The sequence below is a fragment of the Gossypium raimondii genome, chromosome 6 (assembly GCF_025698545.1).
Source record: "Gossypium raimondii isolate GPD5lz chromosome 6, ASM2569854v1, whole genome shotgun sequence".
Classification (NCBI taxonomy): Eukaryota; Viridiplantae; Streptophyta; class Magnoliopsida; order Malvales; family Malvaceae; genus Gossypium; species Gossypium raimondii.
The window spans coordinates 555537-620670 of NC_068570.1; the positions used below are offsets into that span (position 1 = coordinate 555537).

Consider the following 65134-nt stretch of genomic DNA (forward strand, 5'->3'; position numbering starts at 1 on the left):
TTCAAGCATTTTCTTTCAATAAGGTTTAGCTGGTCATATCGAGCTCGAACCCATTCTGATTCTTCTAGTTTTGAATCCATCAAGACTCGCAGGGATGGGATCTCAACTTCAATAGGCAAAACGACTTCCATCCTGTAGACCAGGGAGAAAAGAGTTGCTCCCGTAGATGTCCGTACAGAGGTGCGGTATGCATAAAAAGCGAATGGTAGTTTTTCGTGCCAATCTTTTTATTTCTCTGTCATCTTCCTGATAATCCTCTTAATGTTTTTGTTGGCCGCCTCAATAGCTCCGTTCATTTTCGGGGGATAAGGTGAGGAATTATGATGCTTTATCCGGAATTGCTTACATATTTCTTTCATCATTTTGTTGTCCAGATTCAAAACATTATCTGAAATGATTCTCTCAGGCAAACCATATCGACATATGATCTCCTTTTTTAAGAACCTGCAGACCGCGGTCTTTGTCACATTAGCAAATGAAGCGGCTTCTACCCATTTTGGAAAGTAATCTATAACCACAAAAATAAATCGATGCCCATGGGAAGCCTTCGGGGAAATTGGCCCTATAACATCCATGCCCCACATAGAAAAAGGCCATGGAGAAGTCATGACATGAAGGGTCGAAGGAGCTGCATGAATTTTATCACCATAAATTTGACACTTGTGGCACTTTCGTGCGTAGCTAATGCAATCTCTTTCCATTGTCAGCCAAAAATAACCAAGTCTCATAATTTGCCTAGCCATAGTAAACCCATTGGCATGCGTTCCACAAATTCCTTCGTGGACATCTTCAAGTATTCTTTTGGCTTCAACATTGTCCACGCATCTCAAGAGCATTAGATCATTTCCTCTTTTGTATAGTATATCCCCGTCAAGAATAAAACCAGCCGCCATTCTTCTGATTGTTTTTTGTCATTCTCGTTTACTTGCTCGGGATACCTTTGATTCTTAATATATTCCAAGATGTCATGAAACCACGGTCGTCCATCTGACTCCTTCTCAATGTTAAAACAATGTGCGGGGACCTCATATATGCTTATTTGAAGAGGCATTATTTCAGTTTCTCTGTTTGCTTTGAACATTGAAGCCAATGTGGCCAGGGCGTCAGCCAACTGGTTTTCTTCTCGTAGAAAGTAATGAAAAGTCATTTCTTTGAATTCTTTGACCAATTCCGCCACGAGATCGCGATAATTGACTAATTTTGAATCTTTCACTTCCCAATCTCCGCGAATTTGATAAATCACTAACGCTAAGTCCCCATACATCTCTAAGATTTCTATTTTCCGTTCAATATCTGTCGAAGTCCCATGATGCAAGCTTGATATTCTGCTATGTTATTAGTACAGAAGAAATTCAATCTAGCAGTGAACGGGTAATGGTTTCCATCTGGTAACACTAAGACTGCTCCTATCTCGTGCCCCAATGCATTCAATGCCCCATTAAAACTCATCTTCCATGATTGATCTTTTGATGATTCACCTTTGGAAATGCACATCAATTCTTCATCTGGAAAATCAAATCTCAGCGGCTTATATTCCTCCATTGCTGGACTTGCCAAGAAGTCAGCTATCGCGCTTCCTTTTATCGACTTTTGGCTTACATACACAATGTCATATTCAGACAATAGGATCTGCCATCGTGCCATTCTCCCTGAGAGTGCGAGTGATTCCATCAAGTACTTTAATGGATCTAGCTTTGAAATTAACCATGTTGTATGATACAACATGTATTGTCTGATCCTTCAAACTACCCAAACCAATGCACAACAAAATTTTTTCAATTAACAGGTACTTTGCCTTATATTCTGTGAACTTTTTGCTGAGGTAGTAAATCGCTTTTTCTCTTTTCCCTGATTCATCATGCTGCCCCAGTACGCAACCCATTGAGTTTTCAAACACGGTCAGATACAATATTAAGGGTTTTCCAAGGATCGACGGTACCAGCATCGGAGGATTAGACAGACACTGTTTTATCTTATCGAAGGCCATTTGGCACTCCTCATTCCATTCTACCGGATTATGCTTTCGAAGGAGTCAAAAAATTGGATCACACTGGTTGGTAAGTTGAGGAATGAATTGAGCAATGTAATTCAACATTCCTAAAAATCCTCTGACTTCTTTTTGCGTACGCGGAGGTGGCAGTTCTTGTATGGCCTTTATCTTATCTAGATCAACCTCAATACCCCTCTCGCTGACAATAAAACCTAGTAGTTCTCCCGAGGTAGCCCCAAACGTACATTTGGCTGGGTTAAGCTTCAACTGGAACTTTCTTAATCTTTTGAACAGCTTCCTGAGGTTCCCAACATGCTTTTCTTCTCCCCGAGATTTGACAATCATATCATCGACATAGACTTCTATTTCTTTGTGCATCATGTCATGGAACAACATCACAATGGCTCTCTGATATGTTGCCCCAGCATTCTTCAATCCGAATGGCATTACTTTGTAACAAAACGTTCCCCACATTGTCACGAATGTGGTTTTCTCCATATCTTCGGGGCCATCTTTATCTGATTGTAACACGAGAAACCATCCATGAAAGAAAATAATAAATGTTTTACCGTGTTACTTACCAACGTATCAATGTGTGGCAAATGAAAATTATCTTTAGGGCTTACTCGATTAAGATCACGATAATCAATGCACATTCGTACCTTACCGTCTTTCTTCAGTATCAGGACTATATTAGCTACCCATTCTGGATATTTAGAGACTTGTAGGAAGCCAGAATCAATTTGTTTCTTGACTTCTTCTTTTATCTTTAACAGCATTTCAAGTCCCATCCTTCTTAACTTTTACTGAACGGGTTTGCATTCTAGTTTCAATTGGTGCCTGTGGACCACCACATCCTCATCCAACCCTGGCATGTCCTAATAAGACAAGACAAATACATCTTTGTACTCACGGAGCAAGACGATCAAATTCTGTTTGGTGTTTTCTGAAATGAAAGTTCCAATCTTTACTTCTTGTTTCTTTTCTTCATTTTTCAAGTTCACTGTCTCAACAGGTTCTTGATAGGGTAGAATCTGTTCTCTTCTTGTTCTACCATTCTCAATAAGTTAGGAGACGTGACACAATCTTCAGCACTTTCTTCAGCTTCGAATTGTCCTAAACAAATAGCTTTCTTGAAATCAATTTTAAGACTTGTAACGAGATTGTTCATGCCATGAATAACTGAGCACCTGAAAGGTGAACGGGAAAGAAAACTATAGAGGAGCATCAAAGTATTGGAATCAACACACACAATGTTATGAAATGATATGAAATACACGGAGAGAAAGGATATGAAGCGAGAGGGTAATTATGAAACTGATGGAAATGAAAAGATCATGGCAAAATGCATATTCATTAATGTTCATTGAAATGATAAAGAGCAAACATAAGCTCTTACAAAAGGAATCCTACTATTTAGGGGCACGCAAAATAAATGGAGAAGTAACATTGGACATTACTCTTGAGAGGACTTAGAAACTACAAGAAGTCCACAACAGTCCAATTGTTCAAAGCATATTCTGTAGGACATGGGTGTATCATTGAAACATCCTCAATTGTATCACCCTCGCTGTCAACTACATTTATACTGATATTCTAGAAACTCTTTTCAATCAATAATGTGATTTGCGAATTGTCTTGCCCTGGGTACGTCACCTCTGCCGATATAAATGTTTTTGATAAAGGAGGATACGCTATTGGCTCCTATTCAAATTCTTGACCTAAGGCTCTTGCGATTCTTCTTTCTCGATTTTTCTGTAATTAGTTTCTTTTTTGACGTACATCTGGCTCGAACCCCAGACCGCATCGAGACTTGTGGTGTATCGATTTCAATGATCTAACTATCCCTTACTGATATTTTCCCAAACCTTTCCTCACTCGAGCTCTTTTTCCCACAGTTAACTTAATTCCCATATTGGTATTCTTTGACAACTTGGATGTGGGAACCTTGTTTCCTTAAGTGATGAATGTGAAGGAACGAAAGGAACATTCCTCGGCATCCTTGCTTACTTCAATGTATGGTGTATCAGCAGAAATAGATGCGACAATGTCTTTCTCACCAGCGACAGTAATCAAACGATTATTCATGATAAACTTCATTTTTTGATGGTGAGATGAAGGAATTGTCTCAACAGAATGAATCCAAGGCCTCCCTAAAATGAAATTGTATGAAGGCGTGATGTCCATGACTTGAAATCCGATATCATATACATACGGGCCCACCTCTAGAAGAATTTGAATCTTTCTCATAACGTGTCGTCGTGTCCCATAAAATGCCCTTACTGTGGAATGACAAGGCCTTAGATAAGAAATATCAACTGGCATCCTGGAATGTGTGACCAAAGGCATGACATTTAGTGCGGACCCGTTATCGATGAGTACATATGTAACCCTTGCAACTGGTTGTAATGTGCAGTGCTTTAACAGAGCCCCTACTATTTGGCGATATCTCATCATCACTGAAAGAGATTAAATTATCTGCATTCAGATTATTTATCCACCTATCAAGCTTTTCTACAGATATATTGCTTGCCACATAAATTTGGTTTAACACTTTCAGCAAAGCATTTCGATGTGGCTCTGAGATCAACAGTAGAGATAATACCGAGATTCGCACTGGCTGCTTGTTTAATTACTCCATAACACTATATTCACTGTGCTTGATGAACTTCAAGAATTCATGCGCTTCTTCCTCATTCACAGATCTCTTAACTTCCTGTTCAGATGGTATTTCAACATCGATCTCATCCTCTTACAACGGTGCTTTTCCTTTCTGATTCGAGTCAATGGCTTTCTTATTTGGTTCAACCATTTCGGGAAAATAACATTTACTACTACGGGTAAAGTGTCCCACCCCACTAACCCTTCTAGCCGTAGCCTTTGACTTTTCACCTTCGGGTACAACAATATTGACATCATATCTCCATAATATTGCCTTACTGTCCTTGTAAAGGAAAGGAGATGGCACCTCAATTATCACATTTGGTTTGACTTCTTCCTTCTTCGCTTCATAATAAATCACCAAAGGTCGATCGGCACTATAAGGGATAGCTGATGGTTGATCATCACAGACGCATATTTCTCCTTCATCGGCCTCCTCTATTCTATCAACAATCTTAACCTCCTTGTTATCCATCATGTCTTGAAGTAGTTTTCGGAATCCCTTATAAGATTGGATGTCATGCTCACCAGTGCCATGAAAGTGGCAAAAACTTGGACCTATTATGTTTTCTTCTTTGACAATTTTGTTTTGAGGACAGAGCAAACCCTTTTTAACCATCATCTCCCATACCTTTCGCAAAGGCGTCTTTACTTTAGCAACATAACTTTTGGCTCGCCTCTCGTCTTCATTTGTTACCGCATTTGCATTTTCATCAGTATGGTTAGGAAGAAGATTTCCAGCCATATTACTAACACCATCAAAACGCAGAATGCCCGCATCAACAAGGTCTTGAACTCTCCTTTTGAAAGCAAGATAATTTTCTGTAGAATGCCCTTGATTTTCAGCATGGATCATATCATTTCGGATGTAGGGGCTTCAGGGGTGCCATGTAATGTGGGGATATCAATTATTTCTCCAACAGTTTCGGGTATAATTCTTCGTATAGCACAGGAATTGGGGTGAACTGAGGTTTTTCAGAACTGAGTTTTGCTGGTCTTTGGTTATTTTTGGGTTTGCTTTGTGTGGGCATGGTGTTTGGTGGAAACATGACGAACGGTATTTGATTATTCATGGCATATACAGGATAAGGTGAAGGTGTTGGATAGTAAGGACCTTGAGGAGGAAAGTATAAGTTTGAAGGCGAGCGGTAATGAGGTCGTGGTTAGGATGAGTAAGGGTTGGAAGTATGGTGGCTTGCATTTCCAACCATATGGGTTTCTGCCTCCTTTTTCCTCGCGGGTACTCCTCTTTTTGAACTTTCAGGGCCTTCCATCCTCCCGCTTTCAATGGCTTCTCTAAAGCTCCCCAGATATTACAATGTCTGCAAAGTCTTTCGTGGCGCTTCCTACTAACTTATCATAAAACGACACCTTCAGAGTATTGATGAAGAGGACTGTTATCTTCGTTTTAGTCAACGGGGGTTCCATTTGAGCTGAAACATCCCTCCATCTTTGCGCATATTGTTTAAAAGTCTCTGTTGGCTTTTTTCCATCATCTGCAAGGTTAGTTGATCGAGTACCATATCTGATACATGCTTGTATTGCTCGCAAAACGCCGATGCTAAGTCCTTCCATGATCAAATTTTTTCTCTACTAAGCTGATTATACCACCGAAGAGCCGATCCAACCAAACTGTCCTGAAAACAGTGTATCAGTAATTTATCCTCATTCACGTAGCCAGTCATCTTTTGACAAAACATGATAAGATGTGTCTTTGGACATCTCGTTCCATCATATTTTTCAAACTCTGGCACCTTGAATTTCGGGGGTAGGACCAGATCGAGTACCAAACTGAGCTCTTTGGCTCTCAATGTAGAGAAGACTTCAGCACCTTCTATTGTCTTGAGCCTTTCTTCCAGGATTCTATACCTATCTTGAGTATCATGATCATCAACCTTCAACCTTGCTATTTCTACCGGATCGTTCAGATCTAGAACGATTGGATCTGTAGGATTAGCTCTGGGATTCGATACTAACATCCCTTGCCCTATGTGATCAGATGGTGCAAGATGTTGTTCTAGGACTGTAGGTTCCCTTTGGGGATATCCTCTTTGCATTACGTGGACATGAGGTAGAGTGAATCTCGGGAGATAAGGTGGATCTTAATTAGCTCTTGACTGAGGCTCTACGATTCGGGGCTCTGCATAGGTCCCTTTCCTTTGACCAAAGCTGTCATCATTTCCATCATTTTGGCCATTGATCTCTTTGCTCAAGTGATTCTTCACGAGATCTCACCATCATATCTCTTGCCTCTTGTTGTGACTTGGCCAATTGTTCTTGCAACTCTCTTTGAATCCTGTCCATCCTTTCGATTATTTCATTAAGTTCAGCATCCATAGTTCTAGTTCTTAGACGTGTCCTGTAAGGATGACGTGATTCCAAACTTATGTCGCAACTGTGGATTATACTGTTTTAGCCTCAGTGAATGATTATAGTGATATGTACATGCAATGAATGGATGAATGAATAAATGACAAATGAATGTTAGTCATGAATAAATATGCAAGAATTTGGTATTGATTTCAAGATAGTCACATGCTTAGGCATTTCATTAATCAAAGGAGTCTATTACAAAATGTTTTGCCATTTCAGATTTAATAGTTACATAAACTTCCTAGCCATATCGCCTTGTTTCTTCACTCGTTCTAGGAACTCTGACATACTTGATCTTTGGCTCGGAGGGAATTGGCAGCTGAGAGCTTCGGCTTCATCTAATAATTGCACGATTTACAAAACCGCCTTGTGAATTTCATTGATCAAGCCACCGAGATGCATATCCGTTTCTTGGAGTGCTCTTTTGTAAGTACGAATGTCACTGTCATGTTAATCATTCTTATCTTCTAGAGCTCTAAAGAGGTCATCCTAATACTGCTGATGAGTTTGTAGTGTACTTTCTAGACTTTGGATTTTCCATTTTAGCTCCTGATGCTCAGACTGACTAGCCGTTAATTCTGCAAACACAGCTTCGTATTCAGCATTCTTTTTCTTTAACTCTATCGTAGCACTTCCAGCTCATTCCTCCTCCTCCTTCGCTTTTGCTTTCCAGAATTCCATCCCACCTTTAATATTGCTTAGTTATTCCTTCTATTTTACTGATGATTTGCCCAATCCACTATTCCTTATAGTGCCTCTTAATTTCTTATTTTCCAAATGAAGGTCTCTTAAATCTTTTCTCATGACCTCAACTTCTTTTTGGACTTTCTCGGCTATGGATTTTTTAATTTCAACATCAATCTTTAGCTGGTAGTTCTCCTCTTGAAGAGAACTAATATCTCGTAACAGTTTGGCTTTTTCATGGTCAAATTCCTGTCGTGCTATTTCCAGTTCGGAAGGCATTTCCTCTGAGAATGGATTCCAGCAAGCATCATCAATCAGCGGGGTCAGTTGACTCTTCACTCGTCGTTGCCTCCATATATCATAATCTACCGTGAGAGTATCAACATAGAGAGCCAATTCCATTAGGTATATTTTATTCCAAGAATTAGTAGTATCTCGAACCCTTTTCATGTAACCCTCACCCGTAAAGGCAAACTCTGAATGTGCCAATCCATCAGTAATTGGTACAAATTGTCACGAAACGAACTATCTTTGAACCATTAATGGAGCATATCCAACTTCTCCCTAAAATCCTAGCAAAGGCACCCAGTCTAGGTTTCCACACTTGTATAACAAAATATAAGGACGAATCCAAGGTGCTCTCCAAGTTACATCTTTAGCACGAAGGTTCTGAAAAATCGAGACCCAATGCTGTTTAGTAACATCCTTTGGCCAATCTTTTTTAAGGTGTGCTTCTAAAGGAGCGAATGTTTTTGAAAACATATGGAAAGGTGTGCGCTTCACTTTCCAAAAGTAACTAAAAATCCAAACATTAAGTAACTGAGCGCATCTGATAAAACGTCCTTCCCCTTTCTTCCTACAATTATTTAGAGATCTAAAAGTCTCGGCCAAGATGGTTGGGACGGGATTGATTCCATGCCTCAAATTTTCGAAGAAATCCACTACCGCCACTTCAATATGCCCAAGAACCTTTGGAAAGATGATCAGTCCATAAACGGCCAAGGCAAACAGATCCATTCTCTTCGAAATATCGGGATGATTCTGAACTAACTCCTGAAGAGAGAACTACGAAACATAACTGACTTCATTCTTCTTTTTTATCTGTTTCTCAGCCCATGTATCAGCCATCACCGTCAGCTTCATTATCTTTTTCTTGAAGGTCATTGATTTAAGCTTCTTCACATATATCTTGTTGAGTTGCACATTGTCAATGCGAAGCAGGGCGACATACTCTTCTATGGTCGGAGTCATGTCTTCCTGATTGAAAGTGAAACATTGATAGGCTGGGTCCCAAAATCGAACCATGGCTTGAATCAACTGCTCGTTCACATTGATTGCTATCAAGTGAGCTATATCCCCATACTTTTCAGTGAAGAAAACTCTGGTATCTGGGTCCCACTATTTCCAAATCCTCGTTAAGTCTTCGAGATTGTTCTGACGAGCATTCAAAGTCACATGCTCGAGAAGATCAGAGATGTATCCTTCCTTTAAACTGTCCCCTTTTACTTTTTGGGTTCTCAAAGACCAGTCTCGAACTACGGTATTTTTCTCGATTACTTGTGTAATTGACTCCTCCATCAGAAACCCATTTTTGGCAACCAATCTCTAATCAACACCTTCCTAATGGGATGCCTATGATGCATGATGACAAATGAAATGAAGACAAATAAACTTAGTTAGCAATCACGACAAATATAAACAGAGAGAAAAAGAAAAAAATGATAAATTTAATATATTAAGCTAATTAATCATGCATTTTTGGAGAAACTAACCTACTTTTTTTTGTTTTGTTTTTACCCCATCATGCTTTATAAAATAAACTTACCCCACATGATAATATACCCGATCCATTTTTATTAAACAAGCTCGATTCCCTTGCAAAAGATGTAAATGAAAAAAAAATACAAGGTAAGAGGCGTTTCTCCCATGTACTTATTTGGTAACTATCCAACGGACAGAGGTTCGTCATGGCTCTAATCGGGTGGCTCGTACAGTTCACTATATGTAGTTTTGGTTCTAGAAAGGTACTCGAATTGTCCATACTGTCACCTACTAAGGTAAGTACGGAGCCTAGGTTATCGCCCGTCATGGGCTCGCGAGCTCAATTCGAAGGATTACATTTACTTATGCCTATGCGGAGAGACAAGTTAACTTACGAAAGCATAAGTTATATGTAATCCGGAAGTATTTCACTAGCCTGTGCGGAGGGACGAGTTAACTCACGAAGGCGTAATGTTTACTTCCACTTAAACGGACAGAGCCCGGGTGGAGAGCTCATGTTATGCAAGGATGCAAGTGCATGGTGTGTGGGGAGAAACTCACAAACCTTTTTTTTTTTTGCTAAAAAACAAATTGAAAAATCATAAAACTTAGAGATGAAAAAAAAACAAGCTAGAAAAATATTAATTTAAAATCGAATGTAGATGCATGACTTTTCAAAAATAAATTCAGGGATCACGATTAAAAATTAATTTGAACAAAGAATTTTAAAAATTTTGACAACACGCGTTTAACATCAAACTCGACTCTCAAAAGTCTCCGATGGAGCCGCCAGCTGTAGCGACCTAAAAATTTTTGCACGGTCGCTAGTTGAGGCGATTATTGAAAAATAAAAAAAACAGAGTCTCGATTTTATTTAAAAAAAAGGGAGTCGCCACCGATTTTTTTTCTTTAGGTGTGATCGAACACCTACAAAATTCTCTTTTTAGAATAAACATTTATTTTTAAACTTTTCTAAAAAAAAGAGGTAATTTTAGGTCTACGTTAAAATCCAGAGAAAATTAGAGTTCGGGAGTCGGTTACGAGCGAGGAAAGTATTAGCACCCTCGCGACACCCAAAATTGGTATCTCGTTAAGCGCGCGTTGTCTTAATTTTCAAAAATACGAGTTCACTTTAATATTTAGTCGTGATCCGATTTTCTTTTAAAAAACGAGAATCTTGATAAATTACAAATTATTATATTATATACATTTTAGAAATAAAATTTTGATAATTTACAAATAACCACAAAAATAAACATTTTATTTTAAAACCCGAGAATTTTGAATTTTTGATTTTTTTTAAAAGGGCGTCTCATATTTAACACGAATCGATGATATTCACCCAACATAGCGATGAAATCAACGGCTTAATGTTAAATCGGTTCGTTGCCTTATTTATTAAAATTACTTAAATTTAAAATTGCAACTAAACAAGTATAATAATATCTTTTAAAATTAAAGAAAGAAAAATATTTTTTCTTTTTTTTTTCTTTTCTTTCTTCTTCCTCAAAAACCCTAGCTTGCACCTTCACGCCGCCGCTTGCGCCACCGCCGTCTCCTCGGTCACTCCTCTCCTCTCTTCTTTTCTTTCCTCTTCCTTCCTCTTTCTTTTTGCTGCTGAAACTCCCTTTTTCTTGAAACTTTTCTCTTTTTTTTTTTGATTCGTGGGTCTCTCGATTTTTGGGGTTTAAACCCCTTTTATAGTTGGTTTTTTTCTTCTTTTTGCAGGTAGCAGGTGGCTAGGGGAGAGGGCGGCCATGCCCTAGGCCGGAGGCCGGAAATCGCGGAGGGCAGTTGCGTAAATCACGCTGATGGCTGCCAGAAGGACCAAACTGCAATTGCAACAAAACTTCTAGGGCTGAAGTGTAATTTTGAGAAAGTTTAGGGGTCAAAGTGTAATATGAGGAAAGTTAAAGGGTCAAAATATAATTTTGGGAAGTTTAGGGGTCAAAATGCAATTTTTTTAAAAACACGAAATTCGTCTCGGACAAAATTCAGTGGTTACATTTCAAAATCTGTTTAATAATTAGAGGAGATATGCAAAGAAAATCTAACAAATTCCCACTTCAATCACATACATACACATACTTATCACCTTATAATTACACATCACAATATAATCTTATGAGCTTAAAACTTTACTTTCATATTTAAAAGGTATTTTGAACGGTCTCATCTATCAACTATGTTAACATAGAATCAAGACGGCTTCTAAATCATTCATGAATCCATTCTTGATCATGTCTATTAACATGACCAAATTGCACAAATCAAGGTGTAGCATGAAAATTATATGCAATATGATCTAAACATGTCTATTTTCAACTAGTCCACTTTAAACCTTAGTGAGATCAAACCATACTAAAATCAAAGTGTGATTGAATTAAAATAAAATTAATTTTTGTAGAACACATCCTTAAAATATCAGTAAACTGAAATAACTAAAAAAATATGTCTATAACATAAGTATTTAAAATTATAAACTCTCACCATAGCTAAAATCATCAAATGACATTACATCTATATGAGTAGTGTGCTCATGTAAGATATTGGGTGATGGTCTTTAACAAATGGATTTACAATCTTGGAGAATGTCCCAATATGCTTTATAGGAACCTAACTACTTTGAACTTTTTCTTTATTAACAAGGGATTTAATGTCTATATGTTTTGACTTTGATGGGCACCTATTGATATTGGAATAAAATACAACAGGTTTGTTTTCATAAAATAACTCATTTGGTCTTTCTATTCTATCCGCAATTCGTAGCCTAGTGATAAATTTTTGCAGCCATATTCCAACTAAATAGGAGTTTGTATACTCAACGACCTTTAACTTATAAACCTTTAATATGTGAGGATGTAATGGTTTATCTTCTAAAGATACCGTATGAATTGTTTGACTACTTCCAATTGTCCATACCCAAATTATGCAAGTATATCTATGGCCATACTTGAATTATGCAAGTATTTATCTAACATCCCAACAATGTATGCAATATCTAAATACATAAACTTGAGCATACATCAAACTCCCCACTATTGTTGCATTGGATTCTTTTGCATTTTCTTGATCTCAAAATCATTTTTGAGTCATTGATCAAGATTGAATTTGTATCCTTTAGAAACAAGAGTGTTATTTAGTTTACAAACTTGCATGCCCACTTTCTTTAATACATTTTTTATATAGGCTCTTTGTGATAATCCTAGGATACCTCAAGAGCGATCCTAGTGTATTTGAATAGTTCAGGACCATGATCTTAATGAGTAACTTTTGCACATTTAACTTAATTTCTAATTAGTTTGTCATCAATTAGAAATAGAGGAGTTAATAGGCCGGGAAAAGTCTAGTTCTAGAAAAAAAAATTCTAGGCTTGAACTCGTCCCGCCCAAACATTTTCAAATGGCACGTTTTAGTGTTAAAAATAAAGAAATACTTTTTTTAAAATTTAATTATAAATATATAAAAATTAATTTAACATTGTTTATATATTTGTATTAATTCTAAATAGTAAAATAGATCGGACCAGGCAGGCCGTCCAACCCATGAACACCTTTAATTAGAAATTAGCTACGTAAACATATTCAACCTACTTTATTTGATTACTAAATTTGAGTTAACATTTTATGATTAAAAATAATAGTATATATATTTATTTTTATTTTATACACTTTATTCTTGAATTTAATGAAAATAATGCATTAAAAACAAAACCTTTTTATTTCTAGATCTTGTGTTCTTTTTTCTCCTTTTGATGTGTGGAGGACATGACATGATCCATGAAGGATTGCATCATATTGAGAGAAACCAAAACATAAAACTTTAATCAAAGTGGTCTGGTCCAATATAGAAACTCAAATATGTGTAAGCAAATTAAAGTGTTTGAATCATTGGGTTATCTATTATCTTGCATTAATTGAACAATTTTTTAAAAAAAGTTTTAAATAGATTAAAAGAGGAAGAAAAAAAAATATGAAAAATATTTGAAATAGATAGGGTTAAGATGAGGTGACAGAATGTAAAGGCAATGGTCAATGGCCCCTTGTGTTTGATTTTTGATGGCGGTCTAAGCTTGAGAAAAAGCATATATTCTGCTTTTATAATACCTTTGTCTTCTTCTTAAGACACTCCTTTAAATCTTTCAAAAACTTTACACACTTTCAAGGGCTTTGTGAAAGTTTTTTGACTAAAAAAGTTTCAATAATGTTTAATTGTTGAAAGTGATTCTAAATGATTTCTTTGTATTTGCTAGTCAATTCTTTTCTTGTAGGGTCTTTAGAAAGTTTAATTTAAATCTTAAATATATCAAAGAGTACAAGGTTTATATCCAAAATAAGGATGCAATGGAGAATATAGTATTATTAAAAATATTAAATATCTAACAGTTACCTCTTAAATATAAATTTGAAATTGATAAATATGTTATGAAATACATATAAGAGAGAAAAGAATATTTGTAAAACTTTGTTGAATAAATTAATTTTATTAAAGACAATTTGTTGAAACAAAGTATACTTGTAAATAATAAATTTACTTATTGAGGATCGAGTTGAAACTTAGAAATTTTGAGGTGAAATTGTTGTCTATTGATGTATAAATTTCAATTCAATTATTCCTCGAGATTTCAATACTATCTAAAAAGTTACATAACTTGTAAAGATGTCAATTAAATTTTTCTGCACAATTAAAGAGTTGTAAATTATAGAACTTCGTGTGTTAGCTTGATGGTCAAAGTATTCATCGCATCAATTGTGATCTAAATTCAAATAACGCTAGTCCCATTGCACTCCTTTTATAATTTATAAAAAGAATGATTAAACAAAAAAAAAGACTTTAAACTAAAACAAAGAAGAAAGAAAACTTTAGTAACTTAAATGGTATGAATTGTGTGAGCTCCTTTTCCCATCCCATAGGACCTAGGGGCTCTAAACATTTACTACTCATGTATGAATATACATAATATATAAATATTCATTAATGCATGAATGAATGTAGATTTTAACAATCATGAAAGTACATACAATCATTAATGCATTATATAATGTACTGCGACTACTCCACAACCGAGATTAAACAGCAAAAAGTATTCCACTTAACTCACTAGTTCATAGTTCAAATTACAACAGTACAAGTTTGTAATTTCAGTTTAAAATTTTGTCATTAAAAAGAAATTTGAGATAAATTTCTTATTTATTTATTGATGAATGCATGGTTGAGACCAATTTTCCTTATTGGTTGATTAAAGAATCTTGTCAAGGATGTATTCAATGTTTAATCAACTAGCTAGGAGAAAAAAATGATAATCTTGATGATGCTCGTTCATTGGAGGCCTATAAAATTTGCGCATGAAATTTAAGAACCTATAAAATCGACATTGAAGTCTACATTTTGATTAAAGAAATAAGTGCAAATTTAAGAATACTTTTAAGAGTGAATTTTGGGACAAAATGAATTTTGAAATAAAAGTATTCCTAAATAAGTTACTTTTTGAGAGAAAAAGTGATTCTTTCAAGTCAAAAATTGAAGCAAAAGCATTTTCTTTCAGAAGTTGAAAATTTTAGCTTCCCTAAAAAATACGCTTAAGAAGAAATTCTTAACAGTTTCCGTATATAAGCCTCCAAGCCATGTTTTCCAAGACATCTTCAAAGTGGAATAACCTAAGAATCTTGCCTACCTTCCAAGATTATTATCAAAAAGTTATTCCCAAAAGAAATTGTTCTCAAAGGTGTTCATGCAAGGAATAATATTCCCCAAAACTACTATTGATTGGACAGTTAGTAACCAAATATAAGTATCTAATCCCCTCCCAAAAATTATAATTCAACTTAAGCCATTTTAACCCAAAAATTTTAGCCTTTGGTTCCATTAGTTAAATGGTAAAGCCCATGTTTAGCCTAATTCAATTTAGTCTCTTTTAACTAAGAAAAATTGCCCTTTTGGCTCCTCAAATTAATAATTCAATTTATGTTATTTTAACACAATTTTTAGCTTTGACACTTCAAAATTTTCTAATTATCTCTTAGCCACCCAATTCAAAATTTTCTCCAATGACCAATAGCTGTTCAACCCAGACTCAAAAATGATTTGAATAAAAAATTACTTAATCCAAACTAATTTGAATTCAAAATGATCCACTCTACTCGAAAAACTCGACTAACAAACCTAGATGACATGAACTTAAAATATTTCAAGCTTGAAATGACCTAAAATCGAAACAATCCCATATTCAAAGCAACTCAAATTCGAAATAATATAAACTCAACTAACCAGAATATGTTAAATCTTGAAATAATTGGACTTATATTATCCCAACTTAAAATCAACCTAAACAGCCAGATAGAAGAAAACAATCCAAGAGTTCTAATTATAAATATGGAAAGTTTGGAGCACAAATATAGCAATGAGGAAAGCTTGTATTACCCATGGGGACTTAAAAAGGAATGAGAGTTCATTTTTAACTCCTTTACTATATCTATTTTTTCTTTTGATTTCTGTTTTATTCTCACTTACGGAAAGAGACATCTGTGTATGATTCATCCTTTCAAAAAATAAAATAAAATTCTAAAGCTATAAATATCTCTATGGGCACAACAATGGTCACCCATGCTCAATTTATTCTCAATAATGTTGACCTATATTAACTCAAGGTAATTAAAGGTTTAATTATTAACTAAGTGACCACCTTTTAAAAAAAAGATTCACGATGAAAACGAGAAGCAGCTTTTATGAAATAATTCTTGGAAGATAGTGAAACTATGAAGTAAGCAAAAGCTAAAAAGTATCACAAAAGAAAAGAAAGAAAAGGAAGCCCTAAAAGAAAGGGTTTTGTTTTATCAAAGAAAGTAGGGATAAATAAATAAAGGTGCAAGATGGGGTGGGCGTGCTCCAAGAGAGAGTTAAAAAGGAAAAAAGATAAAGCAAAAAAATAAAAATAAAAAAAAAGAGAGAGGAAAGCAAAGTGAAGCTTAGGTCAATAAGGTAATGCCCATACTCTTTGTCTCATCACACATTCTCTCCCATTATACATATACATCAACATTTATTTATTTTTTTGCCGAAATAAAGTTATCCACCATAAACAACAGTGGTTAATCCTCTCGCCGTTGGTGCTCTTTGAAAAAGTAAACAGTTGGCTATGAAATATATTATATTTGCATGAGTAGGGATCGAAGCCTCAACCACATGATTAAGGGACGATATGAACAACCATCACGCCACACATTGTGATTTACACCAACATTTAAATACTAAATAAACAAGATTGCTTATAGTTTATTTTTTGAAGTTACAATCGTTCCAATAGAATCAATTATTACATGTATTGAACAAAATATATAACCAACTTAGCAGCTAACTAAATCCAAACTAATTAATTAAACAAAATAAAATTAGAGAGAACCCATGAATTTGCATATAGTGTGATTCAAGCATGAGACCTCGAAATTTTCAACATCTTAATTTTCCTTCCTCAACAACAAAAGTCTTTTATTAAAGAAAAAAGATGAATACAATTATCACACTATTAAAGGCAGTGTTTGGTCACCAATTATCGCATTACTTATAGTCTTAATTTTGCTATTCAACCAAAACCTCATGGATGATTACTTATAATTTCTAACACTTTTACCATACATATAAAAAATAATACAAGTCCACGTATATATATATACATACATACATATTGGTGCCGTAGAATCATAAGATAGTGTCCATTGTTAAGTAATTAATTTAATGAATACATGTACAATAAAGAGAGAGAAGAGGAGGGGATTCAAATGAGTTAAAAGACAGCTGAAATAGAAAAATTGGAATGGTGTGGAAAAAGGAGGTTATAGCATAAATATTGTGTATCACATAGGGGTTTAAATTGTTCGGAATCTAGGGTTATCGGGATTGTTTTTGTTTGCCAACCTCGCCTATGTATGGGAAGAAAAAAGAGATGATTAAAATGAACTAAAAGCTTATTCTCAAACAAAAAAGAGCTAAAAACTCAAATCCATATTTGTATGTGTAAGCTTGTAATCTATGGAAACAAATTTTTTTTGGAGTGAATGTCATTATTTTTGGAAATAATTAGACAATTATTGGTGTAAGTTAGTTTTTGTACTTTTGAATTTTAAAAATTTAACCTATCTATTTATTTATTTTAAAATTAAAGCCCAATTGATAATATCGTGAATGGATTTCATTAAATTTGAATATTCAATGTTTTTGTTTAAAATTAAAGTCAAATTGAATACACATTTAAATTTAAAAGAAATTAGTTAAAATATTATCAATTGTATTTTAATTTTTAAATAAATAAATAGAAGGATTAAATTCTTGAAATTAGAAATAAAGAAATTAAATTCCAAATTCCAAAAATACAACTGTGAGCATAATAATTTTTTGGGTAGAAATCAAGGTATTTATTATCGATAGCAATGATTAATCCTCTCACTGTAAGTGCTATCCGAAGAGATAAATAGTTGGCCATAAAATGTGGCATATCCCTATAAGTGGGGATTGAACCTTGAACCATATGATTAAGGGACAAGGTAAATAATCATAACGCCAAACCTCAATATTTGAATAACAAATATATCAATATGTATATATCATAAATATGAATGATATATTACGAGTGAAAAATTTTAACTCTATAAATATGATTCAAATACTGCCACATATCATTTTTTTAAACATTTAAGGGTGGTTTACCTGCAGTTAGTGTAAAAATAACAGTGGCAGTGAGATTAGATACTGTAATGATATTATAGTGTGAGATAAAAAGTAAGCTAAATGCACCACATTGCATCTCACCATCTCACCACCCATCCAAACTCACCCTTAAAATTTTTATTATTTTACTACAGAAGTATGTATACCTTATTTAACCCTATTTATAAAGCGTTTAAACTCCATGAAATAATTTTAATTAATTTAAATATATCAATATGTATATATAATACAATATAGCCCATATCTCCCATATCGATGTATAATTAAATTATAAAAAAGACAGCTTTCATTAGGAGAGAAGGCACTACGAAGGGATTGCTGATCAAATTGGATTTGAACCACAAAAAAACACCATGAATTAATGGTAGTGAGAAAAAAAAATGTTAAAACCCACCACCAACATCGGGGCAACCAAAGTTCAAACCATAACTTGATGTTTAATATTTAATTATATTTTTAGGTGATCAATCCCAACGAAAAGAAGCACAAGATATGAGTTAAAAGTGTCTCCATCATAATCTATAATATAAGGTTAATTCCATAAGAGGTTATGAGATTTTAAATTATTTCTTAATTAATCTAATATCAATTTGGATTTGAGTATTAAATGATAGTTGGAATCTAATTTGAAGTTTATTTAAAATATATACACCAAATTTTAAATATATATATATGCTTACAATATAGACAATTTGATTCTAATATATTTAGAAAAATAAAAATGGTGTCATTTAAATTTAGAATGAGTATTTCTTTTATTTTTAATATGTTAAATTTAATATGTACATGTTTAAAATTTGATCCATATATTTTTATATCGTTCGCATTAAGTCCGAGCTAATATTTAACATCTTAAACAAATGACTAGATTTACATATAATTCTAATTAATTTGATATTGATACTTTTAAGATCTAATAAAATAATTTTCAAATTTATAGACTAATTTAAAATTTAGTATGATGTAATTAGCCTAGAGACGAAACCAAGAGGGCAAGGCCTTGGCCCCTTGGTCAAAAGGGAAAATATTATTAATAATCCTTCTCAAGTATTAATGGTTCACTTTAATCATTTGAACAAATGGAAAATTTGGTAATTTTGACCTCTCTTAAAAATTAATTATATAATCTAAGCTCTTTTAGAATATATATTTTTAATTTCAGCGCCACAATTTTAAAACTTTATCTCGACACCTCTAAATAAAATTTCTGATTTTGTCATTGATTAACTCTATACATAGAAACATTTTAGAGTCCAGGCATAGGCTAGTAGGGCCGACATCCCTAAAATAAAAATTTAACTTTTAGCCATTTATAATTTATAAAATTTAAATTAATATATGTTAAATTATACTTTGACCCTCAAAAATGAAAAAAAAAAGTTGATTTAATCCTTTAAAAATTATAAAGATATTAACTATTGAAATGGTAAAATTACTTTTTGATATTGTAAAAATATACAACTTAATTCCGACCCCTCCAAACAAAAATTATGGAATTTTGCCCTGAGTCTATTGCTGATTTATAAATAGTTAAGAATAGAAGCTATATACATATACATATATATATATATATATATATATAAACACACACATAAGAGGGTCTTTAAAAGTCTTGGGATCAAAGGCAGTGTAGAGGAAGTATTAATCATCTTCCTGCTTTGTAATTGCAGCGAGTAGTACTGCAATAAAAGCTTTCAGTCATAGCTGCAAAAAGAGTTAGTTAGCCTGAAAAAAAAAATCAAATAATTAAAGTTAGAGAGAGATAGTGATAAAGGGTAAGGAGAATGGATTATTCATTGTTCTTTTGAAGAAAACCAAATATGTGGGTGTCACCTCAAGTGTGTTCCTTTGATTATAGCTGAGAATTCAACAAAGCTCTTTTGTTTGAGTATATTTTCTTTTAACCACTCAACCTTGGGATTTCAAGCCTTTAATCATGGAATCTGAAAATGTCCATCATCAACATCAGCTTCACCATTATAATCAGCTTCTCGTTGGGTCTTCTTCATCTTCTTTACCTTGCTATGGAGTTTCAAGCAGTCCCCATTCTTGGCCCCCTACTAATACTTTGTAAGTCTTCCCCCTCCATTTATTTCTTTTTAATTAAGCTTCTTAATTAACCCTTTTTTTTTACAGTAATACCAGTGAGTTCAATCATAATGGAGCTCTGTTGCAACCATGGACTAACAATGAAGGAACCTTCAACAACCCGTCTCAGCACAAACTAATGCTCAAAACAGTATCTTCTAGTTTCCCAATGTTATCACAAAGCTCTGAATTTTACCCCAATACCCATAATTTACCTCCTTTACCTACTAAAGGGAGTTTCAGCCATATATACCCTAGTATAAACATTTCAAACTTGAACCAAGCTAGTTCCATGGAAGCCTTTGATCTCTTAAGCCCTTCAAGACTTACCAAAAACAGTAGCTTTAAGCATTATGCTTCAGAGGATCATCATCATAATCTTGCTTCTTTTGGTCATTCTCACCAACAATTTCAGTTGTCTAATCAAAGGCTAGCTTGTAATAATAGCCCTAGTAATGTAAGTGCTCTTGCTCTTAGGCACTCACTTCATGCAATTTTTTTTGTAGGTATAGTTGAACAAATCTTGATTACAGATATAATGATAAGCATGGGCATATGATTTAATCAAATACTTTTGATAAAGTTGAAGACCATTTTTTTATTATTATTGTTGTTCTTTATTGAAATTGCTTTTTCATGGTTTTTTTTTTTTTTACTCTTTGGATTTCAAAGATATCATCTTCCTTCAACACTGAAACACTAGAGGCAAAAAGATCAGGCAATATATTAAAGGAAGCAAAGGCATCAACAGCAACCAAGAAATCTCGTTTGGAGTCACGCGCATGTCCTCCCTTTAAGGTGAGACCATGCATAATGGAAGCCAGAAAATTGATTATGAGGGTCAGATATGAATTATAAATTTTTAAAGAGTTAAAAAGTGTAATTTTATCATTATATTAACGTATAATTTCATAAATTTATTGGATAATCATTTGCTTTTTTGCATCAAATCAGGTTAGGAAAGAGAAATTGGGAGATAGAATTGCAGCTCTCCAACATTTGGTTGCTCCCTTTGGCAAGGTAAAAATTTTTGGGTGCTTAAAAGATTAATTACTAATTAAGGTCTAATTATAGTTTTAGTCCTTCTATTATGTTAAAATTGTGGTGTGGGAAATTTATAACAGACAGATACAGCGTCCGTACTAATGGAGGCTATTGGATACATCAAATTCCTTCAGAATCAAGTTGAGGTACTCCCATTTTCCCAAACATTCTCCTTGAATCTTTCATATATATTTTTTAATAATAAATATTCTATGACATATTTATTAAAATATTACCTCAAAAAGAGACCCATGCCCCCATTGGACTGTTATGGGTGCAACGCTAAGCTAGCCTCAACTAATTGATTCTTCAAATTAAACCCTAATTACTCTAGCAAACAAAATTAGGGTTTCTCCCTAGGGTTCTTTTATTAGATGATTTATATATAGGGTTAATTATACCCAAAATCCTCAAATAATTATCAATATTGAATCAATCAAGTCATTTTGTTATTTAGTCATTAACTTGGGATTTAAGTTCTAGTTCGGATATATCAAAATCGATGAATTCAATTTTAAATATATTTGTACCTAATCATGTATGACAACTTATATCTAAAATGTTTTTAAAGGAAAAAGATAGTATCATTGAAATTTATTAGGACTATTTTTTAAGATTCCTATGCGATAGGTACATATGTGTTAAAATTTGATCCTCATATGTTTTAAATATACTCAATGTTTGAGATTATATTTGAGTTGATATTTAACACCTAAGCTAGTGATTAGACTGACAAAAGACTTGATGATGCAATATTAATATTTCAATGACTGAATAGTATATTTTAAAGTTTTAGCCCTAATAACTCTAGTATAGCAAACAAAATAGGGTTTTTCCTAGGGTTCATTTATTAGATGTTTTATCTAAAGGGTTATAAATTGATTCCAAGTTTTAAAAAATTATTTGAGTCTTGAATGTCAATATTGTAATCAATAAATGTTGGGTATAGAGTTAAGATACAATACACTTCTAAGAAGAGAATTTAGGTTTGTATCCTAAAACAATATTATTAGGAGAGGTAATCATAAACCTTAAAAGATTAGTTTTCATAAACCATAAAATGGACTGAAGATACTTTTGGTTATACCAAAAATAAATATATCAACATTGTATCAATAAAGTCTTTTTGTTCTCCTAGTTTGTAGCTTGAGAGTTAAATTCTAACTCGAATATGACGTGGATGTGTTTAAAACACGTGAATCAAATTTAAAATATGTATATATGGAAAAATTCGTATCTAACGTGTTTTTTAAAGAAAAAAATGATTGCTATTTTCTAACGCATTAGATCCAAGATGCCTATGCAATTATATGTGTTAAAATTTGATCCACGAGTTTAAAATTTGCTCAACATCATATTCGAGTTGACATTTAATGTTTAAGTCAGTGATTGGATGATAAATAGACTTTGGTTATACGATATTTTAATATTTTGAGGATTTAATTAGAATGTTTTAAAATTTGGACAATTTAAAATCCAAGTAGAGTGTAATAATTAACCCTATATTTTGTGTTAGCATATATACCAAGTCTTTTCACCATTGGTTGTTTAAACAACAATCCCATAAGAGTTGTAATGTAGGAGCAGTATAGCTATTAGCTTTAACCACATGGAAATTTTGTTTCTTTGGGTTCTCATATTCTCTAGTTTTATTGTTTTCTTTTTATCTTTTGGAACAACATAAAATGAAAAGAAAAAATCATTAAAATTAACTTTCCATGAACTCAAGAGAATTTGGTAAGAGATTCAATATTATTCGATTGTAAGTAATTTTGTAAGAATTTCAGTGATTTACATGGTAAGGAATTTGGTATTATATTGAAAAATAATTTTTCTTTTTGCAGACATTAAGTGTTCCATATATGAAGTCATCTCGTAATAGAACATCTAGATCCAAACATGGGGTAAGAGAAAAAAAAATCAATCTAATTGCCAAAGGAAAATAGCCTTTTGGAATAACTTATTTTCTTACCTTGAAAATGTTTGTAATGATCATGTTTATAGGGTTCAATGATGGAGATGGGAAACGAAGAAGAAACAAGGCAAGATCTTAAAAGCCGAGGTCTATGTCTAGTACCATTGTCATGCATGTCTTATTTGACCATCGACAACGGCGGAGGCGGCAGCAGTGGTAGCTTTTGGCCACCGCCCAACTTTAGTAGAGGATTTTAACGAACAATTAAGAGACATTAAAACCTTGGGATAGATGATAAAATACTAATTTATTTTTGCAAGCCCATATGCCGACTTTACTAGCTAGGAGGGATAATTCATAAAAGCTTACCCTTTTTTTTTTTCTTTATACAATGTTTAAAGTTATCGATATTTCTTTCTCAATCTTTAAATAAGAGAAAAAATGAGTTTCAACGTACTTCCTATACTGATAACAATGTCAATATCAACCAACTTAAGACTCAACCAACAAATCTACCTTAATTTTAAATCTACTTTAATTTTAAATGGAAAATTTTGGTCAAATCTTATTATAATTACAAGATCCCCAAGATGGACCATGCTCAATCAATTAACAATATTAATTCTTGTAAATTTTTTTAATTTTAGGTTTTAAAGTTATATAGGTTTTACTTTGAAAAACATTTTAACTGTTTAAATCATTGAAACAATAGCACACATCTTTCAAGATAAATTTCAATTCAAACTCATGTTTGTATAACAACATAGTAGTGAATTTTGTGAATTGAATGCTAGGACAGTAAAACTCTAATATAAAATTTAAAATTGTAAATTAAGATTGTGAGATCGTTAAGAACAAAAATTATATACCGAAGTATACCTGAATCCATTTATTTCTTGAAATATCAGAATCTTATGATTTCGATAGTCCAGATTAGAGGAGGTGGCTCTCTCTTTTCTAAAGATGAGATGTCAAAAAAGTTACGTATGTGTAATTTGGGGATCATAACCCTAATATAAAAATTTTACACATTAACCTTAATTTCTAATCAGCCCCCCATCAATCAGAAATTAGTTATATAAAATCAAATTAGATTACTTTTAATTTGGACTAACATTTTATAATAATAAAAAATAACATGTAATTATTCTTATTATATATGTAATGTCCATTTTTTTCCAACACCGAATAGATTGACTAGGCCATTCATTTGACAATATTAATCTTTGTTTTCTAATTATTATTTGTCTCATATGTGATTATCTTTAATAGTAAATTTTATTCTCACATTTTTCTTGTAGTTGTATTTGAATCTAAATACATAGCAAATTAATGATTTTAATCTCTCATGTATGGTGTTTAATTTCATTGCTATGATAATTAATTTCACCTTCACTACTATTTTTAATCTCATCAAAATCAATCTCACTATTTTTACAAGTAGATTTTTTTATCCTTCTTAATTTTTCATTTTTTGAAAGGTTTTTAGAACTACATTAGTAGTTGAACCAATCAAGTTGTCGGTTCTCCGGTCCGACCGGTTCGATTAATTATTTTTTTCTCAGTTGATATAAAAAACAAAGAAAGAAAGACGTTGGAAAATACCAACCTCTCTCAAAGACCGAAGGGTTACAAAAACTCCTAGAATAATCTTTCACTCTGAAAAACACTCAACTTGAAACAATCAACATCCATTCAAACAAAAACTAATATAGGCAGCAAACAATAATCACCTCCGGACTTTAAGAAAACAAAGGACTCTTTATCCTGCTTTTGCCGGAACATCAACTAAGGATTCCGCAATATCCACGGTTTATCATTTCTTTCCGTCTACCACTTTAAAGCAACACACAAACTAGATTAATTAAGTAGCGAGACTTTCACCTGCTAACCATACCACTAATCAGCGCCAAATCTGTTATATTGGCTATTAACTCAGCCATATCCGGTCTTGTAGCCACAATCAATACAAATAACAGAGCACAAGCCACTTTTTTCCATTTCTCAATGTCCCTCAAACAAAATACATGTTTTATGAAAAAATGCAGATTTGGATTCGTCTTCTTGTAATCAGGACCTCTGTATATTTTGACCCCAAACCGATTCAGGGAACTTGAAAACTTCCCACAGCACCATATTCACCCTTACTAAATAAAGACCTTGACACGAACCAGCCATTATACTACCAGTAAAAACCAATCCCTTCTACTCCTCTCAATGTTTGGCCCAACCTAGTGAACTTCATTCCCTTCAGAAGAACTCCACCAGCATTCATTCCTCGATGAAGATATTGAACACCCTTGATCCATTCACCAACCCCACGCCACTACTCCTTTCACTCTAGTTTCTTACTGTATTAAAGTCACCTAACCACTTACCATCCACAACACCGCGTCTCTTAAAGATGGGATAATTACCTACATGAAAACCACCCCAATCCCATATTATAATTACACCTCCAAACTCCCTTCCACAGCCGAAAAACAAAATAAAAAACTCATCACTCCATACATTCCTAAAAAAAACTCGATTAAATAACTCATTAAATTTATTTAAAAATAAAAATAAAAATTTAATTTAATCGATTTTTAACTCGATTCAATCGATCTATACCAATTCTTAAATATCTTAGTATGAATCGACATTCTATCAGATTCTCAATCTAACTTGTGATGTAGTCCAGTCACATCTAATATCTACGTTGTTTTTTGTGATTTGGGCTGTTTTGGGAGTTGGGGTTAAGGTGTGTTTTAGGACCCAACAATGTTTTTGGTCCAATACTTGCAAAAATCTACAAGAAACATCCTATCAAATATAAAAGAAAGAAAGTCCTAATAATCATGAACAAAATTAAAATGTAAAAGCTATAAAATTTACACGGACAAAAAATTGATATCTATTAAATAAAATTGAAAAGGTAAACTATTTAGTTAGTCAATTAATTTTTAGGGTGTTTTATTTTGTCACCCAAAATAAAATTCTTTCAATTTCGTTATCTAATTTTTAAGAAATTATTCAATTATTAAATTAAAAATACGTTTCAATAGAATACATTAAAAACTAGAAAAATAATATTTTTATATTGATTAAAACAACTCATAAGGAATCCATTGTATATTGTGTTAAGATTATAATTAGATCCAAAAAATAATTATAATTAGAAGAAAGTTGGTGGCATCATATATGCTATTTTTAAATTTTATTAAAATCACCAATTAAGTCTTAATTCGATTAACATTAGTATTTTAGATAGTCTAAGAGGACGTGGATTCGAGTATGTTGAAGCGCGTTTATCCTCCTATTCAAGAGTTGAGATAGGTTATTGATAGTTGAGATTCGAGCTCATTTTTCAAATATAAAATATGTATCTAAATTATAATTCTCTCAAATAAATGGTCGAACTTTAAATTTAGACAGATAACTCGAATCTTATATAATTATAATAAAATAAAATTTATTTTAGTATACAATGCAATGATTTGTGACAATATATGAATTGTGGGATATTTTGAAGCAAAGGCTACAATTAGATATTTTCTTTTTTGCAAGTATGATGAGTTGCCTTATCCAGTTTGTCTGAGAAAAATAGTATACACGTGGCGCTCATCTGAAATCTAAGATATTTTCGACCGCCGGCATCGTTATCGGTTGGAAATAAGACGGCTAGGGTTGATATTAATATTATCTAATTCTTTTTGTACAATTTATATAATATTATATTATTTTAAAAAGTAAAAAATTACTTTATAGATATTATATTTTTGTACAATTTATATAATATTATATAATAAATAACAAAATATTTTTTTAAATGATGTTCACCATCTCGGATATAGTCTTGATTTGAGCAAGATTAGTCATATTTATTATTCAAAATTTACCCTATTATTATAATTCAAAGGAAATAAAAAAACACTAAGCTTAATTTATCATAAGCTTAATTTATCATCATATGTTTCTCTTTTGTAAAACTTAATTTTTATGAACAATAAAATCATTTAAAAATAATATTGTCAAAATCAAAGTGAATTGGTTGATGGATTCCTGTCAATTTAATTGATGACATATAATTAAAATAATACAAATCACGACAAAAGATAAAATTGAAAATGGTGGTTTAATTGATTGAGGATTCCTTTGGGTGGACATTTTTTGACTTTATAACTTTTATAATGATTAGATCAAGTAATGCATGTTTGAGAAAGCATGATTAGGAACAGTTTTAATTTTATAGTTGCAGGATCAATTTCAAATGGATCTCCTATATATTGTATACCAAAAGTATCTATTTTACCAAATACCAAATCCAAGTTTCCTACATCTCACTTGTTTCATATATGCTTTTAATTTTTTTTTGAAAATAATAAGAATATATATATATGGAGAATGATTCGCTTATATTGGTATAAAATTTAATGGGTTTTACACTATTTCGTGATTTTTATATGATTAATATTTTAACAATTCAAGAGTTAAATTTATCAATATACTTATATTTGTCATACATGTAAAATTTTGAATCAGTCCAATATTTCTATCGTATCAATCTAAAATATTATTTATATTAATATATATTTAACGAATGGAATTTTTTTACATAAAATGAATAGTTATAATTTTAATTTATATCAAACTTGACGTGCATGATCTACATAAATGGCGTATAAAATATGACGGTTAGATTGTTATATTGTTAGCCGTAAAAAAGTTATGAAACAGTGTAAAACCAATTAAGTATTACATTAATATAAGTGTATCTCTCATATATATATATATATAACGTAAAATTTTTATTTTTATTTTTATTTTTATTTAATTTGGGTCTTTAGAATATAGTATAGATCATAATTGAAGCATTGATTGTGTTAGTCCTAATGCTCAAATTTAAGTTCCATCATGTATAAATGATTGAAAGGTTTCAATCAATCGAGTCTCAATTTAATTAAAAATTAAAAATTTATTTATTTTATAAATAATAAATATTATTATGAGAGTATTTTGTCATTTTATATTTTATGTAAAATCTAGATAGTATTTTTATCGTTTTATATTTTTTATAAAATCTAAAAAATGCATATGATGAAATTTGATTCTAAAACACCATAATTTTTAATATATTAGCTTTACAATTTGAACCAAAACCTCTTTAATTTGTATATTAATTTTTATAAATATATTTATTATATAATTTTTCCCACATGGAGTTATATCATAAGTTTTCTAAATTTTTGCCGACTATGCCTTACTTCAATTGTCACCGTTGTTATTGCAATTACTAAATGAATGTAGATTTAAATACACTTAAGCATGTTTTTCTTCTAATTTAAGGGAGGGAAAAGTAATTTAGTCTAAAAAATCCTTTAAATTTTCCTTTAATTTTATTTGAAAAATTTTACACAGCAAAATATTACTAGATATTTTTGCTTTTTTTATGTAAATCATGTTCATTAACAAAATATTAGAGGAAAATATTTTTGCACTTTTTGGGTGTTAATCAAGTGATATTTAATATATTATTTTATTTTAAAAATATTTTTTTCTTTTGATCAACACTTGTTAAGTTAAAGCTTCATCTTTTTTTTAAAAATAAGATCTCGAGTTTAAATCTTATAGATAAAGAAAATAATATTAAAATTTTTATCACTATTTAAATATTCAACCAAACTCGAATTTAATTTTAAAAAATCTAATATAATTACTGAATCCTGAGAAAAAAAAATGTTTAATCACATTCATGCCGAAATTATGAGATTCATTTTTTCATTGATCGCAACCAAAAGCTAAATTATTGCTGAACCTATGGACCAGCTTGAAAGGTTGACAAAGCATGTTTAGAGAAAATATCTAACTATTTTGAAGCTTATATTACCCAACTCTATATCTCCACTACCATTTTAATACTGATATTTTGAAGTCAACTTTACTCAAGCAATCAGATTGGATCGGTTGGTTAGATAGAAAATCAATTAAAATATTAGTTCAAACGAAGAAATTAAATTGACTTTTAAGTGAATTACTTAGAATTGATAAAAGTCGAGGACAAAAATTTGATTGTTGAATCCTTTAAACCAATTTATAATTTTTAGTATTTTATTAATATATTAATTGAGTCGTCAACTAATTGTTTATTTAATTATTGTTAGATCAACAGTCAAGCCGATTAAATTGAAAATAATAATTTGATCGATTTGACCATTGATTTAGATTTTATAACACTAATTTTAAAATCTTAAATTTGAGTTTTACTATATGTATATGCACAAGTTTTCTTCTAAAATAAGTAAATATAAATAAATAGTGCTTAGAAAAAAAATATAAATAGCGACAACACTATTCATGATGAAGCAATTTGCCATCTAAAAGTCAAAAAGTTAAATTTTGGTCCCAATTTTAGTGATGCAATAACTGAGACCCTAACTCAAGTCCTCCAATCACGTAAGCTAAAAATTTTCTTTATACTTCTTTAATGGTTTAATTTTACTCTCAAACCCTATATTTTTTGAATTTTTAAAATTTAACTCTACATTTTTATCGTAATCATGAGTATCCACTATCGGTAGTAGTAATTAATTCTTTCGTAGCAGGTATTTCTCGAAGAGCTAAATGGCTGACCATGAGATGTACTCCATTCTCATGAGCAAGAATAGAACCTCGACCACATAATGGATGAACTGTGTAACTTTTAACTTTAGGAATTTTGTCCCTCTATCTTATTTGATTTAAAAATTAAAGTCCAATTAATGATAAATTTTGAATATGTGAAAGTAATTGGATTTTAATTTTTAAATCAAGCCTCGAATATTAAAATGCCTCATATTTAATTAAAAAAGTATATATTAGTATAATAAAATATTAATATATATTTTTAAACTTTAATATTCAATAATAATATTGAATCTCGATTAAATCTAAAGTCAAGATAAACCATAATCTTATAAAAAGAAAAGCTCTATTATATATATATATATATAGATATAAACTTGAATCCAAAACTTTATTGGATTATAGTAGCTATATCTATATAATAATATAGGGTTAATCCATTTTTGGTTGAACTTAGCGATAGTTCCTAAATTGGGACTTAAACTTTTTTTTATCCAAGTTATTCTCTGAACTTGACAATTATTCTCATATTAAGACATGAAGTAGGTAATTGTTCACATTGGGACTTAAATTTTTTTTTGTTCAAGTTAATCCCTATACTTGGATAAATAAAATTCAAATCTCAATATGGGTTGAGATGAATTTAAGCGGGACAAGCAGAGGCCTTGCCCCCCGAAAATGAAAATTATTCAATTTAATCCCATCTTAAATAATGAAATTTTAAGTTAATATATGGTAAAATTGAACTTTGACTCCTAAAAATAAAAAAAATTAATATTTAATCCTTTTAAAAATACTGAAATCATAAATTAATAAATGATAAAATTATATTTTTACGTCTCAAAAATTTATAATTTTATTCCGGCCCTCACTAAAAAATTTCTAGATTCGCCCCTAAATATGGGAACAATTGCCAAGTTTAAGGACTAACATGAATGAAAAAAAAATTAAACCTCGATATGGGAACAATCACGAGATTCAGGGACTAACATAGAAATAAAAAATCTCAAGCCTCTATGAAAAGAATCTCTTATCTTCTGTCTATCTCTCGTTCCTTCGTCTGATCCTTAACTTGTCGGTTTATTTACTTACTTTCCGTTTTTCAAGATTTTCTCTTTTATTTTCCTTCCTTTTTTCCCTTCGTTTCTTTTTCTTTGATTTTGATCATCAAAAAAGGCTTCTTTCATAACACAAGCTTTCCTTCAACTTCCAAAGATTCGTAATTCTCTAAAAACTTTGCTCTGATCGCTGATCAAAATCGACCCTTTTGATCATTTCATCTCTATACTAACACTTAGAGTCTTGATTTTTATCTATAATTTTTTCATTTAAAAAAATAATTTATGCTTTAATTATTGTAATTGAGTGTTGATCTTTGATGGGTTTTTATTTTTCCCTTTAAAGATATTATCTTTACACAAAAAATATCCGATATATGATATTTTTATTTGTTTCAAATTGTGGGGTAGGTTCTAAAAGAGGGACCAAAAAGAAAGATGGTTTGTTTGCAAGGACCGGTGATTTGCCCCGCCGTTGATAGCAAGCAAGTTGGGGTTTATACGCTGCCGTTTAATGGGCCTTTTCCGAGGACTAGATTGCATCGAAGTGATATATGGGGATATAGAGGGATAGTTGACGGAAAAGGTAAGCCACGTGGCATTTCCGGTCACCTGAAACGGCGGAGGAGGTTTAACACCACGGTGCAGTGTATTTTTAGTTCATCTTCCGATGGGAATGGCAGTATGGCTGAGAATTTCAATGAGAACAATGAAGATTATGTTAATTCTAGTGTGGTTGAAGCTGGTATGTGGTTTTTAAGCTAATGAATTACTTCGTATTTGATGTTATTGTCGTATTGAATTCGATATGGACTCGGGTTTTATATGTTGAGAATTGTTGATATGTTGTTGTCGTTGCTATCTTTGAATTCGATATAGGTTCGGGTTTTATATGTAGAGAATAGTTGATATGTTGTTGTATGAATTCAGATATAGAATCGGTTTTTTGTATGTGGATAATTGTTGATATGATATGATATGTATGTTTGTTTCATATGTAGTTGAGGTGAGGAGTGGAGCTGATGGATTTATGATCAAAATGAGGGATGGTAAGCATTTAAGATGTGTCCATAACAATCCTCAAGGTGGTCATCTCCCGGATTATGCACCGCATCCTGCTATCGTTCTGAAGATGGAAGATGGGACCGGTCTTCTTCTCCCGATCATTGTTTGTATGTGATCATTTTACTTGATCCTTCTATCTCTTGGCTCTGTTTATTAGCTTTTATTGTTGACGTTTGATTTCAATTTCAGTGGAGATGCCGAGTGCGTTGCTCATGGCAGCATTACGTAATGTCCAAATCGTATGTTATTGCTTTCTCTCCCATTGAGTTAGGATTGGAATCGGTTTTGTATTGAATATGAATCATAGCATATGTTTTGACTATCATTTCCAGGCTAGACCTACTATGTATCAAGTAGTGAAGAACATGATTGACAAGATGGGCTACACGGTACAGTTCATTTCTGCCACCATATTCGGACTTATCTTCATTCATTCGAGATCTGATTGTGAATTCATGATGTTTATGTCGGGTTTTTGCAGGTAAAGCTTGTTCGAGTTACTAAAAGAGTACACGAGGCCTATTTTGCACAGCTTTATCTGACCAAGGTATACATGTACTTCAATGTTGAACTTCCGGTTCTACTATTAGCACATTCGTGGGACATTTAACTTGGGGATATTCTTGTATAGTCTTCATCAACTCATGTTGGATGATGTTCTCACAGGTTGGTGATGAGACAGAGTCTGTCTGTTTTGACCTTAGGCCTTCTGATGCCATCAACATTGCCGTGAGGTGCAAGGTACTCGTTACGTGTTATTTTCTAGTATAGTTCCTTTTTGGTAAAAGAGTCATGGAGGCCCCTGTAGTAGGAGTCGGATTGTGTTTTGCCCTCTCTAGTCAAAAAATGGGTAAATTAGTCCCTATATGTTAGAACAAAGAGCAAACTGGTTTTTCTGTTAAAAATTAGTCCCTATATGTCATGCTGACGTACATTGTCTGGTTATTCCATCGAGCACAACAGTTTTTAACAGTACAAATAGATGAATTTTTAACAGAAAGGACTAATTTGCTCTTTGATCTAAATATATAGGGATTAATTTGCTCATTTTTAAAAGGGGGGAAAATGCAATTTAACTTCTAGTACAAGAGCTTCTATGGTACTTTTACCATTCCTTTTCTTTTTTCTTTCTTACCAAATGCTTGTGTTATGCAGGTACCTATACAAGTTAACAAGTACTTGGCATACAGTGACGGTATGCGCGTAATCGAACCAGGGAAGTTGTCAACACAGTCCCCAGCTTCAGACGGCTTATTATTCGCCGAACTTGATCAGTTAGATTGCTTTTGCTCTTTTATCAAGATAATAGAACACGCTTACACTTGCAGTTTCCAAACAGTTAGAATGTAACTTGCTTTAATTTACGTTTCCAGGCCAAGCGGTCAGCATTGCCTCGACACAGAGGAGTTCAACATTGTCTGTAACTTAAACAAGGCTATCAATCAGGAACGCTACAAGGATGCCGGTAACATCCTCTCACTCATTCTCCCTTATCTATTCAATTGTAGCTTGCGTCTTTTAACATATATCATTGTGATACTCTCCGACAGCCGACTTGAGAGACAAGCTAGGTCAGTTTCGAGCTCAAAGGAACTTGAAGAAATATACGTGACAGGTGGTGTTAATAAACCCAAATTAGGTTGAATCCTTTAAGGTCTAATTGTGTTTCATATATCAGTCTCCGGCTCCAGTCAATAGACCATTGACGAGTTCTTATTGATGTCTCAGTCGTTCCATTGGCGACTCCGATTGTAAATAGGAATTATTGTTGGAAGCCGATAAACTCAGCTGGGCAGTGGCAACATACGGTAGCGAAGCAATCAGTTCGGTTATATATATGTTTATCTTCTACCAAATATGTAAGGGGGGAAGTATGTAAATATATGTGTAGATACATACATTTACGAAAAATGGGATGTAATATGCTAGATTAAGCTCGTTGGTTTATGCTTATCAATTTATAATGCTGTTTTTAATACTAAAAATGGATAAAATTTTACTTTCTGATTTAATGTATAGATATTAATTTATTTTTTAATAAAGAGAATAAAATTTAACTTTTAATATAAGGACAGATTAATTTGATTATTTTTTAACAAAATATAATCTAACTCTTAATATAAGGACATGCTAGCAGATCAATTAAAATGTTTTGAAATTAAGGCGATTGAACTCGAAATGATTCAAATTTGCAATGACCTAACCTAGAAAACTCTGAAATTGAAATTATTTAAACTCAAATTAGTTCTAACTAAAATTACCCTAATTTTTAAGACTCAAATTAAACTGATCCATATTAAAAACTTTCAAAATTCACTCAACTGAAAATATTCAAAAAATTTAGAATTATCAATTTGTTATTCCAAAGAAAGATCATTCATATCAACTGACATTCATTTTCCTTCCATAAAAGAAGTAACCTTAAAACGTACTCAAATTTGTCAAAAACATTGGCAGTTTAAGATAATACTAAGAACAAGCCATATATGCTTATCAGCTACTAAAAAGAAATGGAGCTTCTTTTAAACGTACAAGAAGTAATACATCTGGAATATGTGAGATTTATAAAGATCATCATCCTCCATAACATACCAAAACATCTCTAGCATGTCTTTTCCGAGTTCAAAATCGTAACATCTTGCCGGTCCATGATTGATTCTGCTCGTCCTTACGAATCATGCATGCTGTCTGAAGTTTGGATGTAGTAGCTCTATTACTCAAGTTTTTTTGTTTTCTCACTGTTACAAATACATTAGATTTCACAAGTACAATACAAGTTGTATAAATATATATCCGACCAACTATAATATAGAATCAAATCAATACAAAGTATAACAGACAAAAAACTGGACTAAACCCTCACATGGCATACACATATGGTGGGACGAAGATCCACACATCGCAATTGTGCATGATGGAACTCAAACCTAGGTACTCAAGGAGTCAGGGTCTCCGTTTTTTTCACATTTACAAGTACAATACAAGTTGTATAGATATAATGTCCGACGAACTATTAATGTAGAATCAAACTCGTAGACAAACTCACTCATGGCATATGCACATGGTGGGACGAAGACCCACACATCACAATTGTGCTTGATGGGACTTGAACCTAGGTACTCAAGGACTCGTCTCCGCCTTAACCAACAAGCCAAGGCCTCATTGGCATTACTCGGGCTGTTAAGTACAACTTAACAAGGTTCTCTATGGTTATCCACGTTTATTCCTCCTCTTAAGGAGACTATGTTAGAATGAGTTAGTATATAAACTCGGTGGTGGTTCGGAGTTGAATGGACAAAACTTAAGACTTAAACCATTCATTTAGGTCCTTTTCACTCAACCTTCAACTTTAAAATATACATTTACATACAAGCAAGACTTCACAACAATCGCAAAACAAAGCTGATTCTCGAGTATAATAGGCTTTGGTAGAGATGGACATTTGGCAACTAATGCAAAAGTTTTATGTTTCTAAGCTAATGAATCTAGGTCCCTGAATTAGGAGTAATTTATCCAGAAAATGCATCATGGAGGCCCTTGTACTAGGAGTCAAATTGCATTTTGCCACCTTTACTTGAAAAATGGGCAAATTAGTCCCTATACATTAGATTACAGAGCACAATGGTCCTTCTGTTAAAAAATCCATCCATTTTTATTGTTAAAAATAAGATCCTGTACATCAAAATAACTGTTTCATTATTTTATCAACCATGCCAATTTTTAGCAGTAGAAATGGATGAAATTTTTAACAAAAAGGACCGGTTTACTCTTTGATCTAATGTACAATGACTAATTTGCTCATTTTTTGAGTAAAGGAGGCAAAATACAATCTGACTCCTGGTACAAGAGCCTCCATGATACTTTTACCCAGTTTATCCTACTCAAACATTAGCAGAAATAAAAAACATGTGGTTGTTACCCACAATGCCAAGTTAGGTAGTATACGAATTTACTCGAATCAATAAGAGCAGATAAAGCTAAGAAATGATCTCCCAAGAATTGAAATATCTTTCTCATAAGTGTGGAATCAACCGAACTATAACAAATAAAAATAACATTGAAGCATTGAAGAAATACCTGGCAAGCCAGAAATATGTGTGAAATTGCAGACATAGAACTCTAGGACGACAATGGACCTCGCTCAACCGTCCAAGCTTTCTAGACCTGGCATCTCCATTTCTGTCTGGACAAAAGGTCTACAAAATTCCAATACAGACTACCCAGAGGTGAATAATTTCAGTAAGCATAAACATCAAATCAAGAGTTAAACAATCTACCATGTTGATTTCACACATATCCCAAAACATGGTAAAGCTTTTCATGAAGAGGTCATATCTTCAAATCAAATGCATTTTAAGTTACAGGCTTATGGCCGAGGAGACCATGGACCATGCTAACCACGCACAGAAGATATCAGTCAAAAACAAAAGGACAGCAGAGCTTCTACAGAAAAGAAACATGATGAAAAATGAAAATGCACATTAATGTAAACCAAAAATCAGACACCTGTTAGGCATGCTTTTAGTGTCTGTTCCAATCATAACTCAAGCTGTTTTCTATAAGAAGTTTATTATGCTAATTATTTCACATGCAAGCATTACATTAATTGATCAGGTTTAAGAAGGAAAAAGAACATTCACAATTAGACTTTCACAAAAAAAATTCTGCTTTGATAAGCTTCAAAGGAAGAGTGCATTTAAGAAAGTCTGCTAATAACTTCAATTTTCACCACCATAAAATACCATCAAAGCTTCCACTAAAAACAGTAATTTCAATATCCAGCTGTATGAATTAATTGGCTGCGCGGGCTCATGATATAATGGCAGTAAGTGGTTGATAGTTGATACATCATTTTCCCTGTTAGCCCAAACCCTTGCAGTCTTATCATTTTCTCTTTTTCTCTCTTGTGAAGCTCCCGCTGGTCATGGAATGAACCCACACTCCTGAAACCAGATGACATGCATGTATTGTAAGCATTACAACTACATAATGTTTTGAGTGCAAATGCATTAACTCTTTCAAGCATGAATAATCATCTTTCTACATGATACTAGCAAAACTGAAAACAGAAGCGATATAAACAGGAAAAGTTCAATGGCAAACTGGTTTAGCAAAACCCCAGTAAAAAACGAATTTTCCTTCAAGGGTTGAAAAATAGTGTAGTTCTATAAAAAATGATAAATTATTTATAGACTAGAAAGACCAAAGTATAGGAGTAACATTTCTGGTAAATTATCAACTATCCTATGGTAAGAGTAAGACAAACTGGATAGCAAATTTCAGAGTTATGCATAGCATATCTGATTTCAAGAAAGTCCATGTTATGCTGGGCGTTATACAACAAATTGGACAAGCATTCCAACCAAGTAGCCCCTCTCATAGGCAAATCTGACCATAAATCAATACGCAACTGCTGTGAAAGTAGAGGACCATTTCATTTCCACATAAGAAGAAAGAAAATAATAATAATAAAATAAACAAGCATAAATCTCTAAGCAAAATATACAGCAATAAATTAGTTTCTCAAAGGGAAATCCAAGAGTTGCAAAATGAGGTGAAGGAAGAACTTGAGCCCAAAGATAAGTAATTCTGATATTCACTCCTACAACTTTACTTCTACGAAACATATAAGAAATAATTGCACTTACCAGTACAAATCTTCAGGAAAAGAAAATGTCTTTTAAAGCACATCTTTTATGTCAATACTTCTTCATATGTGTCCCTTCTAGCAGCTTTATCACCTTTTATGCTCAGTTTTTGCCATCTGACAATAACAGTTGACAATCTTCTTATCTAACTTGTAATAGTCCTCCATTTTCTTCAAAGGTTTCAAATCCAGATCAATGAAATACACCTAGAAATTTGCAACTTAGATAAGATATACAGTAACACGAGAAGAAAGTAGCAAACCTTGTCATAAAGGACTTCAATTTCAGCCCAAAACAATTTCCTTACTATATTAAAACAGAGAGCTATATGATGTTTTCTCTGGATTTGTTACAAAGATTGAGCAAATTACTAAATCCACAGCAAAAATATATTTGCAAACCATAAAACGGTTTTGACTTTAGAACCTCAAACGGTTTTGAACAAGAAGACCAAAGCGTATCAAAAAAAGCATTTCAAGAGATTCCTTTTCAAATGCCATGAAAATACTAAATAAAATATTTTAGCTTTAATAATGGACAGAAGATGCAACTGAGAATGGCAAGAAAGTCTACCTTGTACTCAAAAACTTGCTTAGTTGATCCTAGATATACAGTACTGTGAGAAGATTCAGATAGCACATCTCCATCAACCATTGGTCTAAAACTAATCATCAAACTACAGTCCTTTACAGTAGCAGATATCAAATAATCCTTCACAATCTTCAAGCTTTCTTCCAAAGGAATGGAGTGCAAAGAAGTATGACGGTTTGATAATTTGTCTTTACTCAGTTCTCTACAAACCATACAAGGTTGAGAAATTATGTTATAATATGCATGAATTGCCCCTTCAATGTCATAAGCATCGAGCTTCTGAACTTCAAGAAGTTGATCTAATACTCCCGAACTGTAAACTGTCTCAGCAACAAGCTGTATAAAGCTAGTTTTGCACATGCCATCATCTGCCTTAATGACATCCTTGAGTGAATCTTCAAAGGCCTCACCGACCAGAACAGTAGTACTGCCTGCACCACCACCCAAGCCCCCGAATACGATAGAGCCATTCAGAAATACACGGAAATTATTCTGAGGGGTGGCATATAGAGCTTCAATAGCTTTACATATCCTGTCTAGGGATCCAGAGAACAAATCCAGTGGATTATATTCACTATATTCTGATATCTGTAAATATTTTTGAAATGTCAGAAATATTAAGGAAGTGAGAATAAACATAAATATTAACAAAAAGTGACCATATTAGCTATCAGGGGAAGAAAGGGGCCAGAATAGACACTCTTCTCTTGCATGTGGACATAATAGTGACTTACCACACACACAAATTAATAATTAAATAACTAACTAAACGATAAAATATAAAGAAACAAAAGTTACCTCTTGATTATGCAACTTCAGTTCTTGGTGCATTTTAAATCGACTTAGAGTTCTTTTAACAGCATTTTCTTCAGCTATGAATCTTGAAATTGGGAGAAATCCACATTTGGGCTACTTCACCGAAACAAATGGAAAGTAAAACTTTAGTAGAGCGAATGAAAATGCATAACAGACACAAACGTAGTTGATAACACAGATATTGAGGGAAAAAAGACATAAAAAGGTATCCACCTTTATCTCAACTGTTATACATGGTCCACCTTTAACAGGACCTGAAATAAAGAAAGTGCAATGATATGAAATCCTAATGGAGGCTTTGCCATATTGCATAACTTAAATATTATTTTTTAATGGGACCCAATTTCATATTTGGTTATATTCAAGTACTTGCATTTGACATCAGAGCTAAGTTCTAGGAAAATGAAATTGAGGAAGACCACATACATGTCTATAAGCTCTTCTCAAACTGTTGGATTTTCGCACATAAACACATTGCGCAGGTACAAGTTACCATTTACCAATCTAGTTAAAAAATCACATTAAGAAAAAGGAATCTTCATCTGGTACTTTGGTCAAAGTAATTTTAGATGTACAAAATTCCATATAGAAAACATATAGAGAGCTACTTCCTAGTCCTTTCCTTGCCATAGAACTCTATAAGGAAAATATTTTGGCACCAGCATTCTAGATTGGAAGGTAGTTATAAACCCAAATAACTAAACTTAGCTGAACAAGATTAAGAAGTCCTATTTTCCACTGTCTGTAAGAGTGAGAAAAAATATATCCTCCCTTAACATTTCTAAAAACATGAGACAAAGCATCAAAATTTATAAGGAAAAGATTGAAATTTACCATTCATAAAGACTGAATGGTCTGATATGATCAGAACAGAATCACGATTCACATCAACCTGTGATGAATCAATTCGACAAGCAGGCCGACGACAAGTCACATTCTTCTCAACTGACAAGAGGAATTCCTTAGTTACACGAACACGCATCTGCCAAGCTCAGAACCAAACACATTAAGTATCAATCAATATGCAAATTATAAAAAGCTCATAAAAACTGAAATCAGAATTACGATAAGCAGTACATATATCTATTTGACAATACCCCGGCATCGACATGTTGTGGTCCTAACAATGGGCTCATTACATGCTTGACATAAAGTTGCTGTACAATCTCTCTGTTTGGCCACACCATTAGCTCCTTATATTCTCGCCAAAGAAGCCGTTCATGCGCTGTTAGAACTTCATTTTCGTTCACTCTACTTTTCCCCTTCCGTTGTGACTTTTGTATTCTCATCACTTTCCCAATCTTTTTTCATCATTATATCAACAAAATCCCAAACCAAAAATAAAATAAAATAAGCAAACATGATACTAACATTTCCAATGTTAAATTTTTTGAATAAAATTCAAAATTACTTACAAATGAGGGAGATGATCCAGTGTAAGCGAGAACAAGATTAGCAGCTCCTTCACCTCTATAAACCCAATCAACCGCATCCTCTTTGTCTAAAATCACCATCTCCATTTTAATCTACGACGGCTGCGATTCATAAACTAATCAACAAAAACACAATAGCTAAAAATTCAAAAAAAAAATTTGAAACGAATCAAATACCTGATCGGGAAATTTCTACAATGTAGAGTAAATTAAAAGCTGTAAAAAATCGATAAAATCGAGAATGAGTTAATAAGTGAAAACAAAGCGTTGTAGCTTATCATCATCATCATCATCATCTTCGTCTTGAAAATTACTAATTAGAGAAAAAAAATTGACAGGACGGCTTTAGTTTTTAATTTTAATTTTCTTTTAATGGAAAATGGCGGGACTGTAATCAGTATTAGCTCAGCTTTTAGTTGACTGTAAAACAAAATTGAAATTGAAATTGAAAATTCTTTTTGGCTGCACAGCTCAAATAGGTTTTTTATTAATTTTAGGATTTCCATTCCAGTGTAAGATTATAATTTAATAGTGTTTATTCTATTGATTCTTTAATTTTAAAATATTTTAACTGAATACTCGAAATATTAATATTGTATCAGTCAAGTCCTTCGGCCAGCTTAATCAATTTGGGCATTAAATGTTAATTTAAGTATGACTTGGATTATTAACAGGTTTGTACTTATTACATGGACAACTTCGATATAACATGTTAAAAAAATCCTTCTAAATTTTATTTTTCAATTTGTTAGATCCAAGCTATCCATGTAATGGTGCGTGTGTTGTCACAATTTGATTTAAGTGTATTAAATATGGTTCACGTTAGATCTAAATTGACAAGTAAGCTGATGAAAGAACTTGGTTAATAAATATTGATACTTCGAAAACTCAATCATAATATTTTGAAGTTTAGGGACTGATTTAAAATTTAAATGATAGTTTCGGTGTGTTTGTTGAAAACTACCCCTTAGGTTTAATTATAAGCATATATAAGTAGTATATTTTGAAGGTTTAATTCACGTTTTAATTTCTCTATTATGCTAAGATTTAGGATTTAATCCTTTTTATAACACCCCTTGCTTTGATCGTCGATGATTTCAAATAAGCGATGCTACAATTAATGTCTAAAGGCACCCTGTAGCTGTTCTAATGTTCTTTCGGCTTTTAAAAATCCAAATCTTAATATAAGTAATTAAATCTAAACATTTATGCATCATTTCACAATATACTCCATCAATAAGCATCAACATCATCAATTTAGGTTGAGATATCGATACCTTAAGATAGAAGTATCCATACAAAAAGGGTAGGTATCGACACAATACCCCTCTCAAAACTTAATTTAGATATTGACTTCAAAGATACCAATACCCTTGAGACAGGTATCGATATTTAGGTGTAAGGCAATCCAAAATCCCGTTCAAAACAAACAAGCCTAATTCCATACCATAACATTTTGAAACACTCCAAGGCATTATACTAAATTAAACACCACCAACCATACACAAATCATAACATTACATGTGATACTTTTTAGCATATACATACCAAGGTCTTTAAGATATAAAATAAGCTTAGGTAGATGCCAAATATATACACTATATGAAGATAATCAAAATAATATTAAATGCATATATACATTGTTTCAGATATGACTCGATTGATTCAAAGTCGACTATAATTTTCTCGAATCTAATCTTTGACGTGAAAAACAATCTAACGTGTTAAATATACATTTATGTTTCCTATAACTTTAGAAATAATCAATCAAACCCTTTAATTAATATTTTTAATCATGTTAATCTCATCATTCGACCATTTTGTTATCTAATTGTCTTGTTCTCATCATATTACTAACCATAGCATTATTCATGCATATTCAATTTATTAACTATGTTTCAAGTCTTTTACCAACTTAACATTACAAGGCTATTATTTTAACTATTAGACACATTCACAATAGTTCAATCACAATAACATTATGGTAAGTTGGAATTCAATGAGCACTTATAATACTCCAAGCTTATCAAAATGAAATTAAATTCTTCTCCTCTTTTCAACAAAGGACCTTCTCTTTACCCTTGGTTCCACCACATCCCTCAATCACTTTGTGAAAGTTGAACGTCGATAATGACAATGAATCGCAAAGAAAGAGAGAAAATAGAACACACAAAATTTTACATAGAAACTCTTTTGGGAAAAAACCACAGGCAGAGGAGAAGAAAATTCACTATGTTGAATTCGAATCATACAAGAAGAGTATAGACTATGTCTATTTATAGGTTTGTAAAACCATATTCTAATAAAAGTTTAATAGAAGTAATGCAGTAAGGTTAAAGTACCTTATTCTAATAAAATATCAAATAGAGGAAGTAAACTTCTATACGAGTTCTACTTGTGCAGCTCGCAGATCCCCTATCTTGCCACTTGTATTTTATTTTAAGAGGAATTTGAGTCACGCAATTCTAACACACTTTATCTTCACAAAACACATATAATAACACAAATCAATCACAATTCGTAAAGTAGATAACATGTAATATAATTCTAATACATATCTTTAAACATGAATGCAACTTAACCATACTTTCTCACCCTTCACCACTTTAACACCTCAACTTTAAAACCTAGCTTCTCCTTCACATTCTCCTTCAAATCAACACTTCCTTTGATGAGTAATAATCTTTCAGTGACCTAGGTGGTGAGGTCTCTCTATGGTGTCATGAAAACCTAATAGATTGATACAAGGAAAGGATGGGATGACAAGTTTTTTTGTACAATTTCCTCTTGGTCAAACGGTAAAAGAAGAGTATTTAAAAATGCTTGTTGTCACTCTATCCTCTCTCTATCATGTGAACGTAAATGCATAAAATGGTTTATTAGTACTTCCCCCTTACACCATCGTTCTCATACATACATTGTGGACTACATGTCAATCTAACCTATTGCCACCATTCCATGTTTTTGACACCTTTTACTCCACTTGAACCAGCTATATGCATGAGAGTGAGAAAGTTCCTTATTCTTCCCTTCATTTTCATATTGCTTTCTCCATGTTATTCCACTAACCTAAATTAGTGGCTAATATTACTTCTAACAAAGTTAATGGCAATTTAATGGTTAGAATTAAACCTCACTTTAATCTAATTTCCATTAATCACAAATTCTAATATGATGTCCATTTTACCTCTTCACCACAATTCATTCATAAAATTAAGTTTAAATTTAATATGTGATTTCCCATTTCTCATGGTTTATTAACCCAAAAGTCCTCCTACATAATATTAAAACAAAGGTCTAATTTTACATTTAATCTCTCATACTTCATTTCCATTCCAATCTAGTCCATAATGAAATTCTAAATTCCAATTTCCTCCAATTTAATGATCTATCTGGGTTCAATTAAATATTGTTGATAATATACAAAATACGTCATCCTCAATAAACGAGAATATATTTCTTACCCATAAATTATACATGTTCATAAATAAGTTTCAAAATAATGGATGAAATTTTGTAATCAAACTTTTAAAGATTCTTATTTTTCACTTTATGAATGCCTTTTGTTTGCTTTTCTTTTCTACTAAATAGTCAAAGATGAAGGAGAGACACCTTATCAACCCTTTTATCCTCATCACTTGAGCATAAAAGGAAGTAAAGAATGGTTAAAATATGTCGGAAGTCCTTATATTTTATTAGATTTTGAGATTTAGTCTATAAACTTAAAATTTTGAAAATTAAATTCTCTTTTCGATTACAAAATCTTAGTTCAACTATTAAGACAGATAGTATTTTTGCCAAAATTTTCTAACCTACCATCTTGATTAGGTTGCTCTCATATTATTTGACATATAATTGACATAATATAAACGCTAACCGCTTTGATGATTGTACTAGAATTTTTAAATCGAAAAAGTTCAGTTCTTTTTAACTTTTAAAATATAGAAATTAAATTTCAAAATTTATCAAAATACAAACACTAACAACATATTTTGACAAAAAGAACTCGAAAGATTCTTTGGAGATTTCTTCCTTAATTATTGATGGATGGTGAATCACACCTCTATGTATTGTCGAGCCCATAGATTTTAAGAGTTTGTCAATAGCATTTATGCTATTTGAGTTAGTATTCAAGAGAGTAATAAATGTGTCACCTATTAATATTAAAAAAGATCTAAAATAGATATTAGATGATGTTATTGGATAGGAAACGGAAATTAAACGAATTTTGGGATTTTTTTTCTCTTTTTTCTTCGCATGACTCAAGCAAGAATATTTTCCTAAATTAAAATTAATGGTCCTAATTGATTAGAATTACTCATGGAAAAGTTATTGCACAATTTGGAGAAGAATAGCTTAAAACATTTCAAAAGCTTAAATCCTGTCCATGGGAACCCGACCCAATCAAAATCTTAGATCCGTTTATTAGGCTCGGGCCTAGGCTAGCCCAGAAAAATGAGTTTAAAATTTTGTTCAATTTTGACCTAGATAAAAATGATAAAATCCGAACTTGACTCGCCTGTATTAAATTTTATATATATATATATATATATTTAAAAAATATAATACATCAAAAATACTAAAAGTAATAAAATAAATGTTTCCCTGCAAATTAAAAAAATATGTATATTTAAATAATACTAAGATAGGTGCAACTTAACAAGCAAATGCCTCTAAAATAGTAACAAAATTAATAAAAAAAAAGTGATACAATATCCAAACAATAACAATAAAATAGTAGCAAGATAGTAGTGAAATGGTAGCAAAATAGTGAGAAAATAATAGGAAAATAGCAGCAAAACAATAAAAAACAACAAGAAAACAACAATTTTTTCTTTTGGCAAATTTAGGCCAGGCTGGACCAAGCTCGGGCCAAAAAAGCCTTACCCAAGGCCCGACCTATTTTTTAGATAAGTCTTGTTTTTTTTTTCCCAAGCCTATTTTTCGAGCTCATATTTTTACCAAAACCCTCCCATTTTTCGAACGGCCTTCGAATTGGACCTATGGACAAACTTACCTACAACTAGATTCTGATAATCCATTCACTTTTTTTTTTTACATTTTTTAATGAAAAATTTATATATATAAATGGTAGAATTGTCGAGAGATCAAAATTGAAATTAATGTAAATTAAAGATTTGAATATAAATCTTTGGTCAAACACATGTAGTTCAATAAAGTTTTATGAAAAAATTATGTATGCATATAAATGGTTACATGGTTGTATGACAAAATTTGCTTGGATCCAAAATAAAAAATTTATAAATTATACAAACAAATTGTTTCGAAAAAATTCTTTTAAAAGTAAATATTTCTTATTTTTATGCAAAATAATCAAGAAATATTATTCTCGAATACAATGTATTTGTTCAAACAAAACAATTCGTACTGCACTTTTGAATTGTTTTTAAACTGAAATAAATTTAGTTGAAAACACTCGAAAATGAAATAATGATTCTGTATAGAATATTTCACTCAGAATTGAAGAACTCAAGTCATCTCTCAATTCTAATTATTAGTGTCTATATATAAAGTATCAATAGGTACCTCAAGGTTTTCAAGATCAGATCAGTGGTCGAACTGATCAAGTCATCAATTTACTAATCTAATTGATTCGTTCCATTCGATTAAATAAATCACTAAAAATCCGGTCCAACTGATTTTTTGTCAAATTCAATGCTCTTCTTCGTATCGATATTCTAATGCCTGATCCAATGCGATTCAAATAACCTTATTGTACCTATATACCTCTTTGAAAGGATACAACATTTCCGACTCCGATTCAAACAACACCATTATTTGGTTTGAAAAGAAAGATTTTTAATCTCAAAATTTATCCCTTAGGTATCAATGGTAATATCCTTGAACCAACTTGATGATTTGTCTTTCACAATTCAAATTGATCATCATCTCATACTTAGTTTATGTCTTTATCTTCTTTCTTTCTTTCTTTCTTTTATGTAATATGCATTATGAGATTGTTGCAAATATGTATATACCATATATCTATATTATATACAACAATAATTTATATTAGAATAAGTTTGACATAATCTTTTATTTGATACACATTTATTATATTTAGAGGTGCTTATGGGTCGGGTTGAGTGGAATTTGGGCTGAGCCTAAGCATGATATTAACATACTCTATGTTTACTCAAACCCCGTCCGACCTGAAATTTGAGCTTAAAATTTTATCAAAACCCTCCCATATTTGCAAAAGACTAACCCAAAATCATTTTAAGTCCGCCTGTATTATTTTTTTAATTTTTGAAAAAAATATTTATATTATATTATTTTAATATCTAATAATTTTATAATTTTTTATTTATTGAAAATTTTTATATAGCCATATTAACATTATTTAATTTTTGCATAAGAGTAATATTATATATTTAGTATAGGTTTATTTTTTTAGTGTGTTCTAAATTACATAATATATTAAAATAACATAATATAAAATATTATAAACTAAAAAACGGGTCGAGTTCAGATTTTGAATATTCAAACCCGACCTCAACCCATATTTTAAATGAACTTAATTCTTTTTCCAAAATTCTTTTTCAAATTTTATATTCCTACTTAAATCTTCCTAAATTTGAGACCAACCTTCAAATATAAACTAATAATCTAACGTCTGTCATGCTTTCTATTGCCCAATCATTTCAATCATTGGAAAAGTGCATCCATTTATAAACTTGAAATTTGAAATAACAAATTACCATAGTTTTAAAAGTACTGCACATTAAATTGCTTTGGAAAGTGAACAATGCAGAGAAATTTTAATTACATGTGAGGGGACCAGTCCCTTCTGCCTGCACATTAAATTGCTTCGAAAAGTGAACAATGCAGAGAAATTTTAATTACATGTGAGAGGACCTTTCCCTTCTGCCTGTAATTCTTTTTCTTACCTAGAAGTTCAATAGAAAATTCAAATTTGCATGTAGATATTACTTTTATTATATTTTTACAAAATATTTTTAAAATTAAATTTTAGCTCAATTTCAAGTTAAAGCTGGATTTATAAGCAAATTTTAGGGTCTGTTTGATTGCCAGTAAGATATTTTCCGTAAAATGATTTCGGAAAATATTTTACTTTTCTATAAAATAATTTCTTGGAAAATATTTTCGGTGTTTGATTGAATCATGTAAAATATTTTCATTGCTTGCAGATTTTTAAAAATATTTTTCGGAAAAGTTGTTTTACATATATTAATATATATTAATAAATTTTTATATTTTAAATTATTTTTACATATATTGCAATGATTTATTTATAATAATACTCAATTATTAAGCTACAATATTAATCGTTATAAATTGAAAAAACTAATATCAAATAAATTATTTGTAATTGTGTTAAAAACAAGTATTGAATAATTAAAAAACAAGTTCTTGGAAAATCGATAAATGAGCGATTTTCACGGAAATGAAGGAAGGAATGAAGGAGGCGATAGAGAGGAGAGCACGGAAAATGTCTTACGGAAATTGAAAAGGTAAGACATTTTCCCTAAAATGTAACCCATTTTCCCTTGTTTTGGAGTTCATTTTCCAAATGGAAAATGTTTTCCGCCAATCAAACGCTGGAAAAGTTGGAAACGATTTTCCGGAAAATCAATTCCGTCAATCAAACAGACCCTTAATATCTTCAAAATTGAATTATTTTAAATTTATATCATCTAGCCTTAGATTAAAAAAAATGTAAAACTCATATACGAATTAAATAATTATCCTTCTTCCCAGCTGCAAATTGGTTCCAACAAGCAAAGGGCATGCAATGTTTGAAATAAATGTGTTGATATTAATTGAAGAATATTTTGATCTAATTTTCTTAGCATATGCCTTTTTGATTAGGTTCCCAATTTTTATGTTTACTTCATCTATGGATTCGGTCCCCCATTGTTACTAAAGCTTTCAAAACATGAGGATAAATTCACCCATGCTTTTTCTACATGTGCTTTTAAAGAAAAAAACAACTAACTCCAGAGGCGAATATAAGAGGTAGGCAAAGATCTTAGTATAATGTCGTTATTCAGTTGCATAGTTAAAGCATGTTAATCCAAAAATTCTGTCATAACTTTAAGGATGACTGACAATGTTATTTACAAGTCCAGCTCCATTATTATTATTTAATTTCATTAGCGATGATGTATCATATTGTTGTTCATTGATGGTGCATGCGATTCATGCACTGATATTGCATTAAACATTCACTCGTATTAATACAAACTTCAAAAGATTACATGATTAATTTTTTGGTTGATATTTTCTAGATATTCACATGTTGAATTTGGTATAACACAAAGATTGGTTTTTTTTTTTTTTTTTGTCGAAGGTGCTCTCCAAAAAGGTAAAAGACTAACCATGAAATGTGCTCCATTCTCATGGGTGAGATCGAACTCCCAACCTGTTGGTTAAAAGAAATAGTGAAGGAGTTATGAATAAAGACTAAAAACTATATCTAAAAAAAACTCGAAACTCCTAAAATCTAAATCATTAACTCCAAACTTAAAAATAAAAATATAATTAATTATACTTAAATAAATTTATAGATATTTTGTTCATAAATTCTCAATTTTTTATTCTCGTTTGCATGACAGTCATGCATGGACAATATATTCAATGTTCAATTTTTCTTATCAAATTGAAGAAAATATATAAAAGAAATCATGAAATCTTCTGAAATTTTTATTAATATTCCAACAAATGGACCTACCACATCCATAACTTTTTAATCATGATCAATTAATAATAAAATTATATGATAAATGAATGTTTAAGTTTTTTTTAAAAATTTATGTCATAACTTCAAGGACAACAACTAATAGTGTTATTTATAAATCCTCCACTATTTTTTCTTTTTAATTTCACCATCGAAGAGGTGTTATATTATTATTCATTGATGGTGCATACGACTCATGCATTAATAGTGCATCAAACATTCACTCGTCTTAATATAAACTTCAAAAGATTACATGATTAGTTTTTTGGTTGATATTTTCTAGATATTCACATGTTGAATTTGGTATAACACAAAGATTGAATGTTTTTTTGGTCGAAATTAAGGTGTCTATTGTCGGTAGCAGTGACTAATCCCTTCATCGCGGGTGCTTCGCAAACAGGTAAAAGACTGACAATGAAATGTGCTCCATTCTTATGGCCTGGATCGAACTCCGAACCTTATGGTTAAAAACAATAATGAAAGAGTTATAAATAATTACTAATAATTGTATCTAAAAAAACTCGAAACTCCTAAAATCTAAACTAAACTCCAAACTCAAAAATCAAGAAAATATAATAATTATAAGAATTATACTTAAATAAATTTATTGATATTCTCTACATTTATTTATCAATATTTATTCATAAATTCTAAAATATCTTATTTTCGTTTGCATGAAACTCATGCATTCACAATATATTCAATTTTTCTTATCAAATTGAAAAAAAATATATAAAAAGAAATCATGAAATCTTTTGAAATTTTTATTAATATTCCAACAAATGGACCTACCAGACTTGACCTATCATATTCATAACTTTATTTCTTTTCAATATTTGCCATTCTATATAAAGGGTGCTCTTCATTTGCCTTGAAAATAGAACAAACGAAAGTAGTGAGGCAAAAGCAATTAAGTTGCTAACAATGCAAGTACTTCACATGAACAAAGGCAATGGTGACACTAGCTATGCAAAGAACTCCACTGTTCAGGTTTTTTTTTCTTTTAATATTTGGATTTCTTTTTTCGAAACCAATGCATTATTTATGTCTGTTCTACTGTTCATAAAATTTTCTTCTTTCAAAATTTTCATGGTTTTTCAAGAGCAAAATCATATCTGTTGGTAAACCAATCATGAAAGAAGCAGTGCTAGAAATGTTATGCAACAATGTGATAGAAAGCATGGGAATTGCGGACTTAGGTTGCTCATCGGGACCAAACTCTTTATCAGTAATCTCCGAGATCATGGACACGGTGGAAGCTGCGAATCGTCTTCTCGGTCGGCGGTTGGTATCGGAGTTCAGGGTATTCTTGAATGATCTTTATAGCAATGATTTCAACAACATATTCATGTCGTTACCAGCATTCTACGATAGACTTAAGGAAGAGAAAGGTCTCGAGTTCGAGTCTTGTTTCATATTGGGTGCCCCGGGGTCTTTCTATGGTAGATTGTTCCCTATTAACAGCTTGCATTTCGTGCATTCTTCTTCTAGTCTTCATTGGCTCTCACAGGTTAGTGCTTATAATACTTAACCCGAATTTAAATTTTACTCAAAACTGGAAAACGAACATGAAAGATATTTACTCGTTGAATATTACAGGTTCCGGCCGGGTTGGAGAGCAATGCTCTTAAACGATTGAATAAGGGAAAGCTGTATATTTCAAAGAGCAGCCCACAGAGTGTGGTGGATGCTTACTTGCTGCAGTTCCGAAATGACTTTTCACTGTTTATAAAGTCACGTTCCCGGGAACTGGTTGCCGGCGGCCGCATGGTCCTTTCTTTCATGGGCCGGAGCTCCACCGATCCCACCACCGAAAATAGCTGCTACCAATGGGAGCTGTTGGCCCAAGCAATCATGAGCTTGGCTAGAGAGGTATATATATTGCTTTTTTTCTTTTCAATGTTTTGATTTAATTACATGCATGTAGTGGTCAGCTGCGTAACGTAAAATGAAAAAAATTTCATTTATACTCCTCATCAAAATTTTTAAAAGTTTAAATTAGTAAAGAGAAAATTACATTTTAACCCCTTAAAAATGATAAAAATTTGATTTAATCTTTTAAAAATTATAAAGATATAAGCTATTAAAATAGTGAAATTGTATTTTTACTATTGTAAAAATTACAACATAATTTCGACCCCCCTAAAATTTTTTTTCTGACTTTGCCCCTGATAGTGGTGTTCATCGCTAGGGTGGCATGCTCGGCTCGATTGACCTGGTCTGTTTTAGGTTAGACTTTGAGTTTATATTTTTCAATTATGCTTTTGTTTAGTCTCATAAATTTACAACTAGATTATTTCATACTCACAATGTGAGTTCTATGACGTGATATTGGTCACGTCATGTGACTCGATTAAAAGGTCGCGAGATTGGGCCAAACTTGAAGGGCCTAAATACAAGACGAGAATCGATTTTGCATGTGAACTTTAAGGCTTAAAATTTGTCCATTTTATTCTCATTTAAAATTCCACAACCTTTGATTTTTATTTTTTACCTATTTAGACAATCGGGACAATTAAATCGTGAAACAACTCGTAACCGAGTTCACTTCATGCTACAATACTTTTTGCCGCAAAAGAGAACAAAAATATTAAAATATGTTGTTAATCTTTTTACTTTAACAAAATTTAAGATTTAATCCTTATAATTAAAAAATAAAATTTAATTCAGAGGAAAAACATGCTCGTATCCACGTCCTATTTACTGTTGATTTATTAATTTCTATAAAAAATTCAACTTAACATTTTTATTTTCGCCAATTATATGTTACCATGCCATGTTGACAAATTTTGAGATGAAGTATTCACAATTTTAAACTTAAACTAAAATTCTTAAATTAAAAAGGAATTAAAAGTCTCAAACTTTACCAAAATTTTGGAATTTTCTTTTTATCACTTATGAAAAGAATCACCTCAAGAATTAGAGAAGAATAAAATTCTTGAATGGTCTAAATCAGTAAAAGGTGGAAGTATATATATGGACTGAGCTTTCTAGGTTGATTTAACTATTCGTTATATCAAATTTGCCTTTGAATTTTACTCTATTTTGCTACTTAGTTTTAATTCCAAATTATTAACACACCATACGTGACACATTCAACGTCACGTGCCTGCATTTCTTTATGTCATCGGTGACATGACCATAGACTGTTGATCAATTGTTGACTAATATTAACTGGTGCTAATCAACATTAAAAGCGTGAATTATTGTTAGAATTTTTTTTATATTTTATATAATTTTTCTGAGAAAAAATATTTTATATGATTTATTTTATTTTATATTATTGATATATTAAATTTTTTAATTTTGAATTTATACGTTTTATTATATATTTAATTTTGTTATTTTGATATAATATAATATAAAAATTGATTTATTAATTTAATAAATTTTATCCTTTATACATATATTGAATTTCTATATATATTAGATATTTTATATTTTCTTTTGAATTTTGAATTTTGAATTTTGTTATAATGGATATCAAGTCACCAATTATTGTGTAAAGGAACATCACATGGTGCGTCATGCGTAAGTGATAGTTTAAATATCAATATGAGATTTAAAAAATTAGATACTAAAATAAGAAAATTAGTATAATTTAAGGAACAAATCATAATATATATATATATATATATAACTAATTAATTTATTGAACTTTTTCCATATATCTATATGACTAATATATCTTATTGAACTTTTTCTAGGGTCGAATTGAAGAGGAAAAACTTGATTCTTTCAATGCCCCATACTATGCTCCATGCGCTGAGGAAATAAAAGATGAGATACAAAAAGAAGGGTCCTTCACCATTGATCGCCTTGAAGCTTTTGAAATCGATTGGGATGGCGGTGCTGTGACCGATATCCATACCCCTCATGGGAAGCTATCGGTCGGACGACGAGTGGCCAAAGCCATCCGAGCTGTTGTTGAATCGATGCTTGAATCTCACTTCGGAGTCGAACCTGATGTCATGGATGATTTGTTCATTAGATATGGAGACATTGTTGGGACTCACTTGTCCAAGTCTAGAACCAAGTACATCAATTTGGTGATGGCCCTCACTAAAAAGTGGTAAAACCATAATCAAATTGGAAATCGCAATAAGTTCCATCACAGTAGAAACCAGCCATTGTAATGGGATTGTATTTTGATACACATATTCTCAATGTCCCATCACGATTCATGTTGGCTTCGTATAATTCAGTTAATTGATGGCTGAATTTCAATAATTTTCTTTAGGAGTGTTATGTTTTTTTTTCTTTTTTTGTGTTTTTTTTGTTGTTTACGTTGTTGGAATTGAATTGAATTGATCAATTGAATCAATTGGCATACTGATCTAGATAAAAGAATTGAATCGACTTTCAAACAAACCGTTCAAAAAAAAATCGAGATAAAAATTGACAATTGAATCGGTTTATAATTTTTTAAATATTTTAAATATAATTATTATTAGACTGACAATCGAACCAAAAACCAATGATCTGAACGATTTGACCATCGATCCGATTTTAAAACATAGCGATTATTCATTCTGAAAATCCATTTAAATTTTAAGACGGTTTATTAAGCTCAAAGCTTAGGCTTCAAGAATCAAGTACCTAGAGGGTTCAATTTCAAAATATGTTAAATTTCTTTTATATATATATATATATATATATAATATCATATAAAAACTAGATATTAAAAATATGTGCGGTTGTTTATGGCATGAAAATTTAATTAAAGAAACAAAATTAATAAATATTGAATAAAAATTAATGTATTTTTATTAAATTAATATAAATTGGCCTAAATAAATTTTAACCAATCAGTTATAAATATGGATAAATTTTAAAAAATTCAAACTTTTTTGGAATAAAAAATATAAAGTTACTAAATATAATATTTCTTTTCCTTTTTTAAGAAATATTTTTCTTAAATTAATGGTGGCCAAGGGCCAACATTTTTGGAAAATTTCATTTCTCCCTTGTGAAAATTTTAATTAGCCCTTATCCTAAACTTTTGAAAATTTTCATTATGTCTTTTAAAAAATTAAGCTCTTTTAAATTATTTAAAATTCTCATTAATCTCACAAAACTTTTAAAAGTTTTAATTAAACCCTAATTCCTTTTAAAAATAATCTCATTAAACTCCTAAAAATTTTAAAATTTTTTATTAAACCACCTAAATTTATTCCCAAAATCTGCCATTGGTTGTATATTAACACGGTCTAAACCCAACCGGATCAGAAACTTCCTAGTGCCACTACTCTAGAGTGTACTAACATCCACTCGAAGTGCACTCAGCATTGAAAATAGAGGAAAACCAATGATTTCAAGCACCATAGGCAAAATCATTGTAGGCCAATACACCAACATGTCATTCTTTTTAAACCGTAAACGTGCTTTTTTCCCATTCAATGATTCAATATGAAATTTTCAAAGGCTTTTCAGATAAGCATATAATGAAATCTTGAAGTTGTTGATGATCAATATCATCCCCTCTCAAATGAGAGTATAGTAGAAAAAAGGAACAAAAATGTTTGAGGTTTTGCTGAAAGTAGGTCCTTATGGCCTTTGTTTATACGCAATTTTGGGTGTTGGTGCCTTTGTTTTTGTTGCGAGCGAGCTGTGGAAGAAGATGGTGCTGCGGCAGCTTAACGGGGAATATGCCGGGACCAGTAATATTCCTCCGGGGAGTCTAGGGTTGCCGTTTATCGGGGAAACTATCCAGTTTATGGCTGCCATTAATGGTGAGAAAGGTTTTTATGACTTCGTACGTGTACGAAGTGAAAGGTATGTACGATTATGGTGCCTTTGTTTTCAAAGGGTTAATATCCTATTTGATACTTAAATTTAGTTTCAATAATTTTGGAACTTTCAGTTTATCTTCAATAATTAAGTATTTAAGTTTATTTTCAATGTTTATTTTGGTACTTGAGTTTTTTTCAATTTAATGCCTAAAATTTTTTGTCCCAATTATATACCGAGTTTAATTTTAATGTTAAATTTAGTACCGACATTTATTTTCCTAATTAAGTACCTTTACTTTTTTACTAGAGCACAAATATCAAATATTTATTAGGTCACATGGTATCAATTGGTCTAGATATCAAATTGAACATTGAAGCTAAGGTCAAACACCAAATTGAACATTAAAGTCAAACTCGGATACTAAATTGAACAACCATTATTTTTTATTAAATCCTTTAAATTTTACAGTATTTTAATTTAATAAATAGTAAAATCATATTTTAACTCCTCCAAGATGATACAATTTTAATTTAATCATTTAAAATTATAAAGATATGAGTTATTGAAATTATAAAATTACATTTTAACTCATAATATAACTAAATTCGTACCCCATAAAAATTTTGTGGCTTCCCACTTATACTAAACTAAATTGTTTGAGATTCCTCAACTATGTTTCCAAACCACAGGTTTCGTGAAAAAGTCTAAAAAAACCTTGTTTTTAAGACCCACACTTCTTTGGGGAATAAGCATCGACTTCGGGGGTTTCGCACATTTTTTTCAATAACCCAAATGTCCAAAGCGTCCAATCGAGTTGATAAAAAGAATATAATTTGCAAATGAATGTGTTGTTGTTTTCAATGGGGTTCACTATCAAATTTTGCTGAAAGAGTCATTTTCTAAAACAGATACGGGAATTGCTTCAAAACCAACATATTTGGCGAGACGCATGTGTTTGTAAAGAGCACCGAATCAGCCAAAACAATACTAAACAATGAGCTGGGTCGATTCACAAAGAGCTACATAAAGTCAATTGCTGAGCTAGTGGGGAATCAAAGCTTGCTTTGTGCTTCGCCCCACCATCATAAGCTACTTCGTGCGAGGCTAATCAACTTGTTCTCCTCGAATTCCATATCGTTGTTGGTTAAACAGTTCGACCAACTCGTTGTTGATGCCCTTAATGAGTGGGAACATGGTGGCACTATCATAGTACTTGATGAAGCTTTAAAGGTTTGCCAATGAAACATCCTTTTCTTGGATCAAGATTTAGATGTATACATGATTTGTCATGATGGGTTGCTCTTTTAATTTGGTCGATATTTGTTGTGGTTCATGACGGTTCATCTATTAGGCGGAGAGTTATAGGTAATTAAAGATGATTGAGATTTGAGTCTCCTAAGAAATTAGAATTCAAGAAGAGAGAGAGAGAGATAGCTGAGAGTGTGTGATGGAAGAGAGTTGTCTTATTCTGAAGTCTGTTGGCCTTAAAAAGGGTGTCTCTAGTCATTCCTAGACACCACCTGTCATTCTCATATTAATTCCATAATTTCTACAACTCAATTGACCTATTGATGTCCTATTATTGTAGGTATAGTTGTAATGTCAAACCAACAAATATATGTGATGTACAAGTGACAGTAATTTCTCGAGGACTTGGGCTCATAGAGTTTTGAGTTCGCAGGGTCTTGGGCTTGTAGGTTGTCTTAGCTTGCAAGGTGATTCTTATCTATGACGTTAGCTAATAAAGTGATTAGGACATGAGGTGAACTTGCCAAGTGTAAGTATAACAAATTTTATTTCTCTTGAATGCTTTGTGGCCTTTTACAATGTTAAGCCCCAACAACAAGTAGCAAATATTGGGGTATTATGTTAATAAACAATGTTAAAGTAAATTTTAGTACGATTAGTAAAGGGAGAGGTTCGCATAATGATGATGAGAGCCCTGAGGGTCGAGCAATAGCGAGATAAGTGCTTAGGCAAGCCAAGTACAATAATGAAGATAGGATGGATGAGAGGTTTATAGACTAGACCTTGCTATATAGGTACCTTGCGTGAGAGAGTAGCTCAGTTATAAAAGACTCTCAACACATGCTTTGTGATGTGTGATTGAAAAATGTGTTATCGCCTATAATACTTTAGTATTCTTTAATTTCAAGACTAAAGAATACAGTATTTCTAAAAGAAATTAACATAACATCAAAAATATTTAGAGATTATTATTTGATAGATTGGAAATTGAATTGGGTGCAGATAACATTCAAGGCAGTGTGCAAAATGTTGCTAAGTTTGGAAAGTGGAGTAGAGCTAGAGTTATTGCAAGAAGATGTAAGTCAAGTTTGTAAAGCGATGCTTGCATTCCCTTTGAGGTTTCCTTGGACAGGATTCTACAAAGGCCTTCAGGTAATCAGAATAATAATTTAAAAAAGAACCCTTTGAGATTTCCTTTTTCTTACATTGACCCCTTGAATCCCATAATTTAGCACTAAAGCTTTGAAATTCCAATTACAAAACCAGGCTAGAAAAAGAATCATGAGCACATTGGAGAAGATCATTAGTAGAAGAAGAACGGGTTTAGACCCTAATTCCAAAGATTTCCTTCAATGTCTATTGGCAAAGGATGACAATTCTAGTTTTGATGGAATGCATAGACTAACAGATGCAGAGATTCAAGATAATATATTGACCATGATTATTGCAGGTGAACCCCCCCCCCCTTTTTTTTTTGCTTTCATTACAATGTTCATCATTCATAATCTTCAATTAGCATTTGTTTATCAAATTTCAGGCCAAGATACAACAGCAAGTGCACTCACATGGATGGTCAAGTATCTAGGGGAAAATGAAGAGGCCCTTGAGGCAATCAAGGCAAGTAGAAAAACCCAAATGGGTTAATATACTATTTGGTACTCTAGTTTAGTTTCAATGTTTAATTCGGTACATCTGTTTTCTTAATTGATACTTGAGTTTTTCTTTGTTCCATATAAGTAATTGAGTTTGGCTTCAATGGTCAATTTGTGGTATTGAGTTTTTCTTTTGTCTCAATTACGTACCTATATTTTTTATACTAGAGTACTCAAATATTTATTGTACCACATGATGCCAAATAGAATATAGAAGTCAAACTTAGATACCTAATTGGGACAAAAAAAGGTCTATCAAATTGAACATTTAAGCCAAATTTAAGTACCAAATGATATATTAACTCAAACCAAATTTATGGCAGTTGACGATTTCAGTTAGATTTAAGTGATTTAAATAATATATTATTTGGTAATTGAGTTTGTCGTTCAATTTTATTCTTGAGTTTGCTTCAATGTTCAATTTGGTATCTGAGTTTGGCTTTAATGTTCAATTCGATACCTGAGTGTTTTTGTTTAATTAATACTTGAGTTTTTCTTTGTTCCATACAAGTATCTGAGTTTGACTTTTATGTTCAATTTGGTACCTGAAATTTTCTTTTGTCCCAATTAAATACTTATGTTTTTCTACTAAAGCATACATTGAACATTGAAACCGAACTCAAGTATCAAATGGTATATTAACTCCATCCTACGTAATAATTTCAGTTAGATTTAAGTAACTTATTCTACTTTTTGGTTTTTAATGACTAGAGCAGGCTGAGCAACGTCAACTTGCAGAAAAAACTTCAAAAAAGTCATTTCTTACTTTGGACGATCTTAATGAAATGCCCTATGCTTCTAAGGTAAGCAAAATGGAAATGGTGCATTTTTTTTTAAATTTCTTCAAGGTTTTAAATTTTCTAAACTTCAAGGAATGGCTTAACATATTAATGAAGTGAAAGGTCATGAACAGGTGATTAAAGAGTCACTGAGAATGGCATCTGTCGTACCATGGTTCCCAAGACTTGTACTCGAAGATTGTGAGATTGAAGGTTTGATTTCTACCACCAAGATGAAATTTAATGTTTTTTTTTCTCATATTAGGTGATAAAGATATGTGAATCGGGTAAGTTGAATTTCAATTGGATTAATTCAAAATTTATAATTTTCATATCATTTTGGGTTTGAAAGGTTTTAGATTCAGTTACTCTTGAATTTTAGAGGTGGAGGCAAGGATTCTTATCCTCTTTTCTCATGATAAATTTATAGTTTAATCCTCTAAAAATTATAAAATTTAATGTTAGTACAATGGTAAATTTATATTTTCCTCTTAAAATTTATAATTTAATTTGTGGAAGATTGTGGTTTATCCCTTTAGAAATTGTAAAACTTTAAGTAAATAAAATGATAAAGTTGCATTTTGCACTCCAAAATTTAGAATTAAGTTATGTTCCTATGAATTTTTTTTTGGCTTTGTCCCGAATTCAAGTTTAAGTTATTTCAAGTTCAACTCAATTCTAATTAGGGTCATTTAGTCATTCGAGTTTCTTAGTCAAGTTTTTCAAGTTCAGATCATTTTGGGTTTTTCATTTGAGATTTAATACTTGAGTTTGAATCATTTTCGAATTTAGATTAAGCTTGATCAAATTATTAAATTTTTATATGATCAAATTGAATTAAATTGGACTTGAATCAAAATTCACAAACCTACGTAATGTTTTTTTTTTTATTGTTTTGCCAATAGGATACAAGATAAAGAAAGGGTGGAATGTGAACATTGATGCTAGATCAATACACCTTGATCCAATGCTCTACAATGAACCCAACAACTTCAATCCTTCAAGGTTTGATGTAAGTATCCTTGCTTATGTTAAAAAAAAAAAAACCAATTTGATTTATAAAATCGTGGAAGAATGATGAAAGTGTGTGTATGTGTGTTTTTTTTTTGCACCACATAGGATGAACATTTTTGTAAGCCATACAGCTTCTTAGCATTTGGAATGGGAGCAAGGACCTGCTTGGGAATCAACATGGCCAAAGCTATGATGCTCGTCTTTCTCCACCGTCTACTAACCACATACAAGCAAGTTTTCATTATTTATTTATAATAATTCATTGGGTTATATAATAAATAAACCTAAAGTCCAAAAAAAATGTTGTTAAGTATTTAGGATTAGATAAAGTCTAAACGATGACATATAATCAAAATAATTTTAACTGTTTTGAATATTGTTTTCATAATCAGATTGGTTGCACTGGTTGGATCGATAATTAATTAGAGTATCGATTCAAAATAAAGGGTTGGATCGGTTGAGCCGCGAACCAATTAAACCTGCTGGTCAAATTAGTTTTTCTATTTTTCTTTTTCTTTTTTTATTTTTAACAATTTATTCAATTCAATTGAACAAACCGATTGAATCAGAAATCGATGCTCTAAGATGGACAGCCGGTCTAATTCTAAAACTTTGGTTTTGAACTAGTAGAAAATTGGGTACAAAAATAATAAAATTCGAGTACTTCTTTATTTTTAATAAATTTTTGGAATGTTTTTCATGTTTTCTTTTATTTTTATCATTTTAAAATATAATTTTAATAATTCTTGTTACTTTTAAGTGATGGAATTGATGGATTGAATTAAGAGTTGAACCTCCAATCTCTTAATTTAATTAATTATATTTTGTTTTGGTTTTCAGGTGGAAGGTAATTAATTTGGATTCAAGTATTGAGAAATGGGCATTGTTTTCAAGGTTAAGGAGTGGTTGTCCTGTGCAAGTGTCACGTATTAGTAACATAGAATAATATTGGATTATGATACATCCGTAATGTAAATAAAAAATTATATAAAAATCAAATAAAGTATTAGTTGAAATGATAAAATTAATAGTGTTTTAAGTTTAAATTCAATTATGTGTAAACATTTTATAAATTTTATATAAAAAAATATAAAACGATAAAAACACATTTAAATTAATATTTGTTATTTTTATAAAAAAAGGATCTTTTATTTATTTTAAATTGATATGAAATTTAATTAATTCGTGACACTATTTCAATTAGAAATTTTAAATCTAATAAGTGTGGAGGTTAATACCAATATAAATTAAGTATTCACTATTGAAGGGCTATAAATAAATAATTAATTACTTAAAATGTTAAATTTAATTCATGTACTTTAACAAATATTTTAATGAGATATTTTACTTTTAAAATATTGATTTTAGTATCTGAACTTTAATTCCATTTATTAAAATGATATTTGCATTTAAAACCATTAATGCCGTGATGTCAAATCAATAAATAGATAACACGTGATAATTTTACTACATCATTTAATATGTTAGATGTAATTAAAATTTAAGGACTAATCTAAACAAAAGAAATTAAGAAAAAAGTTAAAAATTATCAAATTTAGAGATTAGATGTTATTTTATCCCGATTAAATTTTGAACATGGTTCTTACATGATGATGTTTTGTTTTTTCATTTTTGTATGAAGAGTAAAATAAAAGCAAGGTTAAAATGAGAAAAAAAAAACAATTAAGTCGATTGAGTTATAGTTCAATTGGCATATACATTGTTGCTAATGTAGGAGGACGTGGGTTGAGTGCGCTAAAACGCATTATCCTCCTATTTATGAGTTAGAGAGGGGACATTTGTGTCTACTTTAATATTTATGTATTTTTTTTTGTTCTCTTTGGTACCTAAACTTGACAACTAGGTCCATTTTGGTTCCTGAACTTAGATTCCATCAAGATCTGATGATGTGGCACAATCTCAAAATGTAAATTGACCTACTTGCCAAGTTCATGTGCCAAAGTGGAACAAAAAATAGTACGTATACCAAAATAGACTTAATTGTCAAGTTCAGGGACTAAAAGTTATGTTAACCCATATATTAATTAATTGTTAAACAAGACAAAATGAACTTAATATAAAACGAGATCACTCTTTAGACCAACAACCAATAAGAAGCAAGCTTTGGGACCAAGCACAAGGACAAGAGGATTATCCTTTACAAGATCATCTTTCTGTGATTTCTTCTCATATCTTTTATTATCTTCAGCCTCATATTTAGGGATAAAGGCAAAAGAGGGCAGATAGTGACATTGGCTCCCAAAAATGATAGATTTTTCATTTAACCCCTTAAATTTTTATAAAATTACATATTAATATAATGATAAAATTTTACTTTTAACCCCCCAAAAATTATAATTCATCTCTTGCCTCCAAAGCAATTTTCTACCTTTGTCTTTGCTCATATTACTTTCTTTCTCGATCACCAAATCTCGTCATTGACTAAAGCATTCAGAAAACATCTTGAAGTAGAAGCTCTGGTGCCCCCCACAATTTACCTTCATCTCGAGAACACCCGAATCCGTCTCCAAATCTAATATAGGCATCGAATTTCATGCAACGTAGATTATTTTGTTTATGTAAAATCGTTTTAATCACCAAAGAAATTTCTTTAATTGAACTAAATTGGATTTTGAGCTAAGTGTTTGATTCAAGACCATTTACTTAGCATCTACATTTGGGTCTTTAATGTTGGATAAACCCATTTGTTATGGATTTTCATTTGGGCTTTTTAATTTCAATTTTATTTTTGTTTTGGATTGGATAAGATCTTTTTTATGTTTTAACTTGATTTTAGGCTCATTAATTTCTAGCCCCATTATTCACATGAATAAAAAATATATAAAATTATAAAAATTATAAAATTTTCTGATTTAAGATATAGAAAATTATTTTTTATAAAATTTTATAATTTTAATTATAAATTATAAATTTTAATAAATTTTTATAATTCCAGAATGCATCTGGACAAATGAATGTCCATATTCAAATGAATCCGAACAGCTTTTTTTTATCCAGATTCATTATGTACTTATTTTAAATTTTTTATTTTTATTTTTTGCTAATGTGGTATTGCCACATCAACAAAAACAATGCTAACATGACATCTTTTAACAGCCACGCCAACATTGTTATTAAATCTTAATGATCAACATCAGTCTAGTTTTGTTAGCTCAGGGGCTTAATTGGGTGCAAAAAATTCAAAGAGTCTTAATTGATTTCTTTGAAAAATTTTGAGAGCTTATAACATCATTAAACCAATGTTTTATTTTATGTGAATGAATAAAATATTAAGTCAAAGATATGAATCTTATCAAATTAAAAAAATGTACTAAAATATTAAATATGTTTTTATTAATTTGATTTGGTCTCTATTGCTTAAATTCATGATGAAAATACTCAAAACAACACTTACTAAACTCAATACTCAAAAACATGAAATGCTATTTTTTCCATCAATTCGTATCAATTTCATTATAGATTCTGATTATATCTGCTCCTTTTGACATAATGCTTAGAATTAGCTATAGCTTCTCCCTAACCCATAAATAGGGAGATAACACGTTTTAAAGCACTTGAATCCACGTATTCTTGTATTGATAAAAATATACGTGCCAATCAAACTAAAACTCAATCGACACATATCAAACCATTTTTAATTCTAAAATAGCCACACCACAAAGAAATATTCAATCTATAGAATTATACAATGTCATAAAAATTGCCAATTAAAATTTGGGTCAATATTTGACGGATAAATTTGCTCCCAATCATCGTCGGAGTTGTTCCAACTAAATGCATCCATATCCCCAATATCATCCTCCACTAGGATGATATGCTTGTCTATTATGATCTCCTCCGAATTACGACTTTCCATTTCCTCCTCAGAAAGTGAAGGAACAGATTCAACATCGTCGACGTCGACGGGGAAGTCGGCGAGATAAGATTCAACATCGTTGACGGGGAAGTCGCCTCGATAAGATCGAACATTGTCATCGCGGACAACGTAAGGCGATCTGAGCGGTGTGTGGCTAGATAGAAAGCAAAGAGCAAAGATGATGAAGATGATGAAGATGAAAATAGGCAGTAGCTTGTTTGAAAGAGCTTTAGCAGAATCTACATGGATGAAGAACCAAAACAAAAATGACAAAACAAACATTATCCCCTGCGGAGGAGCGTTGAATGAGTGTTCTTCCATATTTTTCTAAAAACAAAAAAACAAAATTTAAAAATTTCTTTTTCACTAACTGAGATCCACCAAAATTCGATTTTGGATGCCTTATTTTGGTGAATAGTATGCAAGCTATTTATATGGTCGGAAGTAAGATTACTAGATCTTTCTCTTTTTTGTTGAATTCTGTTGCTCGATCTTTAACTAAGGTCAATGGTCAAGAAGCTCGATAAAAGTTGGCCAGAAATATGATGCTTTCTTACCAGCTTATGACAATCTAAAGGGTCAATTGCACCAAAGGTCCCCAAATTTTCACCAGATTCTAAATTGATTCTTAGGCTTCAACATGTTTTAATTAAATGCTCAAAGTATCAATATTATCCATTAATTTAGGCATTAAATGTCAATTCTAATATATAACATATTCAAAACATGTACAACTTGGATTTGAGTCTGAAAAAAGCAAACAAGGTCACTAAATTTTGGGAGGATTATTTCTTTCTTCTAACACATAAATCTAAGTAACTAGACAGGTGTTTTTGAATGTGTTTGACCCCAAGCTAATGAGAAAGCTAACATAAAGACCTATTTGAGACGATATTTATATTTAAAAATTCAATTAAAATATTTAAAGTTGGAGGACCAATTTATAATCTAAATCATGCTTGATAAAATTAACCCTAAATAACTCTGGATAGAGGCTAACGTTTTAGTTCTTTCTGGTAAGGGAGAGAACAAGGCAAGAGGTTAATAAGATATTTGTCTGATTAAGAAACACCTAATAATCAGATATTAATAATGTTACAGAATAACGTTTTGCCATCGTTTGTTTGTTTGACTTTTAATTTATTTATGAAAATAAATATTGAAGGATTCGAGTCATTGTATAATCTTGCAAGAAAACGATCACATATGTACACGTGGACTGAAGATATTGGAGCTCAACAGGTGCCACCTGGAGGTTTTCATGGTTAGATTATGTCTTATTTTATATTTGTTTAAATCTGATCCAAGTTTATATTTCTAAATACTTAATCCAAATGCATCGTAAGGTCCTCCGTATTATTTTCAATTTATCGATTTTTTTTATATTTTCACTTATTAGAAGGCTAAAATATTCATAAGTTCCTATACTTTTTAGAAATTTTGAAATTTAGTCATTGTATTTCACTTTTCAGATTTCAAAATTTTGGTCTAACTATTAATATTGTTAAATTTATTGGTGTGGCATCTTGAAAAAAAATATTATTCACTTGGTAGCCATGTAATTAAAAATAATTTTGTAATTAACTGAACCTAACAAAAAAATTAACGATGATAACTGTTGAACTTGAAATTTGAAATTTAGAAATTGAAAAGTAGAG

At 31.4% G+C, this 65134-nt stretch overlaps 5 protein-coding genes across 5 annotated transcripts; 4 read left to right on the top strand and 1 right to left on the bottom strand.

Moving 5' to 3' along the window:
- The first annotated feature begins 19780 nt into the window (after positions 1-19780).
- Positions 19781-23693, top strand: LOC105774407 (transcription factor bHLH110). The gene is made up of 7 exons (XM_012596898.2): positions 19781-20260; positions 20327-20735; positions 20951-21076; positions 21233-21298; positions 21403-21468; positions 23167-23226; positions 23327-23693. The coding sequence occupies exons 1-7, from the start codon at positions 20127-20129 to the stop codon at positions 23492-23494; spliced, it is 1029 nt and encodes a 342-aa protein (XP_012452352.1). The 5' UTR covers positions 19781-20126; the 3' UTR covers positions 23495-23693.
- Positions 23694-30890: 7197 nt separating this feature from the next.
- Positions 30891-33975, top strand: LOC105774052 (bifunctional nuclease 1). Its single transcript, XM_012596366.2, has 11 exons — positions 30891-31059; positions 31310-31643; positions 31900-32070; positions 32153-32202; positions 32296-32352; positions 32445-32510; positions 32630-32704; positions 33119-33237; positions 33337-33428; positions 33514-33578; positions 33692-33975. The coding sequence occupies exons 2-10, from the start codon at positions 31337-31339 to the stop codon at positions 33573-33575; spliced, it is 999 nt and encodes a 332-aa protein (XP_012451820.1). The 5' UTR covers positions 30891-31059; positions 31310-31336; the 3' UTR covers positions 33576-33578; positions 33692-33975.
- A 341-nt stretch (positions 33976-34316) lies between these two features.
- On the bottom strand, positions 34317-40922 carry LOC105774234 (inositol-pentakisphosphate 2-kinase). Its single transcript, XM_052632222.1, has 9 exons — positions 40629-40922; positions 40434-40553; positions 40116-40319; positions 39853-40000; positions 39232-39272; positions 39001-39111; positions 38185-38790; positions 37612-37817; positions 34317-36906 (listed from the first exon to the last, which is right to left on the bottom strand). The coding sequence occupies exons 2-8, from the start codon at positions 40536-40538 to the stop codon at positions 37701-37703; spliced, it is 1332 nt and encodes a 443-aa protein (XP_052488182.1). The 5' UTR covers positions 40539-40553; positions 40629-40922; the 3' UTR covers positions 34317-36906; positions 37612-37700.
- Positions 40923-50066: 9144 nt separating this feature from the next.
- Positions 50067-53403, top strand: LOC105774766 (probable jasmonic acid carboxyl methyltransferase 2). Its single transcript, XM_012597345.2, has 4 exons — positions 50067-50163; positions 50276-50683; positions 50773-51045; positions 52881-53403. The coding sequence occupies exons 1-4, from the start codon at positions 50098-50100 to the stop codon at positions 53247-53249; spliced, it is 1116 nt and encodes a 371-aa protein (XP_012452799.1). The 5' UTR covers positions 50067-50097; the 3' UTR covers positions 53250-53403.
- Positions 53404-54565: 1162 nt separating this feature from the next.
- Positions 54566-60645, top strand: LOC105774649 (cytochrome P450 90A1). Its single transcript, XM_012597215.2, has 10 exons — positions 54566-54948; positions 55815-56136; positions 57157-57306; positions 57421-57604; positions 57692-57771; positions 58523-58609; positions 58720-58798; positions 59491-59597; positions 59705-59829; positions 60440-60645. Exons 1-10 carry the CDS (start codon positions 54692-54694, stop codon positions 60543-60545), a joined length of 1497 nt encoding a protein of 498 aa, XP_012452669.1. The 5' UTR covers positions 54566-54691; the 3' UTR covers positions 60546-60645.
- The last annotated feature ends 4489 nt before the right edge of the window (positions 60646-65134 follow it).

Bases quoted from the DNA above. Each gene is read 5' to 3' on its own strand.
- LOC105774407 (XM_012596898.2), top strand. From the start codon at position 20,127: ATGGAATCTGAAAATGTCCATCATCAACATCAGCTTCACCATTATAAT. The intron at 21,077-21,232 runs GTGAGACCATGC...GCATCAAATCAG, and splicing joins GCGCATGTCCTCCCTTTAAG to GTTAGGAAAGAGAAATTGGG. The intron at 21,469-23,166 runs GTACTCCCATTT...TTCTTTTTGCAG, and splicing joins TCCTTCAGAATCAAGTTGAG to ACATTAAGTGTTCCATATAT.
- LOC105774766 (XM_012597345.2), top strand. From the start codon at position 50,098: ATGCAAGTACTTCACATGAACAAAGGCAATGGTGACACTAGCTATGCA. The intron at 50,164-50,275 runs GTTTTTTTTTCT...TGGTTTTTCAAG, and splicing joins CAAAGAACTCCACTGTTCAG to AGCAAAATCATATCTGTTGG. The intron at 51,046-52,880 runs GTATATATATTG...AACTTTTTCTAG, and splicing joins TCATGAGCTTGGCTAGAGAG to GGTCGAATTGAAGAGGAAAA.
- LOC105774649 (XM_012597215.2), top strand. From the start codon at position 54,692: ATGTTTGAGGTTTTGCTGAAAGTAGGTCCTTATGGCCTTTGTTTATAC. The intron at 57,307-57,420 runs GTAATCAGAATA...TTACAAAACCAG, and splicing joins GATTCTACAAAGGCCTTCAG to GCTAGAAAAAGAATCATGAG. The intron at 57,605-57,691 runs GTGAACCCCCCC...ATCAAATTTCAG, and splicing joins ATTGACCATGATTATTGCAG to GCCAAGATACAACAGCAAGT.
- LOC105774234 (XM_052632222.1), bottom strand. From the start codon at position 40,538: ATGGAGATGGTGATTTTAGACAAAGAGGATGCGGTTGATTGGGTTTAT. The intron at 39,273-39,852 runs GTAAATTTCAAT...TCTTTATTTCAG, and splicing joins CCATTCAGTCTTTATGAATG to GTCCTGTTAAAGGTGGACCA. The intron at 39,112-39,231 runs GTGGATACCTTT...TCGGTGAAGTAG, and splicing joins GTATAACAGTTGAGATAAAG to CCCAAATGTGGATTTCTCCC.
- LOC105774052 (XM_012596366.2), top strand. From the start codon at position 31,337: ATGGTTTGTTTGCAAGGACCGGTGATTTGCCCCGCCGTTGATAGCAAG. The intron at 32,071-32,152 runs GTATGTGATCAT...TTTCAATTTCAG, and splicing joins TCTTCTCCCGATCATTGTTT to TGGAGATGCCGAGTGCGTTG. The intron at 33,238-33,336 runs GTTAGATTGCTT...TTACGTTTCCAG, and splicing joins TTATTCGCCGAACTTGATCA to GCCAAGCGGTCAGCATTGCC.